Genomic DNA, 72,089 nt, shown 5'->3' on the forward strand with positions numbered 1-72,089 from the left:
ATGGATGTTCCGAATTGAGTTTTCTCTTATACCCCAGTCCCACTAAGCCACGATCGCACTACGATCTGTGGAAAAAATGCAAATTTTAATGATCGTGTAGGTCGCAGTAAGGTCGTACCACGGTTGTGGTGAGATCTTCAAGATCGTGAAGAGCGTGGCCATCTTTAAACATGTTCAAAACAATCGTGGTTCGGTCGTGGCGAAATAAGGTCGTGGTAGAAGCGTAGTGAAAGCGCATTAAGATCGTAGTAAGATCGCAAAGGTCGCTGTACAATCGTTGCGAGAGCGTGTTTCTATTCGGAGAGATTGCTCTACTATCTCACAGCGACGTTATCACGACCTTAAGTTCAGTATTTTTGTGATTTTACTCTCTACTCTGTTACCAGCCACAAAAGAGCTCATCAACCAGAGAATTAATTTAATAAACACAAAGCTGTAATAAATTCCAGTAATTTTTAGTTTTGGAAGCTCTTTGGTATTGTATTAGGTACTTTAAATGAAAGGAAAGTTACAAGTAACATATCATATTAGTTTAAACGAGTAAACACTAGGGACTATATTCGTGAACAACGAAGCGAAGAAGAACAGACAATTGTGGTCTCGGTCGTATATTGGTATAACGTTGGCGTCATCGTCGTCGTCATCCGAAAACTTTTGGTGTTTTCGCATTTTAACTAAGTATAAGTAAATAGAAACATGTGAAATTTAAACACAAGGTTTATGACCATAAAAGGAAGGTTGGGATTGATTTTGGGAGTTCTGGTCCCAACAGTTTAGGAATTACGGACAAAAAGGGCCCAAAATAGTATTTTACTGGTTTTCGCACCAGAACTTTCAGTAAACAGAATTCTATGAAATGAGTAGGTACGGTAAGACTCCTTTTTGGCCCCAAAGTATAGCAGTTTTACAAATTTGTGATAATGTAATCGTTAAGCCATTTATTGGAAAGTATAATGATTCTGGTACATAAATATGGGCTGTTTTTGACAATACAATGCACATATATCGGGTACTAGCATCATAAAGTCACGCTAAATTACTGAAATCTTCACAATTTCAGCATTTTAGAAAAATTTTAGACGGTTTCTGTCTAAAATCATCTTCGCTAGCCAATGGCTAGCGAAGATGGTTTAAAATGAAAGTTGCCGCATTCGTGTTCATCCATAATATTGAAATGTAAGTTGTATTTGATGATAATACATAATATATATAAAGGTTGAGGATGAACACGGATGCGGCCACTTTCATTTTTGACCAAAACCATCTGAAAAGTGACGATTTTTGGCGAATTTGATAGATTTTTCATATTTAAGCTTAAATCAGAGCGTTTTTAATATAATGACTTAATTAATCAGTTGAAACCTTTCACAAAAACTAATTGAATCAATTGAAATAAACACTTAAGTGTTTAAAAAGTGTCTAAAATATTTCGTCAGATGAACTTTGAAAAATTGAGGCCAAAATCGGCCCTTACCGAACCTACGTCTTTTAACATAAGGTTTATGACCACAAAAAGAAGGTTGGGATTGATTTTGAGAGTTTTGGTCCCAACAGTTTAGGAATTAGGGACTAAAAACGGTCCAAAACAGGAATTTTTGTTAGTTTGTGCACAATATCTTTAGTATAAGAAAATAGAAATCTATGAAATTTTCACACAAGGTTTATGACGACAAAAGGAAGGTTGGGATTGATTTTGGGAGTTTTTGTTTTCGTATACAGCTGCGCCCTGCGGAGCATCTGGTTCTTTTAGTGGCCCAAAAGCGTGGAATTCATTATCCAGTGAAATAAAAATTATACTATAGGTGTTTTTTATAAGACCTCAAACATTTTTTTGGATCGTATAATGGTATGATGTTGTTGTCGTCTGCGTCGTCCGAAGCCCAATTGGTTTCTGGACAGTTTCTTTAGTTTAAAAAAATAGATCTTAATGATTTTTTTTCTCAAGGGTCAATACCACAGAAGGAAGGTTGGGATCGATTTTGGGGATGGTTGTCCAACCGTTTTGGAATAAGAAGCCCAAAACAAGGATTTTTCTAGTAAGGATAATAACTTGTGTATAAGTATTTCATTTGCTCTGAAGTTGTACCACAATGTGTAAAACCACAAGTAGAAGGTTTGGATTTGTTTACGGGGTTATGAGTCAAAAGTTTAGGAATAAAGAGCCAACAGGGGACCAAAAGCCAGCATTTTTCTAGTTCCAAGACAATAAATGGTGTGTAATTGTATTGACTTCTCTAAAATTGTACCACAATGTTCCACATAACAAAGGGGAGGCTAGGATTAAGTTAGGGAATAATTGTCCAAAATATGTAGGAATTAGTGGGGCCAAAAAAGGGCAAAAAAGAAGCATGTTTCTAGTTTCCAAACAAAAATTGTTTGGGTGAATGAATCTCTCTGAAATCGTAATACAAGGTTCCTTACTACAAGGGAAATGATGGGATTGAGTTGAAGGGTTTATTTTTTTAAGGGATTCTTTTTTTCAAAAATTTTCGAAATTCGAATTTTGAAAAATTTCAAGAAGAAGCCTTCAATTGCACAGTATTGTATAATGTGACAATATGATAGGCGAAAAATATATATATAAATATATATAAAATATATTTATATTTATATTGATGATTATATATTCTTAAAATGTTTATTAAATTGAATAAAATAAATACAGGGGAATATCTATTAAGAAAATCATGACCTTGTAAAAGGTTGTTCAATTGACCGCTACTGCATATGAAATATTTACATGCAGATCATGAGGTGACATGTAACAATTAGTTAAACACTGGACATACGTGTATTGCATACCATGTGGAGACATGTAGCAATAACAATTAGTTAAAACACTGAACATACGTGTATTCTTTGACCATCAATTTCCAGGTTGGTCAAAACATGTCAATTAGAGACAACTTAATAGATACTCATCCCTGCATCTTTTGATTTAAACTATAATGGTCTAATTAATAGAAACCTTGACACTGTTTATATTCTGTATATATACTTGTGTATTTTACTGTATAGGGAGACCGTCCGTTATGGACACTGGTCCAGACGGGCTTGAATAAACTACTATTCCAAATGACCATGTGTTGTGTTACATGTGGTTATTTTTGGTGCCGTGACCAGGATAATAAGGTAAAGTGACTTTTTATTTGATACTCTTTACTTAATTTCTCAAAATGGCTAGACAAGAATTTAATGCAGGGTCTGTTTTTCAAAATTTAGAAACACAAGTTCAAAGTTTCACTCAAAAGGTATTTAAAAAAGGCATTAATTCGATTGAAAGCTTTGATGGTTCAAAATCAGACAAATTAGGAATAGGTGTATCAGATGTGTGCACAATTGTTCATGATCAAGATGCTGATTAACTCATTAAAAAATATATTTATTAGATAATGTTTTTTTAAGCGAAAATGTAGATATTTTTTATTTTTCTTATCAATCAATGGTGAAGGTTTTATTTTTTATTGATATTTTTTTATGTAATCATTATCATAAGGGTGAAGATACTTATGATAGGTATTTGATTGTTTTAGTCAATATAAAAGACTGGCAACTTTATAGGTATTTGATAGTATAAGTCAATATATAAGTTTTGCGTACATATTGTAATGATATAATGTGAAGTTTTTATATGCTGTTTTTTAAAAGACAAAATAGATATTTAAATGAGAAAAAAAAAACACTTGAATATTAATATTTAAGAATTAAATAACAATAGGTAAAAATATTTTAAAGATGTTGGTTATATTTTAAAGTATTTAAATGCACGACTAATGATAATATCAAAACATTTAATATATCTTGATTTTGAATACAATAAGTTAATTTTTGCTTCATATTTTGATCTGTTTTCTGAAGAGACAATCTGTAATTCTTAAATATACGCGCCTATATACATTGGTATAAGAAAGTTTCATAAGAACACTTTTGGCGACGGATTTAAGGGTATTTCTGCGATGTTATAATCATATGGTTATTTAAATATGGTTGACGCAGTTTGGTAAGTGCGTAAACACATTTGTTTAGAGAAACAAAATATTCTATGGTATTTAGAATCCAAACCTTTATTTTCGCACAGTTATTGTGGTATTTTTAAAAAATGACGGACCTATTTTCAGAAAATAGCGCCTAAATGATTAAAATTGATATAAGTGGTAAGTCCCCTCTTAGGGAAATGTAGGTTTCTATAAGTTTTAAAAGTATTGACAGTTTTTAGCGATAGATGAAATATAGGATTATTTATAGAGAACATAAATATATAGTGAGGGTTAAAAATGAAAATGTTTCATAAGAAAACAATTTAGGATTTAAAATATGGAAATAAGTATCATATGATTAATCGTTATAAACAATGACGCGATACATCTTCTGCAAATATTTTAATGTGAAACTGATTGAATTAAAAGAAAATTAGCAAACCAAGAAAAAATGAGAAAACATAAAGGAACATAAGGTCATCTATAAATTCCAGTTTAAGGGATATGACAAATGATAATAGTTCTGATAGACATAATTTAGAAAGTAGTCAAAATATACATGTTGATGAAATTATAACACCAAAGAAATCATAAGTCTAAAAGAAAGACGAATTAATTTTAAGTTTTCTCTCAAACATTCCTAGTTATCTAAATAAAATGAACGACTAACATGTAGTAGACGTAGGCATCGTGATGATTGTTTTTAAATAAATATATGTGTATATAAAATAATTTTGATTTGATTAATCATTCTAATTCTCGCTTCAGATTTCTCGCTGAAAAATTGTTGATTGTTTAGAAATCCTATAAGTATCAGTATTCTCTGAATCACAGCCTTGTTTATGAAAAAGGAAGGAAAGTGTTGGTTGAATGTCAAACCGTTATTAAACAATTTTTCAGTACTTATACTAGAGAAAAGTTTATCTTATTAGTTTATTGTTTTTGTGTTTGAGTGTAATTTTCTTATTCTTATTTTAAATAGATAACATATCGATACTTTATTTTTTTCAAAATTGAAGCAGTTAAAACTTGAGGACGACTTTGAACTATCAAATTTAGTAAATGCATTTATTTATGTTGTTGCTATTCTTATAGGTATTTTGTTATTAATATATTCTAAAGTTTAATAATAGGTGTTTAGCCAAGAGAATATAGTAATAGAGAGATTCAAATAGTCACACGATATCTTGGTGGCGATCAAATGGTGTCAACTGATGTTGAGGGTGATGGTACTGCCTACAGCGATGTTAAAATAGCTTCTGCACCATTACTAAGAACCAGCCACTAAGAACCATTATCCAGTATTGGATATTGGCTTTGATCATATGACACAACGCAGACGTTTAGATGTACATAAAACTATACGATCACATAACTTTATATTGGTAGAGGGAATCGTTCTACAGCATCACAGGTAGATTTTCCTGTAATGTTTCAGCCGGTGATAACTGAGCCACATAGTCAGGGACTCTGAATTAACAGAGTAGGTAAGCTAGGTCAGTTAGGAGTAAATCAACAACGGATGGTGGATCACATTATGGACGGATGATGGATCACATGAAGGACGGATGGTGAATCACATGAAGGACGGATGGTGGATCACATGAAGTACGGATGGTGGATCACATGAAGGACGGATGGTGGATCACATGAAGTACGGATGGTGGATCAGATGAAGGACGAATGGCGGATCACATGCACGTCGAAGTTATAAACGACGGATGGTGGATTACATGCAGGATGGAGTTTCAACAATGGATGGTGGATCACATGCACGTCGAAGTTATAAACGACGGATGGTGGATCACATGAAGTTGGAATGATTGCAGAACTTCTAAATGACGGGAATTGGTGTCGCAGATAAACGAATGGATTGTTGGAGTTGACAACGACGATCAGAGGAGCAGTTCACTGAAGTCGGGGTTATGAAGACGGTCCGCAGTTGATGGTTGCGCCTTTTTCTAGGAATAAGAAGTTCCAATAGTTGATGTGACGAACTTAGTTATTCACACAAGAATTGTATGAACTATACATTGCTGAACATTCAGATGTTGTTGAACTTTTGAAATGATTTTATTTATGAATATTTTTGTTTTTTTAGGGAAATTTGCAAGCATTCATTCTGTCACCGATTTTAACTAAAATATAAATTATATTTCTTAAGAAAGGGAGGAATGTGACAATATGATAGGCGAAAAATATATATATAAATATATATAAAATATATTTATATTTATATTGATGATTATATATTCTTAAAATGTTTATTAAATTGAATAAAATAAATACAGGGGAATATCTATTAAGAAAATGATGACCTTGTAAAAGGTTGTTCAATTGACCGCTACTGCATATGAAATATTTACATGCAGATCATGAGGTGACATGTAACAATTAGTTAAACACTGGACATACGTGTATTGCATACCATGTGGAGACATGTAGCAATAACAATTAGTTAAAACACTGAACATACGTGTATTCTTTGACCATCAATTTCCAGGTTGGTCAAAACATGTCAATTAGAGACAACTTAATAGATATTCATCCCTGCATCTTTTGATTTAAACTATAATGGTCAAATTAATAGAAACCTTGACACTGTTTATATTCTGTATATATACTTGTGTATTTTACTGTATAGGGAGACCGTCCGTTATGGACACTGGTCCAGACGGGCTTGAATAAACTACTATTCCAAATGACCATGTGTTGTGTTACAATAGTAGATTTGTTAGATCTCTGGTCACATTTATTTTGTGACAAAAACCTTAATTATGACAATCCAAATTCAGACAGTATGAAGTTCAATATTGTGACCAAATTTGCTCCAACCGTTCAGGGTTGCACCACTGCGGTCGTATAAAGATGTGACCTGCGGAGCACCTGGTTGTTGTTGTAATTATAGTTTGTTTATTTCGATCTATTGTTTACATTTGTATATTAGTAAATTATTCATTTATGTAGTTGATATTGTATGTAGAGAGCCTTATTAAAATTTGGTTTAATCCTAATGAGTTTTTATTATATTATTATTATTATAACTCGCAACTCAACTTTTAAAACTCGCAACAAGACTTTTGTAAATCGCAACTCGACTTTTGTAACTTGCAACTCCACTTTCGTTACTCACAACTCAATACCCGCAACTCGACTTTCTTAACTCGCAACTCGATACTCAATAAAAAGTGAATCTCTTGCGAATTGCCGAAATGATGTCAGAGGCGGATTAAGAGGGGGAGGTGGAGGGGGATGTTCCAGCCTCCCTTTTGGGGAAAAAAATCCTGCTTGCTTATAAAGGGAATTACCGAAGCTTGACTGGAGCGAGGCCCCTATTAGGCAGTCAGCCCCCCCCCCCCACTTATGAAAATTACTGGATCCGCCACTGGATGTAGCCATCAAAACTGTGTCACTTAAAATAATTTGTCTCCGGGTATATTGTTATGCAATCTGTAACTTTACAACAATGGTTCTTATATGGTTGCCATGGTAAGGGTTGTTTTGTTTTAAGGGGACAATAATTTGATGGTTTTTTTTTTGGGGGGGGTGTGGTTGACGAATAGATCTAATCATTTTGATCTGTTGCTACGCAAGTTTATATTTTACTACAGCAAAGCTTTATTTTTACTTTTTTTTACGCCCGTCAAAAATTTGAAGGGACGTATTATGTTATACAAATGTCCGGTGTCCGTCGTCTGTCCGTCTGTCCGGCGTAAAAATGTCGCGCCGTAACTTGAGAACGAATTATCCAAATTTCACAAAACTTATTGCAGTTGTTTCTTATGATAGTCAAATGATCTGTATACTTTTCGGTCAAAATAAGATTAAAACTTTTTGAGTTACGGCACATTGTAACTAAAACAGGGGGGTGGTTTTTTTCACAAGTCGCACTGTATATCAAAAACAATTTTTGATTATTGCTTAAAACTTTACACATTTCTTAGTTATATTAATTTTAAGATCTGTATACTTTTTGGTGATGATTAAAAATTTCATTTTTGAGTTATTTAGTATTTTGTAAAATAGGGGAGGGGATTTTTACATGTCGCGCCGTATCTCAAAAACGATTTATGATTATTGCTTAAAACTTTACACACTTTTTTTGTTATATTAATTTTAAGATCTGTATACTTCTTGGTGATGATGTAAAATTTCGTTTTACAGTTATTTAGTATTTTGTAAAATAGGGGAGGGGATTTTTACATGTCGCGCCGTATCTCAAAATCAATTTATGATTATTGCTTAAAACTTTACATACTTCTTTGTAACTTAAATCTTAAGATCTGTATACTTTTCGGTTTTAATTCAAAATTTTATTTTAGTGATATTTAGTTTTTTTGGGTTCATATGTCCCTCTGTATCTCAAAAACAATATATGGTTATTGCTTAAAACTTTCTCAAAAAATATTTATGATTATTGCATTAAACTATCACACAAGACGACAGGCGTATCATGCGCTCATGGCGCAGCTGTTTATTTTAATTTGTACACAATTTAGTTCCTGCATTTTAAGTTGCAGAGAGTTAATTTTCCTCATACTCTGGGCATGTTGGGCAAAATAATTCCTTTCAAGTCTTATCAGCCTATAGTAAAGTTTTAAAAAATCCATTTGAAAGAATTGGTTGTCATATTTGTTTTAGCCCACTTTGCTATATTCATAAATTTTTATCCGTTATCATTGTCCGTTAACTTATCTAAAATTGTAAAAAACTGGTTTCCTCTGCATACTAATGAGCTTAATTATTTTACCAAACAAGGGAACAAGAAATCTTCATAGGGATACATAGATTGAACATTTTCTAAATGGATCCACAGAACTCTGTGTCTCACCTGCAGTTGCTGCTGCTAGTGTAAACGTGTGATGTTGACTATAAAAGTGAGTATATTTATCAGTAAACTACAGAATTTAAAAAATAATATATGTGCATGCATCATACTCCATCCATGAACTATGGATAATAAAAACAATGTTATAGCAATGAATAAAAAATATTCATAGATCTAATTTTAAGGGTTAACTTATTATATCTCTTCATCTTTTATATACGCTTTGGATTTTAAATATTTTGGCCACGAGCATCACTGAAGAGACAAGTGTTGTCGAAATGCGCATCTGGTGCAGAAAAAATGGTACCGTTAATGTTATTATTAAATTTTTGTCGAGCCTGCAACTTTTGTTGCAGAAAGCTCGACATAGGGATAGTGATCCGGCGGCGGCGTTAGCTAACTTCTTAAAAGCTTTATATTTTAGAAGGTAGAAGACCTGGATGCTTCACACTTTGTATATAGATGCCTCATGTTACGAACTTTCGGTCAGTAACATGTCCAATGTCCTTGACCTCATGGTTCAGTGATCACTTGAAAAAAAAAACATTTTTGTAATGTTAAATTCTCTCTTATTATAACTAATTGGATAACTATATTTGGTATGTGCATACCTTGCAAGGTCTGCATTCCCTTCAGACATTTTTCACTTGAACTCGACCTCATTTCATGGATCAGTGAACAAGGTGAAGTTTTGGTGGTCAAGTCCATATCTCAGATACTATAATCAATAGGGCTAGTATATTCGGTGTATGGAAGGACTGTAAGGTGAACATGTCCAACTGGCCGATGTCATCTGACCTTGACCTCATTTTCATGGTTCAGTGGTCATAGTTAGATTTTTGTATTTTGGTCTGTTTTTCTCATAATTTATGCAATAGATCTTCTATATTTGTTGTATGGAATGCTTGTAAGGTGTACATGTCTAGCGAGCAGATGTCATCTGACCTTGACCTCATTTTCATGGTTCAGTGGTCAAAGTTAAGTTTTTGAGTTTTGGTCTTTTTATTTAATACTATATGCCATAGGTCAACTATATTTAGTGTATGGAAATATTTTATGATCTATATGTCAGTCGTGCAGGATTAATTTGACCTTGACCTCATTTTCATGGTTCATTGCTCAGTGATAAGTTTTTGTGTTTTGGTCTGTTTTTCTTAAACTATAAGAAATAGGTCAACTATATTTGTTGTATGGAAGCATAGCTGTACATGTCTGCCTGGCATGGTTCATCTGACCTTGACATCATTTTCATGGTTCATTGGTCTTGTTTTAGTTATCTTGGTTAATGTTAAGCTTATGTGACAGTCTTTAATAAAGGTTTATACTTAGGATTATCAACATAATATCAATGATAAGTAAAGAAGGCGAGACTTTTCAGCGTGTGCACTCTTGTTTATCTTATTCTGGTTTATCATGGAGACAGCAATGATAAATTATAAATCACAAAAATCCTTAATCTCACCATTGCACGTGTCAGAAATGCTAAATATATGGACTCATCTTAAAATTCCTTAATAATAACCCTGATTGGTAAGGTTACCGTAGTATTTGATGATTATTTAAGAAAATTGTACCCTGAATTTTATTTTTAGATTTCAGCAACACAATGAAGAATTCCAAAAGTCTAATACGGTTTATTAAACAGGATTTTATCATTGAATCAACATCCTACAAGAATATAACATACAAATAAGTAATTATGTGCAGGGAAGAACATTTAAACAAAACTGTAAGAGACATACAGGGGTGGTGTATTTTTAAAGAGACCGAAAGAACCTATAATAACTTGCCATGAATGTATATTTTCCAAACCAGAAGCTCGTTCATAATAATATACAATTTAAATTAAAATTATTGTATGAACATTACAGATAAAGTCTCAAAAGAGAAAATTTAGTTTTAAATGAAACATTTAAGTACAAAACATTGAAATAGTCCTTTCCATGTTGTGTGACATGTAGAAATTTTATGCTTTCACCATTCATGTAGCTCCATATGTCCCTGTCCCCCCCCCCAAAAAAAACAAAAAAAAAACGCATTCTTATCCGACAGCAATCAATCGATAAAAAACACCAAACAAAAATCAAAAGGGAAACATACCATCGACACTTGATGCATGTAGCATGCTCTGCATTGTGAATGAAAACTAAATCAACAAAGATGTTTTTTTATGGTTTTTTTTTTACATGAGACAAGCAATGAGAAGGTTCCTACCTTGGAACAGGCGTTTGAATAAATTATTTTAGAATATTAAGTTGATAAATGGATTAGAAAAAAATCTGTCGTTCTGTCTTTTGCAAGTAAGACCCTTGTCCCTGAGTAATTTGTTTCAAAGTTGATCAACAAATAAAACTTAAATCCAGGATGCGAGTCATCGATGTACATGACTTTGCTTGTCTTCTTGCTTTATTGTCGTGCCTGTGACATGCGAAAGATACAGATAACAATCCTACGGCGTTAGCTATTTGTATTGAGCTTGATATTTTATATGGTAATTGACTTTAACTGGAGGCTTCATACCTTGTGGCTTATACATGTATAACGAAAGTCTGTATTATGTCTGTTGGCCTTGACCTCATTTTCATTGTCAAGCAACTGCTTGAAAACAAATTTCTATTTTTATTATGTTATTTTCTCACTTACCTATTAATGAACTACCGAATTGGACTATTTAACGGGTTTGTAATAACATGAGCAACAGGATGGGTGCTACATTTATATGTGGAACAGGATCAGCATACCCTTCAGGAGCACCCGAGATCAAACCCATGGTGGGATTCGTGTTGCTTAGTCATTAGTTTTCTATGTGTCTTGTGAACTATTATTTGTTTAATTTGCACAGGTCATTAGTCAATGTTAAATTGAGTTTTTTTGTCTATTTCTTTTAGCAATACTAGTATATAAAACTAGATATAGTGTATGAAATGATTTTATGATTTTAATGTCTTGTCTAGCAGGGGTCATCTGACGAGTCACCTTGACTTTATTTTTTCATGGTTCATTGGTCAATATTCAATTTTCATTGTTTTTGGCTGATTCTTGTATGAGATAAGCAATAGAAAAACTATATTACGCGTGTATAATGATTGTCAGCTATACATGTCTTTCTGACTTAAATTGGTTTATCTCACATTGACTTCATTTTCATGGATCTTTGACAATGTGTGATGCATGTGACACCTGTACTTAAACTCTAACCTTGGTCTATCAGCATAAAATAATTCGTGAATATAAAAGCAGGCGAACGGTTTCAGCTTGAGCATTCTCGTTGCATCTTATAAGTTGTATTTGTCTGAGACATTATTGGTTAGAGCTTACAGGACTCACTTTAATTGTTGAGGACCAAGAAATTTGAACAACAAGAACGCAATAACGATAGGTTGTATAAAACATGCTCACGACCAAATAAAAAGTCATATTTACTTTCTTTAATATTATCTACAATATGTTCAGTTACTGTTAAATTCTTGTGAAGACTCGATTCGTGTTCATTTCTAATTAAAAAAATCATGTGATAGATCGATTCACTTTGGGTTCATAGGTAAAACATTTGTCTGTAGTTTAGATCTTTTACACCTAGTGCTTTAGGTCAAGGACAAAAAAAATCATATTTAGAATTATGTATTTTAATTGGATTCTGCCTTACAACCCTAAAAATTAGTCCAGCTTTTCATTCAAAATCTACTGCTGTCAAAATTCTTATGCTATATTAAAACCTCACAAAGAACAATGCAAAGCAAAGTTCTATTTTCTTGCCGTTGAATAGAAAATATCAGTGTTGGTAAAAATAAGGAATGTTGTTATAATTTCCAATGATACAACTATAATAATTTACCAAAGTTTTAGGTAGATATACGCAATTGTAGTCGACTGTACGACCTTCATAGAGTGAGTAAAAGTCGCTATAAAAGGTTTAAACATGTGAAACATGAATATGAAACAATTCATATCAGAATATTAACTGCCTAATGTACATGTATAACAAAACAATTTACAAACAACAAATATTACCGAAATGAACCAACCACAACCACTAGACTACAGGTTCCTGACTTGATCCAAGGTTAATGTTATAAAAATATCTTGAAACGTGTGCTTATTCTTTTAAATTACTTTTAAATTTATTACTGATAACAAACTGTCATGGTATCAAAAGAATCTTTTCTATCTATAAGAGAAACGTGAACTATATTAAAGACGTCATTGCATTTCAAGTGCTACAAGAAAGTATGAAAGAGCAACAGTTTTAATATAGAAGACTGCATATATATAATCTACATATTTAGTTCTATTTATAAAACAAGGAGATGTGGTATGCCTCCCAACTAACAACAACAGAACAAGGATACTATATAAATAACCATAATGTTCAACGTCAGACGTCGACAAAATCGGTTTAACCCGCCATATTTATATGCACCTCTGTCCCAAGTCGGACAAAGCCATGTTATAGATATGTCTTTGTGTAGTTATACATTTAGTTTGATGAACGATATTCTGACATTGTGCTTTACATCTAGATGACATCTATTTTTTTTCTCTCGGACCTATTCAGAACTTCTTGTATGGTGCTGACTGCTTAATATTGAAAAACTGTATTGGTGACCCCTGTCTGATAGTTTTGTATTTGTTGCTAATGTGATTGAATTTGACTGTTTTTATGACAGCTCCTTTTCCGCCTTTCACATAAATCATCAATGAAAACATCATTGCGCATGGAAAGCTGTAAAAGTCCTCTTGATAACTAGCGAAAGTAATCGTCAGGAAAAAAAAACCCGCACTGGTTTACGCCAAAAACATTGAATAACACCAGTTATGACATACAACAAATAACAACAATCAAAAATGAGAAGTCGTGGCTTGAAACAGGCACATAACGAATGTGGTCATAAAGTTCATCAAAAGAATTCTCTTTAATGTATTAATGTGTTGAAATGAAAGAATAAATATAGCCATGGAGTTTTAAACTAAAATTCTTGTTTTTATCCAAAACCAACTTATGATATTTGTTGATGATTAATTTTTATTGATTGTTGATTGCTTTATGTCCAGTGGCAAATATTTCACGATGGTTCTGGACGAGAACAAGTTAACAATAAATACAACAGGTACTAGTAGGTATTTTAATAATAGAGGCCCATCCCGATGATGATCAGGGGAAATTTCACTTCCACTGGAAAATAAAGGTATATAAGTAAGGGACAAACATTTTGCCATGCAACAAGAAGAGTTGTTGCGAGGGTTCTTAACGTGCAGAGATCTTGTCACTCTCTTTACTCGAGGCATTGGATTAAACCTCGATATATGCATTCTGACAGGACGTAGCTGCAAACTTAATACATCTTTCACAGCCAGACTGACGCCCCACTTTAACAAGCTTTTTACTGCCGATCGGAACAGGACCAAGTGAGCATATTTCTATTCCCAACTCACCCTTGGGGCTTATGATATTTGTGATAGGGCCCCTTGTGATAGCATAACCGAGATTTTTTATTAGGTCTGGAATTTGACTACAACTTTCTGTACTTAAAAATGTATGAATTTTCAGTACTGTAAAATAATTAAATTTTCAGTACTGAAAAATGACTGAAATTTTCAGTACTGAAAATGACTGAAATTTTCAGTACTGAAAAATGACTGAAATTTTCAGTACTGAAAAATGGCTGAAATTTTCAGTACTGAAAAATGGCTGAAATTTTCAGTACTGAAAAATGACTGTAATTTTCAGTACTGTAATCAACTTTTTCCCAACATTACTGAAAATTATATAAAAGTTAATGTACTGAATAGTGATGTTTCCTAAAAGTACTGTTCATATAGCGGCATTTAATGTACTGTTTAGTAATGTTTCCTAAAAGTATTGTTTATATAGCGGCATTTAATGTACTGATTAGTAATGTTTCCTAAAAGTACTGTTTTTATAGCGGCATTTAATGTACATGTAAACGCTAGTCAAATTGTTGGTAGTGTAATAAAGTTAAAATATTTCAGCAACGTATGCCAAATACTGCTTTTATCATATATTTCTGGTGGTAAACGAACTTCTAATAATTTGTTATTGTTTTCTGGACATATGATTTACAATTCAATGAAACATTTTAAGATCAATGCAGTCTATATGGAGAGTTGTCTCATTGGCACTCATACCACATCTTCCTATATCCATGAACAGAAAGAAGACATAACTATAACTATAAAATACATATAAGCAATGCAAGCTTTTGAATATATGTTTGCAAGAAGTATAACGTGTGCCATGATTTTCTCGTTTGTCTTTGTCATTCGTTTTATGTTAAAACTTGATGTTTTGTATTCATCTATTTTAAATCGTCATAATAAAAATTGAATTTCTCATAAAACTGGCATTTTATGACATAAAGATGAACTTTAGTATAAAATTCATGTGCTTTTTTATGGACGATAAAATGTCAAAACTTTCATTTATTTTTGCATACAAGGAACCTTTATTTCTCTTACTAGATTAGTGAACAAACTTCAAGGTATTATAATGAAATTATATTCTATATAACTCTCAAATAAATATGGAAACATTTCTTTTTATAGATCTCGTTGGAATTTTAATATCATTCAAAAAAGTAATACGACTTTCACCATTTCGATATCATAAAAAAACCATAAGCATAATACATAAAACAAAACAAATGTATTCATTCTTTAAAATAAATATTCGTTTGGTCATTATATTGACCAGATATTGTCTAACGACTTTTAATGAACTTTAAATGAACTCACCTATTGAAGTGAAAAACTTGTATGAAAGCTACTGTTATTTCACAAATTACAGTGAACGACAATCGATAACATTTCAAAATCTAAAATCAGAATTACTTGGATCTTTGTATATAAAGTGCATCTAATTGTTCTGGAATCCATTGAAAGTGACCGAGGCAACAACCTGTCTAGACGTAATAATACAAACAATGTTTACAAAAACACAGCATATAAGAACAAAGAGCGGGCAAATCGATCCGTATGAAAACAAAACTGAGGTTATATCATGTGCTTTGCAAAATAAAGGTATCATGCTGAAAATGTGACACCTGTAATGTAACACGTTAGTACAAACTCAGTGATAAGTTGTGTAAGAAAGTTCTAGAATAACAGAATCAAAGAGGGACGAAAGACACCAAAGGGACAGTCAAACTCATAAATCTAAAACAAACTGACAACAACATGGCTAAAAATGAAAAAAGACAAACAGAATAACAATAGTACACATGACACAAAATAGACAACTAAAGAATAAACAACCCCAACCCCACCAAAAACAAAGAGTGATCTTAGGTGCTCCGGGAGGGTAAGCAGTTCAATAGATCATACCAGTCGTCATCAACAAATGATGGCAACCGTTATCTTTTGCTAAAATAGACAACTCTCAGATATGTAAGTAGTGTCCTTTTGTTGTTGGGTTATACAATTACCCAGCCACCTCCGATCTATGTTTTTGTTACATGTATTTCTATTTGTATCCATCTGTTGAGTTCAAACTTTTTAAAGTTCGTTCTTATGTTGTATAACAGTTTAATAAACAAATTTCAAGGCAAGACTTTATATTATATATTGTGGAGAGTTGTCTCATTGATAATCACACAACATCTACTTTTTTATATTAAGAAAAAAATAAATTCATCTACGGCCAGCTTTGCCTGAATTTGTCATTGTGGAGGATAGGCACATATCAGTTCTGTCAAGTATATCCCTAAATTGTGTATCAATAATAGCATATACTTAAATATTGGTAAGGCGAAGTGCTCGTTCTAGAAGAATGTAATAAAAATTTCAGATACAATGGTGTGATTTAAAATTGTTGGTATGGCAAAATCTGTGACTGTCGTACAGCTGTTTCGTCCCTAATATCGTAAAGACGTCCATATTACGACGTCATTCAATTACTAACAGAAAACACATTTTTGTTGTAATATGCCTAGTAAATATTTGGAAAGTTAATGTTACTATAACTGTAAAACAACTCAGTGTAACTTGGTAATTCTTTTAAAATGGTCACATTATAAAAGACTACAATGTTTACCTTAAATTGTGTAAGTCAATGTGTAATTTTTTTCGTAATTTGCTTTTACAGTGTGCTACGATCAAATTCATGCGTTCAGGTAAAGCGCTGTCGTTTTTTGTGAATATGTCTTTTGATTGAGTTTCAATTGATACTTCATAGGCTGTCTTACTATGTTTTGGTGTTGTTACACTATTGTTTCAAGAAAGGGTTGACATATGGTATAGATGGTTCCTAAATGGCTTTCCTTTTAAGTTTTTAAGATCGTTGGTTTTCTTCTTTAAATGGTGTTACACTAGTCATCATGGGGCTCTTTATAGTTCACTGTTCAGTGTGACACTAGACGTCGTGTTGAACACCATACTAAAAGTACTTTGAAATATTATAATGATTGAATTTTACAAATTATAACTATTATCAATCGATTAATAAGCCACTCATTTTACATTTGTTTCACCTGAAATAACTCTTTCTTATATATATCTATTGATCAAATATCTAGATCAGATATAATGGTCGTTTAAGCGACTCGTGGTGTGAATCATATCTTTTAAATAAAGGATTTCGCTATTTTGTTCTATAAATGAACCCGATCAAATACTAAATAGAAAAAAAATTAAAAAAATAAGGTATTCGTTCATTCATGCTCACAATATGTCATCGAAAGAACAATGCATTTTTTTTAAGGTGATTTTGCTAAAATTTTTGAACCCTCAAAACATAGATTCTGAAATATTAGTTAGAGACAATTGGCTAAGCACGCTTTATAAGCAATTGAATGAAAAAAGGAAATACCTTATTAATTACCAAGTAAAAGAGTATGAAGATCCTGTATTTGAAGGCATACACCATGAGCAAACAATGAAAAAATATCTAGACACGTGGCGAAGTAGAACCTGACAAATTGTAATTATGCATGTGTGTTAGTATATCAATGTCATGTCATCATACATTGTTTGTTTTGTTTCTGTTTTTGCTTCATATGCGCACACGCATGTCCCATATCTATCTCTAGGTATACAACATTTGATTGTACAAATATGAACGAAAAAAACACTACTTATAATTGGGAAATGAAAAGGTTAATAACCTTTATGAAGAGATAAATGAATGTCATATGATGTGTAATGTTGGTATCGAAACTAAAAATTATACAACTTAATCAATAACATGTGGTTTGTCCTTTTGTTAGTTGCCCGATAGTGATATTTCTATGATAGGATAGATGAGAGTTAAACTTTTTGTAACCTTATGTATGTGAAGTTAGCAGCCGGTTCGTTATTCGTTATTCGATATTCAATATCCAATCGGCTGCTAGCAGCCAGTTTGATACTCAAAATTTAGTGAAAAAATTACAAGATAATTAAATACTTGATAACATAAAGAGCATGATTTTCATATTTAAAAAGACTGATAAGATACGTGGGAAATCGTTAAATGACCTTTTCAAGCTGTCGTAATTTCTCGTCGTAATTTCTCGTTGTCCTCGAATATAAACCCTTTTCCATGTTGCATATTTGTCTTTATGTAATATAGAGTTTTGTCAATAAACGACTTCAAACATGTTCTTTTGTGTATAATATTTCTTAAGACAAAAAGAAAAAACCATAACTCTAGAAATATTTATAACTATAAATAGAAATATATATGGAAAGCCAAAAAAACAAAACAAATCAGTCGAAAAATGTCAAAATCTTAGGACAAAGGGCACAGGGTAATGGTAAGAGCCCCCTGATCTCTCAATCTTTCTAATATTTGACAGACATTTAGTCAATAGGTAGATACAAACGTGACTAAAAGGAATTTGGGTACACTTCCTGTCTTCTATGTTTACGGAGCGCCCAAAGTGCCAGTTGGATATTCAAAATATATAGCGAAAACCTACCCGAGACCGCTTAAATGAGGTTGAGACCCCCCGGGTCTTTCAATGTCCATAAAATTCAACCAAATCATTGACTCTGTATATATAAAGGTTGTATTAGATGGATTTACCAGAATAACGTCATCTTCTATATCTACGGAGGGCTAAGATTGTCACTTTTCAGTCGAAAAATGTCAAAATCTTAGGACAAAGGGCACAGGGTAATGGTGAGAGCCCCCTGATCTCTCAATCTTTCTAATATTTGACAGACATTTAGTCAATAGGTAGATACAAACGTGACTTAAAGGAATTTGGGTACACTTCCTGTCTTCTATGTTTACGGAGCGCCCAAAGTGCCAGTTGGATATTCAAAATATATAGCGAAAACCTACCCGAGACCGCTTAAATGAGGTTGAGACCCCCCGGGTCTTTCAATGTCCATAAAATTCAACCAAATCATTGACTCTGTATATATAAAGGTTGTATTAGATGGATTTACCAGAATAACGTCATCTTCTATATCTACGGAGGGCTAAGATTGTCACTTTTCAGTCGAAAAATGTCAAAATCTTAGGACAAAGGGCACAGGGTAATGGTGAGAGCCCCCTGATCTCTCAATCTTTCTAATATTTGACAGACATTTAGTCAATAGGTAGATACAAACGTGACTAAAAGGAATTTGGGTACACTTCCTGTCTTCTATGTTTACGGAGCGCCCAAAGTGCCAGTTGGATATTCAAAATATATAGCGAAAACCTACCCGAGACCGCTTAAATGAGGTTGAGACCCCCCGGGTCTTTCAATGTCCATAAAATTCAACCAAATCATTGACTCTGTATATATAAAGGTTGTATTAGATGGATTTACCAGAATAACGTCATCTGCTATATCTACGGAGGGCTAAGATTGTCACTTTTCAGTCGAAAAATGTCAAAATCTTAGGACAAAGGGCACAGGGTAATGGTGAGAGCCCCCTGATCTCTCAATCTTTCTAATATTTGACAGACATTTAGTCAATAGGTAGATACAAACGTGACTATAAGGAATTTGGGTACACTTCCTGTCTTCTATGTTTACGGAGCGCCCAAAGTGCCAGTTGGATATTCAAAATATATAGCGAAAACCTACCCGAGACCGCTTAAATGAGGTTGAGACCCTCCGGGTCTTTCAATGTCCATAAAATTCAACCAAATCATTGACTCTGTATATATAAAGGTTGTATTAGATGGATTTACCAGAATAACGTCATCTTCTATATCTACGGAGGGCTAAGATTGTCACTTTTCAGTCGAAAAATGTCAAAATCTTAGGACAAAGGGCACAGGGTAATGGTAAGAGCCCCCTGATCTCTCAATCTTTCTAATATTTGACAGACATTTAGTCAATAGGTAGATACAAACGTGACTAAAAGGAATTTGGGTACACTTCCTGTCTTCTATGTTTACGGAGCGCCCAAAGTGCCAGTTGGATATTCAAAATATATAGCGAAAACCTACCCGAGACCGCTTAAATGAGGTTGAGACCCCCCGGGTCTTTCAATGTCCATAAAATTCAACCAAATCATTGACTCTGTATATATAAAGGTTGTATTAGATGGATTTACCAGAATAACGTCATCTTCTATATCTACGGAGGGCTAAGATTGTCACTTTTCAGTCGAAAAATGTCAAAATCTTAGGACAAAGGGCACAGGGTAATGGTAAGAGCCCCCTGATCTCTCAATCTTTCTAATATTTGACAGACATTTAGTCAATAGGTAGATACAAACGTGACTAAAAGGAATTTGGGTACACTTCCTGTCTTCTATGTTTACGGAGCGCCCAAAGTGCCAGTTGGATATTCAAAATATATAGCGAAAACCTACCCGAGACCGCTTAAATGAGGTTGAGACCCCCCGGGTCTTTCAATGTCCATAAAATTCAACCAAATCATTGACTCTGTATATATAAAGGTTGAGTATAATCTTCGGGAGGCGATGCTGCATGTTACTGGCTCGAATCTTCCGCTTGATCTCTTGCAACTCCCTTGCGAGCGCCTCACACTGTTTAGGGTCTGTTATCTTTATAAATGTCATTATTTATAGCGTTGTCGTGAACTCCCCTAAGCGTTTGTTTGAACGTCCCTAGGCGTTGGTTTGAACAGGGTACCTTTCCTGAAACCATAGACATTACCCGCCCACGTCCACTTGTCCATCTGATGAGTTAAGCCACTTTCAATGATGATGATAGTTCGTTCTTATGTTGTACTGTTATACCACTGTCCCAGGTTAGGGGAGGGTTGGGATCCCGCTAACATGTGTAACCCCGCCACATTATTTATGTATGTGCCTGTCCCAAGTCAGGAGCCTGTAATTCAGTGGTTGTCGTTTGTTTATGCGTTAGTTTTCTCGTTTGAATAGTTTTACATTGTCTTATCGGGGCTTTTTATAGCTGACTATGCGGTATGGACTTTGTTGAATGCCGTACATTGACCTATAGTTGCTAATGTTCGTGTCATTTTGGTCTTTTGTGGATAATTGTCTCATTGGTAATCAAATCCCATCTTCTTGTTTATATACACCCCAAGGGTGACTGGGGTATAGAAATATGGTAACTTGGTCTTCTCCCGACCGACAGTAAAACGCTTGCCGAATTGGGGCGTCCGTTTGGCTGTGCGGGATGTATCAATTTCGAGGAGTCCGTAGGTTGCCTGTTGCAAGGCAAAATTTCTGTCCCTATCCAATACACTCATTTTCCAGTGGCAGTCCAAATTTCCCCGACCATCATCCCAGATGGCCTCTATTGCATCAACCTACCTATTGTATTTATTGTGAACTTGTTCTCGTCCTGAATATGCATGAAATATTTGCCACTGGACGTTAAGCAAACACATGCATTTCTGCTCGTTTTTCCATAAAATTGAATTGGAAAGATCGATCAATAAATCTTTGTTGATAAACAATACAATAATTCATGGACCTATGGGTGTTACGGATAGGGAAATACGGACTGTCAAACAGATAAATGCCATATAAAACATGCTAGAAACAATCTAAATGTTCATATAATCCCATTAAGAAGGCTATATTATTTCTTTAATTATCTAAAAATCTATTTTATTGTACAAAAAACTTTCATATTTAAAAAATTCACCATGACCATAATGCGAAACTAAACTTCTAACTGTGTATTTCTACCTTATATTTTTTGGTGTCAACCTTATCTGTAAATCAAAGCACTCAAAGTCCGCTTACACCACCAAAGGGACTCTCATCGAGTGGGTGTTGTTGACAAAGGTCATCTGGTATGTCCCTTTTTTGGGCAGCTCGATCTTGACTGTCTTGTGGATGACGCAACACTCTTTGTTGGTGTCCAGGACTTCCTTGCTATAAAAGTGGGTCAAGCACCTGTAGCCTTCGATCAGCAGTTAGTTGAGTTCTCTTTCCCGTTGTTCACCAACGTTTGAAATGCGCAGCGGGTATAATTCACTATCATCTTTCTAAATACATTAACCGCCAGGATGGAATTGGCATTCTCAAATTTATTGATATCCTTAAGGCTAACCAGATTGAGCTCTGTGTAACCCTGTCTGTTTGTTTTGGGTCTACCTCGTTATGGTGCAAGGTCAAAAGTATTGAAACACTTCTCGTCGTTATTTTTCACATTGATTACAGCCTTCTTGGCTTTAATCCACGCCGGCCCATAGGTCGGTTTTTGTTAAAATTGACTTGAAATTTAACAATTGCCTTCGATGTCCAGCCACTTTTTTCAGAGGTCCACTGTCTTTTCTCCAATCTTTTCATCCATCTCCTCAAGTGTTTTAAGCAAGTCCGTGCACGTGGTAGAAGTGAAAATCGAGTTTCCCTAGTATAAGAATCCCACGTTCTCATCATCCATCTTACCTGTTTGGTTAATCTTCACAGTGCAGCATCATATTGACTTTCTATCCTTTCAATGCCCAATCGTCTATAATTTCCATCCTTGAGATTCAAGAGACCTCAAGGAAGGTCTGCACCTCTATGTCAATAATTTGGGTCATCTTTCAGTTAGTAAGTACATCTTTAAAGACTTAAAGTCTTTCTTCAGTGGATGTACCTCAATTTTATCCCCAATGGCTTTCCAATCTTCTCTGATCTTTTCCGGTAATATCTACAGTAGTCGATCTTTCGACATACTTTTAACCCCTCGCAATCCATGCTGTTTGACCTGGGTGATAATATCCTTCCTCGTATAGGGTTGGGACAACGCTCAAATAATGTTGGTCTTCGTTCCGATCAACTTAATCAACTGATCTTTCCTTATCTGGGAGTACTATCGGAGGTGCTTCATTTTGATAATACCTCTCAGGGCTTTGACGTTTTCAACAACTAATTCGAGCTAATTTTAGCTGTTGGATCCATGTCTTTATCCTAACAATCCAAATTAAAATCAATTTAGGTCACCGAAAACCTATATCCCCAATTCAATGGTTTTTAGACCCGGTTTTTGATCTTTCTATCCTATCGTTCATATAAAAAAAACTATAAAATTCGTGGTAATCATGCCCGGTGCGCTTGGTTTTTTCATCCAATAGCTCATAATTTGCAGAGCTCAATTGGGTCTCTCTCTTTGCCAAGACTGTGGTCACCTGCTTGCTTAATCTCGATCTCACAACCTCAAGTGGGGAAAGTTGCCCCTTCCAACATAAGGTTATAATGTTTGTCTACCTATAAACTAAATCTTTGCTTAATATTAGGCAGATTGAAAGATCAGGGGGCTATCACCATTGCCCTGTGCCCTTTGTCCTAAAATGTTGATAATTTTTAAGTGAAAAGTGACAATATAAGCCCTCCATAGATATCGAATATGACAATATTCTGGGAAATCCTTCTAATACAACCTTTATATAGACAGAGTCTATGATTTAATTAATTTTAAGGACATTGAAAGACCAGGGGGGTCTCACACTCATTTAAGCGGTCTCAGGTAGGTTTTCACTGTATATTTTGAATATCCAACTGGAACTTTGGGCGCTCCGTAAACATGAAAGACAGGAAGTGTATCCAAATACCTTTTAGTCACGTTTGTATCTACCTATTGACTAAATGTCTGCTTAATATTAGACAGATTGAAAGATCAGGGAGCTATCACCATTGCCCTGTGCCCTTTGTCCTAAAATTTTAATAATTTTTAAGTGAAAAGTGACAATATAAGCCCTCCATAGATATCGAATATGACAATATTCTGGGAAATCCTTCAAATACAACCTTTACATATACAGAGTCTATGATTTAAATAAATTTAACGGACATTGAAAGACCAGGGGGATCTCACACTCATTTAAGCGGTCTCAGGTAGGTTTTCAATGTATATTTTGAATATCCAACTGGCACTTTGGGCGCTCCGTAAACATGAAAGACAGGAAGTGTACCCAAATTCCTTTTAGTCACGTTTGTATCTGCCTATTGACTAAATGTCTGCTTAATATTAGACAGATTGAGAGATCAGGGAGCTCTTACCATTGCCCTGTGTCTTTTGTCCTAAAATTTTGATAATTTTTAAGTGAAAAGTGACAATATAAGCCCTCCATAGATATCGAATTTGACAATATTATGGGAAATCCTTCTAATACAACCTTTACATATACAGAGTCTATGATTTAATTAAATTTTACGGACATTGAAAGACCAGGGGGGTCTCACACTCATTTAAGCGGTCTCATGTAGGTTTTCACTGTATATTTTGAATACCCAACTGCCACTTTGGGCGCTCCGTAAACATGAAAGACAGGAAGTGTACCCAAATTCCTTTTAGTCACGTTTGTATCTACCTATTGACTAAATGTCTGCTTAATATTAGACAGATTGAAAGATCAGGGAGCTATCACCATTGCCCTGTGCCCTTTGTCCTAAAATTTTGATAATTTTTAAGTGAAAAGTGACAATATAAGCCCTCCATAGATATCGAATATGACAATATTCTGGAAAATCCTTCTAATACAACCTTTACATATACAGAGTCTATGATTTAATCAAATTTAACGGACATTGAAAGACCAGGGGGATCTCACACTCATTTAAGCGGTCTCATGTAGGTTTTCACTGTATATTTTGAATATCAAACTGGCACTTTGGGCGCTCCGTAAACATGAAAGAAAGGAAGTGTACCCAAATTCCTTTTAGTCACGTTTGTATCTACCTATTGACTAAATGTCTGCTTAATATTAGACAGATTGAAAGATCAGGGAGCTATCACCATTGCCCTGTGCCCTTTGTCCTAACATTTTGATAATTTTTAAGTGAAAAGTGACAATATAAGCCCTCCATAGATATCGAATATGACAATATTCTGGGAAATCCTTCTAATACAACCTTAACATATACAGAGTCTATGATTTAATTAAATTTTAAGGACATTGAAAGACCAGGGGGATCTCACACTCATTTAAGCGGTTAGGTAGGTTTTCACTGTATATTTTGAATATCCAACTGGCACTTTCGGCGCTCCGTAAACATAAAAAACAGGAAGTGTACCCAAATTCCTTTTAGTCACATTTGTATCTACCTATTGACTAAATGTCTGCTTAATATTAGACAGATTGAAAGATTAGGAAGCTATCACCATTGCCCTGTGCCCTTTGTCCTAAAATTTTGATAATTTTTAAGTGAAAAGTGACAATATAAGCCCTCCATAGATATCGAATATGACAATATTATGGGAAATCCTTCTGATACAACCTTTACATATACAGAGTCTATGATTGAATTAAATTTTACGGACATTGAAAGACCAGGGGGTCTCACACTCATTTAAGCGGTCTCAGGCAGGTTTTCACTGTATATTTTGAATATCCAACTGTCACTTATGGCGCTCCGTAAACATGAAAGACAGGAAGTGTACCCAAATTCCTTTTAGTCACGTTTGTATCTACCTATTGACTAAATGTCTGCTTAATATTAGACAGATTGAAAAATCAGGGAGCTACCACCATTGCCCTGTGCCCTTTGTCCTAAAAGTTTGATAATTTTTAAGTGAAAAGTGACAATATAAGCCCGCCATAGATATCGAATATGACAATATTCTGGGAAATCCTTCTAATACAACCTTAACATATACAGAGTCTATGATTTAATTAAATTTTAAGGACATTGAAAGACCAGGGGGATCTCACACTCATTTAAGCGGTCTCAGGTAGGTTTCCACTGTATATTTTGAATATCAAACTGGCACTTTGTGCGCTCCGTAAACATGACAGACAGGAAGTGTACCCAAATTCCTTTTAGACACGTTTGTATCTACCTATTGACTAAATGTCTGCTTAATATTAGACAGATTGAAAGATCAGGGAGCTATCACCATTGCCCTGTGCCCTTTGTCCTAAAATTTTGATAATTTTTAAGTGAAAAGTGACAATATAAGCCCTCCATAGATATCGAATGTGACAATATTCTGGGAAATCCTTCTAATACAACCTTAACATATACAGAGTCTATGATTTAATTAAATTTTACGGACATTGAAAGACCAAGGGGGTCTCACACTCATTTAAGCGGTCTCAGGTAGGTTTTCACTGTATATTTTGAATATCCAACTGGCACTATGGGCGCTCCGTAAACATAAAAGACAGGAAGTGTACCCAAATTCCTTTTAGTCACATTTGTATCTACCTATTGACTAAATGTCTGCTTAATATTAGACAGATTGAAAGATTAGGAAGCTATCACCATTGCCCTGTGCCCTTTGTCCTAAAATTTTGATAATTTTTAAGTGAAAAGTGACAATATAAGCCCTCCACAGATATCGAATATGACAATATTATGGGAAATCCTTCTAATACAATCTTTACATATACAGAGTCTATAATTTAATTAAATTTTACGGACATTGAAAGACCAAGGGGGTCTCACACTCATTTAAGCGGCCTCAGGTAGGTTTTCACTGTATATTTTGAATATCCAACTGCCACTTTGGGCGCTCCATAAACATGAAAGACAGGAAGTGTACCCAAATTCCTTTTAGTCACGTTTGTATCTACCTATTGACTAAATGTCTGCTTAATATTAGACAGATTGAAAGATCAGGGAGCTATGACCATTGCCCAGTGCCCTTTGTCCTAAAAATTTGATAATTTTTAAGTGAAAAGTGACAATATAAGCCCTCCATAGATATCGAATATGACAATATTCTGGGAAATCCTTCTGATACAACAATTACATATACAGAGTCTATGATTTAATTAAATTTTACGGACATTGAAAGACCAAGGGGGTCTCACACTCATTTAAGCGGTCCCAGGTAGGTTTTCACTATATATTTCTTTTTTGGGCATTCCATAAATATTTCTAGTTATATTTCATAATGTTTTCTAGAGTTACATATGTAGTGGTTTTTCTTTTTGTTTACAGAAATATCATGTATAAAAGTAAATCTCTGAAGTTGTTTTATTGACAACAATCTATTTATATAAAGACAAATATGCAACATAGAAAAGGGTTTATATTCGAGGACAACGAGAACTTACAACAGCTTGAAGAGGTCATTTTACGATTTCCTACGTTTCTTATCAGTCATCTTAACTATGAAAATCATGTTTTTAATGTTATCAAGTATTATTATTTTTTTTAAGATTTTCAACAAAATTTTGAATATCCAACCGACTGCTAGCAGCCGGTTGGATATTGAATATCGAATATCGAATAACGAACCGGCTGCTAACTTCACATACATTGTAACCTTGTCCTTTATCTTTGTAATTTCTGATACATATTTCCCTAAACTTCTTTCTATATTGTTGTAACTTTGATGCTGGCCTTCTTTTTTACATCACAGCAGACATAAGGAAAACTAAACATTTAAAATAGTTTTATTAAATTGTTGACAAATTCAAAGCTATATAATTATTTCTCTTTGTCTTTTTTGTTGAGTACTAGGAATATGCTATGTAAATGTTCTTAAGAGACGTATGTGCGAACGGTATTGTCTATTGGTCCTCTGCAAATAGGGCACCTGTTGTTTTCATGTTTAAGACGAGAACAACAGTCTTGGCATATGGCAAAATGACCACATGGCTGGATTGTTATCTGCAATGGATTTATAAGGCAAACTTTGCACTGTAATCCTGGATTCGATGGTGACTCTGATGAACTCGAATATGAATACGTAGATGCAACGTTATTTGTTCTTTCCGAAGCATCTGAGGAAATAAAATAATGTATATCACTTACTCTTATATTATAAAAGCTTTAAATTCGTTTTTTCTTCCGTACATTTCGATGAGTCATTTATAAAACTTACAACGTGAGCATATTAGTTTGCGTTAAATTTGAAGGAAAGTTTATTTGTACAAACATTGCTTGCATTAAAGAGGGACGAAAGATACCGGGGGGATAGTTAAACTAGGAGATTAAATTCAAAGCGGCAGCGCCATGGCTTAAATTAAAAAGACAAAAATACATTGTAAAATTATAGTACAGAAGAGAAACATTAGAAAACTAAAGACTACGCAACAAGAACCCAACCACGAGGGTGATATCAGGTGCTCTAGAAGAGTAAGCAGATCGTGCTCCAAATGTGACACCCGTCGAGTTGCTGATGTAATTACAAATCTGGTAAAAAAGTTACAATCATGAAAAGAGAAAAGTATTATAGTTACGACATAAGGAACATATCTTATATCATCTGTGAAACAGTTATTCCATAACGTTTAACCAACTCGTGATATGATTCATAAAATTTACGATGGGATGATTTCAACTTCACCATTTTGTATAGTTGATTTAATAGCTTCATTGTGATCATCAATCCTCTATCGAGGAAATCATAATAGGAAAAACTAGGAATATCGTATCATTTGGGAGAAAAATATTCCTTATGCACACGCTGCTCGAATGCTGCTACATAGAAATAGAAAGATTCACTATCAAGAAATGTCAGAAGATTTTGTGGCTAAACATGTGATGTTTTGCTAGATTTTTTATATTTTACATACCAAAACAAATTCAGATTTCACAAATCCTTACTTACGAAAAAGTAGACATTATAACATCTGATAAAAAAAAGTTCTAAACGAAATCTTTTAATTACTCACCATTAATTTCGATACTCTAAAATGAAATAAGTCATTATGTAGTATTTATTTCTAGATAAGGAAAGCGCAAAAAAAAACCAAAACTCAATTTAATGTACGGTTAAAAACGTTTTGAAGACAGATTAAAATTGACACTCCGTTAATTATATGGCCACCATCACGAATTGGTGGATCCAATTGCAAAACCGATGTGTCTTTGACCAAACTAGCTAAGGACATTTTTACCATATGGTAGATTGTGGTTTCTCATTATGTCGTCTAATCTTTTAATTTCGAAACGTGACTTACATGTATTCTCGATTGTGGTTGTTTCTGAGTTTATATTCGCATTACTATAAAACGTGGTACGGTACTTGTCTATCCCAAATTCATGTATTTAGTTTAAATGTTTAATGTTATATTTGTAAATCTCATCAGATTTTGTGGAATGTGTTGACGTCTTTTCTAATATATTTATGTGTTATGGTAAAGAAAATTAATCACCGCCTTCAATTATTAGATTTGATTTCGTTCAACGTAATCAATACGATATTTTACGTTTGAAGTTGGATAAAACACAAACCGGACATAGCTTTATAATATAGTTAATCATGTTAATTGATACCTTAGTTTGCTATTTATGAGTATTGAAATGTGCTTTGTTTTTAAATGCAATTTCAGTATTTAGTTCAAATATATAATCTTCAATCAATCCTAATTTTATCTTATTCATTCTAATGTGACGTCATTTTTCATTTTTTCATGATCTGTTTTACAAATTCAAACGGCGTCATCATTTTTCCGTCATTTTTTATAGTTTCAAATATGACGTCACTTGGCGTTGAGGTTTAAACTTATTCGGATGTGTCTACTTTCAAATGTCTGGTTATGTAATGTATTTCAGTTGTTTTCTGTAATTAGTTTTTAATTTGTTGCCTTTTGTTGGCTGTTGTTCGTGTGATTCTTTGTCAATTGTGTTCTCTAATTTATTTATATTGTAGTCCTGTGGTGTTGTGTTGTCATTTTTTTGTAAATATTTCACATGGCCATAAAAGTGCAAGGTTTGGCATGCCACAAAACCAGGTTCAACCCACCAGTTTTTCCTTTAAAAATGCCCTGTACCAAGTCAGGAATATGACCATTGTTATATTAAAGTTCGTTTCTGTGTGTATTACATTTAACGTTGTGTCGTTTGTTTTCTCGTGTTCTTGAGAGTGTAAATTCACATTGCAATAAGGTGTGTCACGGTACTTGTCAGATTCGTGTTCCGTTTCTGTGTGTTTTACAATTTAATGCTATGTCGTTGTTCTCCTCTCATATTCAATCGTTTCCCTCGGTTTTAGTTTGTTACCCCGATTTTGTTTTTTGTCCATGGATTTATGAGTTTTGAACAGCGGTAAACTACTATTTGATTCAGTTAGATATCTATGTGTAAATATTTTCTTTTGTTTTTTTAAGCTTTTTACACATGTAAACCTACTTCAGTAACTTTTATGACGGAAGAAATTGGGAGATGTAAAAACAAATTCGAGTAACTTAAACGCTTGTGGATATAATTTCCAATCACTCTTTACAGCGTTTCACAAATAAAACATTTGTAGATGTATCCTCTAACCCGAATGAAGTTAAATAATAATTAGTCATATGTAGGAAGTATTTTCCTTTTCGAACCTACTGATTCCTGTTTTTTCATATCTAACATCAATATGGATAACCATGCTAATCTGATGTACAGTAGTTGTCGTTTGTTAATGTAATATATACGTGTTTCTCGTTTCTCGTCGTTTTGTTTATATGGATTAGACCGTTGGTTTTCCCGTTTGAATGGTTTTACACTAGTAATTTTGGGGCCCTTTATAGCTTGTTGTTCGGTGTGAGCCAAGGCTCCGTGTTGAAGGCCGTACTTTAACCTATAATGGTTTAATTTTTAAATTGTTATTTGGATGGAGAGTTGTCTCATTGGCACTCACACCACATCTTCCTATATCTATTGTAGCTTTTAATATACAGCTTATCTCGAATTAAGTGCCAAACGTTTGAAATATTCAATTTGTTTTGTTCAAGACACTTTCTTTGTTAAGCATGAATGGAAGAAAATGACAGGTTGTTTTCCGAGATGGCTAATCGTAGGGCACTCGGAATTTGTAACTTACCTCATCACAGCTTCCAAATCCCTGGAGATGTTCAGATGATTGTATACCTTGTTCTAAAAGATTCATTATAAACGGACATTCTGGTTGCAGCATCATATGTGTTTTGACAGGATCGTCATCCTGTTGCCATCCTCGGTGTATAATTCCACATTCAAAGCAAGCCACGATGTCAGCAAATCCTGTATACATAAACAGACGTTAACACAGTTAATAGCATACTTATATCAAAACTTTAGATACGCATGATAACTGAATGAATGATCTTTCAAATTCTCCTTGATTGGATTACAGGTTAAGTCATTTTAGCAATTAGACTTTAAGATGTAAGCTTTTATTTTCATTACAACGTACATATTCGACATTAAGGTAGTTGAATGACTAAACTATAAAAAAACCATCAGTCTCATGTTGTGATAATTTACAACATGATAAACAACTTTCATATAAATTGAAACTGATATTAAGATTTTAAAGGTAAAAATGAAAATCATTAAACCTTTAATTTTTTTTATGTAATCTTATCTTCATAAGGTGTCTTAAGAATCATGGACAAGATAAATTGTTAATGTAAAAGCATTTCACCTTGCCCATGATGTTTTAAATTTATATTTACATTTACCTTTATAAAAGAAACCTGCCTTAGCAAACATCCATATAGGTAAAACACAGTCTGATATCCAACCAATAAAAGATTGTTCCCTAATACTGTATTTCGAGTATGATCTAAACTTTGCACGTCGAGTACTTCTATTTTCATTTTTGATACCATGTTGTCTTTTTGCATGTTGTGTTAACAGGAATTGTTGTTTCTTTTCACCGTTTGCTTGTTGTGGTGAACTATGACTGTAAACGACTGTTTCGTGTGAATGAAGTATGTTTGAATCAGCACATCCATTTTGAACATAATTGATGTTACTTTCATTATTTGGTACAGGTAAACCTTCCCACTTGCCACTGCTATTAACTTTTGATATAACATCTGTATCAGTAAAATCACTATTTGAAGTGTATATGAAATGCCTACTGAATGGTTCATCATCACTACACTGGATAATCTGATTCATCATTCAATTTTAAACAAGGAAATATGTTGAATTTACTTCCGTGTTTATATATAACACGTATACGACTGATATATTTTTATCTTCCAATAATTATGTGTATATCTAAAACATATGAATACTTGTATTATTCTATTCACATTGTTGATTTCTGTTTTGTAAATACACAAATGCAAACACATATCTACAATACTAGTAATAGGCCAAATAGATAATTCATTACATATCAGATATATTTGAATATGCATTGTTCACTGATATTGTTATTGAAACAAGTTAAATGGAGTGAATCACATTGGATAATATAATATGTCATACATGTTGTAGGAAATATGTTAGGATTAGTTTTCGCGTTATTGAATAGAAGAGTCAAATATAGTGTTTGTATATTGATAATTATATTACAACTAATTGTTATAAATGTATTGTGAGTGAATTTCGTTCCAGAGTTGTTTATAAATAAGCTCGTGAGTAAATAAGGCACAAGGACTAGTATGATTATTTTAGAGAGAAAACAAAAAAACGTAAGGAAAAATAGATGAATTTGAAGGAAAAACGAAAATGACACTATTTGATGTCCCATTTCGTCATAAAGTTATCCAGTATTCAAGTTCTTATAAAACCCTGACTTTCCAGTTTGGAATTTTAAAGGTTCAGGATTAATGGAAACTACCATGATCGTTTACTACTCATGGGGATTATTATTTCAATAGCCAAAGTACGACAGTGTTTGGATGGCAAGAATAATTACATACTAATGTTTCCGTTAAAATTTTCGAAGTTTTCACCTTAACAAATACGGTCATACCGGAAATTTTAAAGCGAAACAGTAAACCTCGACTTTTTTTATTGCTTATATTTCAGGCTTCAAATATGTCCAAACATCGAAATAAATATTTTCGCGTTTTGATACATTTTACAATAATCGTATCAATAAATTTTTGAATGAACAATATAATAATGTGCTTTGTAAAGTTTTTTAAGGCACAGTTGCTATAGTAATTATATTGGGTTAGTCTAATTATATCATCTTAAAATTTTAAATATTTGTAGTAAAGTAAATCAGTTACTGCGTATCAAGGTCGTAACAGTATAAATCATAGACGATATACTTCCCGTGTATTCGGGTCTTCTTTCGTTTGATTCCGTTTAACCTGCCTTTAAATTTAAATATTGTAATACCAAGTGAAATTATATTTGAAATATAATTGAACGCTATATTTAACTCAATGAATAATACAATTCTACGTAACTACAACATTCAATAACATTCATCCGTGTTCACTACCAAGAACTAAATTCCCTGGGTTTCATTTAAAAACGCACACAATACACACCTAATTTCGATAATAAAACTGATAAACTTGATGAAATATATGTGATATCATTTCAATATATATTATACTTACTATGTGTCTTTGCTATTAGCCGGTTTTAATGTAGTCAATAACAATGCGTATATGTGTAAATCCCCTTTAACAAGATATATAAGGATATTATTGTTCGTTTAAAAATAAATACATTTACAAATAGTATTAGAGCGTTACGGGTTTAAAACGTAGTTGTAATGTTAAAATGACACTGATATACAATCAGTTTTGAACTTTTAAAACTATAATTATTTATCTGTCTGATAATTAACATGGTATCAATCCTATATATTCTTCAAACTATTTATTTCGTTATATATATCAATAAGGTCATAAATATATGAATATATTTAACATCTAACCGCTCAAACATGAAAAGATTCATTAGTAACTGAGGATGTATTGCTACCAAACAAATGACGTGATATGTGAACAGAAGGCGTCTTTAATATATTTGGAAACTCAACTAGCTTAAATGCAACAATAATCAGCATAAAAAGTTGAATTTGTATGATAGCGATATTATGAGTCTAGAAGCAGTAAAAAGTTACCAAAGGTACCAATATTATACAGACCTTCTAAAATTCATACTGACCACACGCACGATGAGCGATGAGCGTTACACGGAGAATTAACGCAAAATGGATGATGAATGATGAACGCACGATGCACGATGAATGATAAATACACGATACACGCACGCACGATACACGCACGTTGAATGATTCATTGACGAATGAACAACGAACGCTTTTTACACGATTCTCAAAGCTATTATATTTAGAATAGTATTTTAGATTGATATGCATTGTAATTAAAGGCAATACTTGTAGCTGTTTTGTCGATACCAGCATAATAGATAATATGCTATTTAGCCAGCTCAGATTCAAAAAAATAAATTAAAGTCGGCTATTTTATAGGCACCGGAAATATTTCTGAACTTAGACAGAAGCTTCTTACAATCAAAATATAGTGTCTTGATTTAAGTTCAGCCTGAGAGTTGAAGTTTACGGCAAACGAAGGCGAGACATTGTGTTCCCCGAAACCCTATACTAATTTTATTTCATACAGTTAAAAATCTAAATTCTACTTTTATGCATACAATGTCCGACGCATTATATCTATAGACAATGACTGGTTCTAGAAATTGTTTCAAGTACATGTTTGATATAATTGATTGCAATAAATGAATGATAAAAAAAGTATGTATTTTTATTTTCATGTTATAGAATTTTTCACTTTGACCATGTTGACGGTTTATATGTATATATTAAAAAAAAATAGTAAGCTGTTTTCGTATTCACTACACGCAAAGCAAAAACTATTTGATTCTTTTATGTTAATATGCACTGCAAATTTTCGTAGTTCTGTACATATATACTAATCAACAGGACATATTAGGTTAATTTCCCCAATAAATGAGTAGTTGAACATTATTTAGAACGTGTCGGTTTTTCCTTGATATTGCTGAAAATCAGTAATCCGACTGACACGAGCGAACTGACAAAACAACTGATTAAACAATCATAATCTTTTTTTATGCTCCACCTACGACCATCTTTTCCGTTTTTAGCCACGATATGTCTATGAACCACAAAAGACAAAAAACAGTAGCCTAATGTAGTCGTAATTGCGAGTGGGTATCTTGTCAATCGTACGGTTGTATTATGCGATTACTAATTTGATACGGAAAATGTTTTTTTAAGTAACCAAGGTCTGCATGTCGTTTTTAACTGTTTATATGGGAATTGGTTAAAAAGTCATAGTTCAAAGTCATAAATGATCATATAAATAAGTGTTCCGTGAAAATTATTTTCGAAAATCTAAACTGTTCATAATTCTTTTATGTAATAAACTTATTTTAATAAATTCGGACCTTCCCTTCTCTGATCACCTGCCTGGCTAAAGGTATTAATCCCAAAGGTATTGTGAGGTGACACGTCCAGGTATTCAAGCGATTTCCTGTCGGGTGTATAATATACATCTCTGTCTTGCGTGTCCGATTATGATATACTAGTCAATATTACTAAAACTCATACGCTTGTTAATAAGTAACATTTCTGGTGTAAAGAATATTATTTATAAAAATCTAAATATTTAAAAAAAAAAAAAAATGATAAAATAAAAATCTGTTTACACATTTTTTTCCAAGGGTAAATTCGGGAAAATGTAAGTACTCGTCTCGTTGTCAAAAGTGAAGGACAGTTTGAAACATACAAGCAATATTGATTTAACAAAAATATACGCACTTGTCGACCATTCGTTTATACGCCTGGATAGAAAGTCACGGAACTATAGATAGTTGCAATTTAAAATTATATACCGGCATTTTTACATTGAACATAGAAAGAAACATACATTTTGTTTAAATTGGGTTAAAAAAGTTGTAAATAGACAAGTCCTCGCATGACAACAGTATGTAATCATGGGATATCGATGAACTATTGTATACTAAAAGAAGAAAAAGAGAACCATTTTGAATTAAATACAGGGCGATATGTCACTGGCTTTGGTTCTTCGAAATTATGGACATAGACCAATCACAGATTTCTATTTCAATAAGATTGTTCTCGAACAAAGGAAGGAATTCGTCATCACGGGATTTATTTTCTTTCTTGGTATTTGATAACAGAAAAAAAAATAAACTGCTTGTTCGCTAAATAGGGGCATTCTTGCAATATAAAAGACTTATAGTTATCTTAAAAAAAATAGGGAAAATGACATTAAATTGGTTCTGTCTTTTTTTTTTTTTAATACCGTTAAAGATGTGTGTCTAAGGTGAACGACACAAGAACCCCTTCATACATTTGTACGATAGTATAGCATGTAAACATTCCTTCTCAATATGGTTGTATTGGAAATCTTTTATTACAGATTAGCAACTTATGGTCCGATATGCATGTTATATTTGCCACATGACGCCCATAGTTATTTCTACCATCATCATCGTATTCTTTGATATTGCTGTAAACATCGATGGTTTACACCCAAACAAAATGGGAGTGATGTACCTTCAAAGCTTCCCCGTGTTTAAATATAAACTTGTGAAAGATATAACCGAAATTTCGGTATTGAAGTGAATCTACATCTCACAAACAGGATTTTGAAATATCGATTTTGAGTGATCACCTACCAAACCAATATAAACGTATGGCAAGATATGACCATGCAGGAAAAAGTAAAAACACAAAAATACTAAACTCCGAGGAAAATTCAAAAAGGATAATCCAAAATCAAAAGGCAAAATCGAAAGTCCAAACACATCAAACGAATGGATAACAACTGTCATATTCCTGACTTGGAACAGGCATTTTCTAATGTAGAAAATGGTGGATTGAACCTGGTTTTATAGCTAGCTAAACCTCTCACTTGTATGACAGTCGCATCAAATTCCATTACATTGTCAACGATGTATGAACAAAACAAACATACTCAAAAAGTAAAAATGTCAAAATAGGGGTACAGCAGTCAATAGTGTGTTATTATCTTAATATCACTATAAAAACAACAAATGTAACAAAGAATCAAAAAAAGGCATACATCAAATTTAACATACTCATTATGCTTTTCTTATACCACTTAATTTATCTGTATAAAGTCTGCCCGTAAAGGATAGAAGGTGTTCATTGCTGGTGTAAAATTGCGCGTTTGAAATTCGCACAGGTAGACATAAAAATAATTTTGTCGTTCAAAGTATGAAGGCATACATACATGCATAGTCACGTAAAGTTGATATAACAAACAACAGACTCAACAGTAAATGTAAGAATAATAAATAAAATAATGTGTGGTTCAAAGTATGACGGGATACATACGTATAGTTTCACGTCAAATGTATAACATAGAAAATAGACTTATCAGAAAAAGTATTATTATTGAATAAAATAATTTTGTCACTCATAAAATTGAGAATGGAAATGGGGAATGAGTCAAAGGGACAACAACCCGACCAGATAAAAAACAACAGCAGAAGGTCACCACCAGGTCTGCAATGTAGCGAGAAATTCCTGCACCCGGAGACGTACTTCAGCTGGCCCCCTAAACAAATATATACTGGTTCAGTGATAATGAACGCCATACTTATTTCCAAATTGTAAACAAGAAACTAAAATTAAAATAATACAAGACTAACAAAGGCCAGAGGCTCCTGACTTGGAACATGCGCAAAAATGCGGCGGGGTTAAACATGTTTGTGAGATCTTAACCCTCCCCCTATACCTCTAACCAATGTAGAAAAGTAAACGCATAACAATACGCACATTAAAATTCAGTTCAAGAGAAGTCCGAGTATGTCAATTTCCATAAGTAAAAGTAATTGTAGTAAATGAAATACTTTTGTCGTTCAAAGTATGATGTTTTATATAACCACAGAGTCAATTCAAAAGAATATTTCAAAAGTTGACTTAACAGTACAAGTAATATTAATAAAGACTAATAAAAGAATACTATAACACGTTATTAAGATGATAACCAACGTCAGTACGCAAAATCTATACATCAAGACCATCTTGTATTATTTGTGAAGTTGATACGGAATATTTATCAACGAGTTCTGGGTATCTTCCGATGACCTTTTTTTAGAAAAAGGACGAGACGTTCATTGACATACCCCTTGTTCATCGACTGTCTGCTAGTACACTGGTGACGTTTTACAAAGACTGAATAGGAGCTGCAAGCTCTTGAATACCTAATAAGTTGGGAAATGTATATTCCATATGCAGGTGAAGTTGGTATATTACTACTAAGGTGGGGGAAATCGATAATTTCAAAATTAAAGTCTTCTCGTTTGTCATAGATTATGGTACTGAGATGACTGTGTATGTCAAATTCGAGGTATAAGTCTAAAAATGAGGCGGAGGAAGCCGTGTCTGTGGTCTCTTTAATTTCTAGTTCTGGTGGGTATATTAATGGAACCCAATCAGAAAAGTTCGGATTGTTAATGGAAAGAACATCACCAATATATCTGAAAGTGAAATTAAATAACCTGGCTTCTTTGATCTTCTTGTTTTTAATAAGTGTCTGAAGGAACTCCGATTCATATGAAAATAAGAAGGGATCGGCAAGGAGAGGCGCACAGTTCGTTCCCATTGGAATGCCAACAATTTGTTGAAAATGTCTACCTCTAAATTCAACAAATATATTGTCAATAAGAAACTCTAGCATACTGATCACTTGTTCCTCTGTGTAGTATGTTTTACCCTTTTGTTCCTTATTAACAAAATATGCCTTATGGTATCCCAACGTGATACATTTATAGCGTATGCTACCATTTTTATAATGAAAAGCATTGTGGATTATTTCTTTTAGACGGTTTTTCAATTTCACATGGGGAATGGTTGTAAAAAAATCAAACTAATTTCAGAAAAAGATCGAGATTTAAAATTATCCAGAAGTTCTTTAGAGTTTTTAAGAATCCACATATGATTAATACCACTACGTGAGTAAACAGTTTCACAGTATATCTGAAGACCCTCTTTAACTGCGGACAGAATTTTAGTCAATCTAATGGACAATTCTTTAGTAGAACAAGCAGATGAGCCAGCAATGTACCGTTGTTTGTACAGAATTTTGTGAAGTTTAAGTATCCAATACAAACAAGGTAAGTCCTCCGAATTTAGTTTTCGTTAGACACAAAAGCTCATTACTATCATAAACGTATACGTATATGCATGCAGTTTTAAAATATCAAGAACAAGCGGGCGATGTCGATAGTCCGTTTATTAACTGTGCAGAGTCAGACATGTCACTTGTTCATTCTTGGAAGCCTTTATATTTCCCGTCCGACGATGGGAACTCTTTCTGATTGTGTTGACTACAAATGTTTGTACGGTGATTCTGTCGTTTATTGTTCGCTGGTTTATTGTTCGCTAGCTATAATAATTGTTCGCTAGCTCCTGCCTGGTCTGATTACACGGGGATCCTCCTATCTGTTGTGTTAACGTTGGTCGATTAAGGTTGGATACTATATATATAATAAATGAATTGTTGTTAAAAAAAATTAGAACGAAGAAGTATGTTCTCAAGTGTATTTTGTAAATATTTCATGTAAATAATAAATTTGTCAACTGAGCAATAAATCTAATGTCGGTATTTAAAAGACCGCATACACATTTTGCGTTCGTATACTGGTATAACTTCGTCGTCGTCCGTCATCAGTTTGACCTGTTCGTGGAGCGTTTAAAAAAAATATGGTATACTTTGTGGTTTCCAGTTAATCGCTATTTTGAATACATGTTTTATAGATTCGCAAATGATACTTGTCCACAAATAAACATGTTGAAGCTGGTTACGAGGTAACACACAATCGTAAAATCGTTCTTTAAGTTTTTGAAAGTACGTGTTGAAGTTTTGATAACAAGAAAAAGATGTTGTATGATTAGGGATGAGACAACTCATCGGAAGAAATTAAATGACACAGAAGTTTTCACCATAAGTCACCCCACGGTCTTCAACAGTGAGTAATGAACATACCACAGTCATTATTTCATAAATTATCTCAACCATATGTTAAACAGACAATTTGCAAAAAATTCGTAAGGGTTCCGCGGAACCCATGCAGTGTCTCGCCTGTTCTTTCTGTTAATCGCAGGCTCAACAAAAATTAGGAAATAAATCAAATAAATATTCCTGTTGTTACTATCTTTTGATTGGAAGAAACTTATTACCAAGTTTGGTAAAAACCCAGAACAGTTTATGAATTATAATTTTTTAAAAACTTCTTGATACTATCTTATGATCATAAACAAGCTTCTGTCCAAGTTTGGTAGAAATCCAAGATAGTTAAAGAAACGATTATTAAAATTTCAAAAATTTTAACCACAGAGTGAATATTTGTAGACGCCGCCGCCGCCGAAGCCGACGGAATATAGGATCGCTTAGTCTCGCTTTTTCGACTAAAGTCAAAGACTCGAAAAAAAAACATACAAATCAGATTTCCTTCTGACATACGAGCGCACTATGCTTTTTTTATATACGCCCGTCAACATTTTGACGGGATGTATTATAGTATACAAATGTACGGCGAACGTCCGTCCGCCGGGCGTCCACATGTCGTGTTGCACTGTAACTTGAGAACCGCTTATCCATTTCATGAAACTTAACATAGTTGTTTCTTATGATGGTTTTCGGAATTTACGGTTTTATTGAAACCATATGTGAATGCACGCATCTTTGTAGGAATAAAAAAAAAAAAAAAAAAACACTTCTAAATATATATCTTACATATCGTATATCTTACACAAACATTTTAACAAGCTGACCACACTCTTACTTATAAGTTATCGCACATCAAAGTCCTGCTCATATGGCAAACAATTTTGTTGGGAAAGAAAAAAAACAAAACAGCAAAATTATTTGTCCTTTTTATCATTTTAAATAAGAACAACACACTTAATTATAAATATTTGAAGCATAAATATTTTCGATACAATTGTTTTAAATTACTTAAAATTTAAAGATCGGTGATTGTTTAATCAGTTGTTTGGTTATTTGGCACGTGTCAATCGGTTCATTGATTTTAGGCATATCAAAGAAAAACCGGCACGTGTTTAAATAATGTTGAATATTTCGTTTATTTACGAATATTTTTCTGTAAAATTTAAAATTTATGCATTAAATATCATTCTCTAACATGATATATCAAAATAATACATATAACAACACTCCTTCTAGTCCTTAGTAGCATTGTCAAGGCCTTAGTGAACTAAGAACTCCTTAGTATTGTTTAGACGTACTGAAAACAAACATCCGTCATTCTTTAAAAATCATAGAAGGTTAGCAAATTCATGTAGTCTGTTTCCCGGTCGTTATTGAAATTCTTGACAAAACCTTAATATTTGTATATTCCGAAGGCATATTGAATGTTTTACGGAGTGGACGAACCTAGTTAACAACATACTATGTGAATTTTTTTTTCGGATAATAATCGTTTAGACATACATAAAAACGGTGTCACTGATAGGCAACCATGAACACAATGAAAAATGAATCCGTGAAAGTGTTCCATGTTTATTCCATTCAAATAAAGACTTGTTTTGATAATACCATATTTTAAACTATTTCATAAAAAAACAAAAAGATTATATCTTAACTTGTAAATTAAATTTTTGACATTTAACATTTTAATCCGCAATCCACATTTACCCGACAATCTTGTATATTGTATTTTCTCAATGGAATAACATTACGTGCATGTGACCATCAGAAACTAAGACAAAATATTTATAAAGGTATCAACACTTAAATATTTGAAAATATCTAAGTAGCATTTGAATTGACCAAATAAGCGAAGAATTATAATCTAGCATAGTTCAACCAAGGATTTGTATAGTCTCTTTTAAATAAGATATTGTTAGTGTTGTTGCGACTAAACCAACAACATTGTCGTTACTAAATAAAAAATATAAATCTTTCGCCATCTGATAATGATAGGTTAAACTGTTCATTAAAATGTATAATATTTGTCTTAAAACTACATATAATGGGCATATTAGAATGCCATGAAGTTCATCTTAAATAGTAGAGCTAAAACACATGTCATCTCGTGGACTTCTTTTCTTTCATACTTTCTAATTTCATTTTTTACCCCACATCTAAATTTTGTAAAAGCACTTTTGTTTTTAATTGACAGAATGTTTTTAAAAAATAACAGTTGGCCAACAGTATATTTTTAAGTCCATTTCGCTCAGTGGAATAGAAATTGCAATTTTAACTCTTCTGTCGTAGAAATGTCAATATCATAGTATTGTTTGTACGTACAACATGTATCATTATATCAAAATGTGTAGTCCCAGCCAAGATTCACTGAATAACCACGAAATATTTACAGATGATAAAATATTTACATAAAAAGTCATGAAACTGTATGAACGTTATGTACGATGATGTTATTTTTAAAACTGTTCACAAGAAAGTAAGTATGACTGTAATTTTTATTTAAAGTCGGAACAAATATATATACTTTTACCGTGAGAAAAAAAAAAAGCTTTTGTGAGCTCTATAACCGACTATCATATAAAAACCGCAATGTATGAACTTTACACAATTAGAGATGAACATTTGACAAATGCACGTTATCTGATATACAAAATCATACACGATTGACGAACGCACGATACACGGTTAAGAATGAATGATTGATGAACGGACGATACACGCAAGATACACGGTTAAGAATGAATGATTGATGAGCGCACGATACACGATTAAGAATACACGATGCACGCACGTTACACGGAAAATACACGGAACGATGAATGATGAACGCACGATTGGTACACGCACAATGCACGCACGCAACACGCACGATACACGATGAACGCACGGAATAATGGTCAGTTTGAAATTTAGAAGGTCTGTATTTAGTACGCTAGACGCGCGTTTACTGTACAGAACACTAATCAGTGACGCTCATATCAATACATATTTATAAAGCCAACCAAGTACGAAGTTGAAGAGCACTGAGGATCCAAAATTCCAAAAAATGTGCCAAATACTGTTAAGGTAATATATGCCGTAGAAAAGAAAATCCTTAGTTTTTCGACAAATTCGAACTTTTGGGAACAGGAAATGTATAAATATGGCTACATTATTGATATTCATGTCAACACCAAAGTGTTGACCACTGGGCTGGTGATACCTTCGGGGCCGAAACTTCCACCAGCAGTGGCATCGATCCAGTGATGTAAATAGTTATCAAAGTAATAAAATTGAGAATGGAAATGGGGAATGTGTCAAAGAGACAACAACCCGACCAAATAAAAAAACAACAGCAGAAGGTCACCAACAGGTCTTCAATGTAGCGAGAAATTCCTGCACCCGGAGGCGTCCTTCAGCTGGCCCCTAAACAAATATATACTAGTTCAGTGATAATGAACGCCATACTAATTTCCAAATTGTACACAAGAAACTAATATAAAAATAATACAAGACTAACAAAGGCCAGAGGCTCCTGACTTGGGACAGGCGCACAAATGCGGCGGGGTTTAACATGTTTGTGAGATCTCAACCCTCCCCCTATACCTCCAACCAATGTAGAAAAATAAACGCATAACAATACGCACATTAAAATTCAGTTCAAGAGAAGTCCGAGTCTGATGTCAGAAGATGTAACCAAAGAAAATAAACAAAATGACAATAATACATAAATAACAACAGACTACTAGCAGTTAACTGACATGCCAGCTCCAGACTTCAATTAAACTGACTGAAAGATTATGATTTCATCATATGAACATCAGGCACAATCCTTCCCGTTAGGGGTTTAATATCATACCATCATAACATATATGAGAAGAACATAACCCGTGTCATGCCAACAACTGTTTTTAGAATAAATGTCTTTAGTTCCGACGCAAAGACCTTATCAGTGACTCAATATTAACGCCAAAATATGCAATCTTTAATGACAACAGTATCGTAATTATATCACTTCTTAATCAGTCTATTTAAAGGTTTTGTATGTTTCTGAGGTGAATACTGACACCTTTGTGCTTTATAAAGAATATTTCCATAAAAAATTGGATATGAAATACCTGAACGTATAAAAAGTCTGCATGTTGAGCTATATTTACGAATGATGTCTTTATACCGATGATAAAATTTAGTAAAAGTTTTGACTAGTTTGTGATATCGAAAACCCTGGTGTAATAATTTTTCAGTAATACATAAATTTCTCTCGTTAAAATCTAAAACATTGTTACAAACACGAGCGAATCGTACAAGTTGAGATATATAAACACCGAATGATGGTGACAAGGGAACGTCACCATCTAAAAACGGATAATTAACGATAGGAAATGAAAAATCATCCCTTTGATCATAAATTTTAGTATTCAGCTTTCCGTTAGTGATATAGATATCAAGATCGAGGAAAGGGCAGTGGTCATTATTACTTTTAGCAATAGCTTTATTTAAAGTAAGTTCAGCAGGATAAATTTCATTAATATACATACTGAAGTCGTCATTATTGAGAGCCAAAATATCATCCAAATATCTAAAAGTATTATTAAATTTGTTTATCAGATGTTGTTTTGATGGGTCTTTGCTTATTTTTGTCATAAATTGTAACTCATAACAATACAAAAAAAGGTCCGCAATAAGTGGTGCACAGTTAGTCCCCATTGGAATTCCGATAATCTGACGATATACGAAATCCCCAAAGCGAACAAAAATGTTATCTAGTAAAAATTCAAGGGCATATATAGTATCAAAGCATGTCCAATTAACATAGTTTTTTTGTTTATTGCTACTAAAAAATGACCTAAAAGAGTTTGAACATTTATATTCACATTCTGATTTTTTGAATGCCCATTTAATTAGGTGTGTGAATTTTTTCTTAATGAGAATGTGAGGCAATGTGGTATACAGGGTAGAAAAATCAAAACTTTGAACAGATTCAAAATCACCAATATGAGCATGCAATTTATCAAGTACGTCCAAAGAGTTCTTGACACTCCAAAAGTAATGTATTCCACTATTTTCGAAGGCCTTATTTGAACAATTTATTATAAGGTTTTTAATTGTACCAAGTGTGCTGGTAAGAAGAATAGACAATTTAGTAGTTGAACAATGGCTTGAAGACGAAATAAATCTATATTTGTAAGGGGTTTTGTGTAGCTTTGGAAGCCAATACATAGTTGGGACTTTCATTGTATTTGGCTCTGCTTGTAAAGCGGTGGCTAAAAGTTTATGTTTGTTACAGATTTCGTTTTCTGAAAATGGTGTCAGTTGGAATGTTGGTGAATTGGTGATTTCCTTTTTCAGAACCTCAATGTAAAATGTACGTCAAACAATAATAATATTATTAGCAGCTTTATCGGCCGGGACAAAAACAAATTCCTTGGTTAGTTCTTTTAGTTTACGTTTGATACGAGAAATAGGTTTATTGTGGTTATTGTTAATAGTAAAATGTTCTTTAAAATGTTGAATACGTATATCAACTATCTTCATTACTGAATTAAAAAAAGAGTCCAAAGATTTTTTGTCAGCTTTTTCCCGTTTTATCCATTTCATACAGTAAGTATGGAGTGAGTCGTGGATGATATTACGACACTCATTCCAATTAATAATTGACGGGGGACGATATTTAGGTCCTTTACTGAGGAATGATTTTAATTATCGGTCTTGAACGATGTTAAGATCTCCTGTTATAACATGGGAAATGGGTCAATAAGTATATGCGGAATTACTGCAATTACATGAAGTAGGTGTATTTTCACTGATATAAACATCTTTACACAATTGACTATAATTAAACACAAATTTCCGGGTAGATTTCTTGTAAATATAACAAATAAGAGGTAGCTCAGTATTGTCAAAATAACCAGGAATTTGTTCTTTAACAGAATGGTCGTTAAATATACCGGCAATATTTACAAAATCAAAGCCTTTATTGACATACTTAATTTTAATGAAATGTTTTTTATGATCTTCAGGGCGATCAATTTTGGGAAATAATTTAGAATTACAATATGCCATAATAATTTGAACAATTTCATACTTAGGACTGCTATATGAAATTGTGTTGCAATCCTCCAAAATTTTATTTAACTTATTAACCGGTAACGGTTAACAGATAATGTCTGCCGTTGTTTTTTGAAATAGAAATTAGGTCCGAAATATTGGTATGATTGGCCCGAAATTTTCTTTGATTGCGATTTGTTCTACGACCGTGAGAACGGTTTTTACGAACAGTTTTAGAAACTATATCCAAAACGTTAACGGAATTGGTTCTAGATATATTACCAATTCCCATGATATTATCATTTAGACCGAGAGGGTAAACTGTCTGTAATTTTTTAATCCAATTTAATTCAATTATTTTCCGTGATCGTATAAACTTTGAATGCGATTCACCAGGCTGCTTATTTACTACTTCTAAAGGTTGAACTGCTAAATATTTAAACGGATGGTTGTGCTTCTTAAGGTGTTGGTAAATGATACTTTTGAATTTATTTGGTCTTTTAAAACGATACAGATGTTCTTGAGTGCGTTTAGATAAATATCGTCTAGTTTCTCCTACGTACTGAATACCACACCCCGGTTTGTTTCATGTGAGTAAATAAATAATACTGTTTGTTTTTCAAGTTATATCAGTTTCAAAAGTTAAAGAAAATGTGCGACCATTAAACGTGGACCTTACCGTATTGTTGGTGGAAAGACGGGGATATGTAAGTCATTTTTTGGCATGACACTTATCGATAGAAGGGTAACCACGATTTTTATTGTTAAAAATGTTAGCGATGGTAGTATTTTTAGATAACCGATTTTGAAGATTGAGACGTGTAGATACCCTTTGAACAAGTTTAGTTTTTAGTATTTTATAATTAAGTACGCGAGACGCACGCTTCGTCTATATAAGACTCATCAGTGACGCTCATATCAAAATAATTATAAAGCCAAACCAGTAAGAAGTTGAAGAGCATCGATGATCCAAAATTCTAAAAAGTTGTGCCAAAATACGGCTAAGGTAGTCTATTCCTGGGATAAAAAAAGTTCTAGTTTTTCGAAAAATTCAAAGTTTTGTAAACAGTAAATTTATAAAAATGACCACATAATTGATATTCATGTTAACACCGAAGTGCTGACTACTGTGTGGTAATACCCTCGGGGACGAAACGTCCACCAGCAGTGGCATCGACCCAGTGGTGTAAATAGTTATCAAAGGTACCAGGATTATAGTAAGGTACGCCAGACGCGCGTTTCGTGAACATGAGACTAATCCGTGACGCTCATATAAAATATTTATTAAGCCAAACAAGTACGAAGTTGAAGAGCATTGAGGATCCAAAATTACAAAAGTGGTGCCAAATACGTCTAAGGTTATCTTTTTCTTGGATAAGAACACCTTTTTTTTTCTCGAAAAATTAAAAGTTTTGTAAACAGTAAATTTACTAAAATAACCACATTATTGATATTCATATCAACACCGAAATGCTGACTACTGAGCTGGTTATACCCTCGGGGACGAAACGTTCACCAGCAATGGCATTAACCCAGTGATGTAAATAGTTATCAAAGTTACCAGGATTATAATTAAGTAAGCCAGACGGGCGTTTCGTCTACATAAGACTCATCAGTGACGCTAATATCAAAATAATTATAAAGCCAAATAAGCACATTGATACCTTCAAGTTATTTACAAACATTTCAACATTTGAAATGGAATATCAATCAGTTAATGTTTATTATCACAACATTTAGGCAGATTTAAGTAGACTCTGTCATACTATATAAAACATATCGAAAACACGATTTAAACTCAAAGATAAAATGACTTCTAGTATGTTTTTAGTTCTTTCCACTTTTCTGTGGAAAGACCTATTGTTTTTCTTCTTCTTCGTCTGATTATTATTATTTTTTTTCTTTTTCCGCCACTTTTTTCTAGAGGTGCTTTTTGTTTCGCAAGATGTCGCTTAGATGTTTTGCGTATAATATCGAACAGATATCATGATTTTAAAACTGACCCTGTTAAGCCGAACACTTTTTATTGTAAAAGTCATCTCCACAAACACTGTTTTTCTTGTGTACAAATCTCCTTTCCAACCGTTAAAGATAACAACAAAATTATTTCACAAATATGCTGGTTATATCCTAAAAATATTAACAATAATTTTGACCGAAGCGGTCCGGAAACTCCATATCAGGGTTATTTCCCATTCAGTTTTAATAATAAGTAAAATTTAATTGTAAGCGGTAAACCATAAGTGATAGAGACCTAGGTTATTTTGATTTGAGCTCCTTGGTCCAAAAAAAAAGAGAAAAATGGTAAAGGTCAAAGGTCAAGGTCATTTCTAGATTTGGATTTTGGCTTATTTTCACCTCTTTTAAAACACGATATAAGATATGGACAACATATTTTACTTAATTGTTTTTTGCGACATGTCGTAACACATACATATTGGTTTGAATGGCACGCTTACTTCAAAATTGAGTTTTCCTCCTCTTTTATTTAAAAATATGCATGTGGTGATATAACTCATTAACCCAATATAACTAATCCTAGGGTCTTTTGATATATGTGTGGTAGCCTCTTTATTTTGTATATATTGTAATTGTAAAATAAAGATGTATAATTATGTTAATATTAAATAGACTTCAAAACACATTGTATTATATAAACTTTTATTACACTGAAACGTTTCCGTACATTATTCATGATTACTTGAATTTGATTGGTTAGTTTAAAAGTTTTACCGCTCAGTTCCGAGGTTCTTTGTTTAGAGTTAGAAGGACTAATGGAGTCAAAATGGTCAGACGTATATGTCCAGTAGCCATTGAAGTGTTTGAGAACTTATAGTTTAAAGAATAGTTATGATTGTATTACATTGACAGACTTGACATTTTGACGTGAGTTTTCTTTATCTACTTCTTTATTAATATTTCTATTATATTTTCATAGATTGAATGATTTTTGGTATGAAAGGTTATTTTTCTCTACGATCCCGAAAAGTATTATCGCAACATAAAATGCATATATTATACACTTGTTTTATTATATAAAGTACTGGTAGTCATTCGTTAGAGCTATATGTAAAACAGTTTAGAAAGTACACACATTCCGATCGATACTTTGAGGTGTATTCGATAAGACTTTGTTATGAGTAGATTTTAAATACCACCGTGTATTAGTTGTGTGAACTAGTCCGTACACAATAACATTGTTGATAGATTATAAATAGAAAACATAAACAAAGTTGTATTAGATAGCGAACTACGTTTCTGCACATATTTAAAGTATTGTCCGAGTTATGTTTATTGTATACACAAGGACATTATTTATATTGTATGTTTTATAATAAGGTCTATGTTTAAATACGGTTTCATTAAAATCCGTTATTTAACATTGTAATTTTGGTTTACAGAACTTGTAAGCTGTCATATAGATATCACTTTGTGATATAACAGTATGTACGTTTGAATTGGTTTGTGCCACGACAGTAACAACCTTGCTCCACAAGTTGGTAAGGATTAGTAATATGTTATTAGAATTATAATGTATTTCGTTTAAAAGGTTGAATTAACTATGGAGTATGTTAAGCACATAGTTTTGATAAAGAGTTATTTCCCTTGATTTTAGATGCTTTTAATATTTGTTTAATTTATCAATGTTGTTAATCTGAACAACTAAATATTATATGTAAAGACATTAATACTATGATTTGATGATTAAACATAATATTTGATCTCATTATGTTCATAACTTAAATGTATTTTTGAAGTGCAATGTTTTGTATAATACCATTATATGTAATGAAAGAATATTATACTTATCATGTGTATTACTAATGTATTATTTGAACTGTAAAATTAGTGTTACTTTATCATATTGTTATTACAGGGTGTTTTACGTTACTGATTAATAAATATCCTGAACCCTAGCAAACTGACTTTAGTTATCCTTGAGGTCTAAAAGTCAGCTATTACATTTGGCGCCCACTACCGGTTTTGATGGCACAGATCACCGCTAGGAGCAATCTGATGAGCTTACCTACGATGTCAATAGTTACCACGTGTTTCCGGAAGTATGGTTTGTTGTGATCACATGAGATGTCCACCACGTGTTGTTTATCAGCAAAAGAACTACATGTGCGTGTTACCGGATGTTTACATTCTACACCGAAAGACAACAGTACAGTTCAGTACATGTGTTCCGGAAATTACTTTAAATAGTAATCGAACTTTTAGGTTTTCAATTTTGGAAATAGAACTTAGTTATTTTGTGATTGTGAATTTGAAATTTATTTGATTTTGATATCATTGTTTAACATTGATCTGAAGTTGATACTGTGGAATACTTAGTGCATATTGAAGGTAAATCATTTATATATTATTCCTGTATACATTTTAAATTTTATTTCTGACTTAAACATTACACACACTTAGTTGAATTTAGTTTACACATACACTAGTATACATACAGTACTTAGTATTTGCTGATAGCATACATTGATACATTGATACTCGATTACACATATTAGCATTACACTACAGTTGATACCTGATTTAACTTACACTTTTGTGCATACTTAGGTGCATCTGTACTTAGGTTCATTCACACTTGGGTACATTCGTACTTAGTTACATTCATACTTGTTTACATTTAGACTTAGATATTTGGTTGATACATACATCACTTAGTATCACTTAGTGTTATTACATAGTTGATTTATTACAATACACAACTTATACTACACACATAGAAGTTCATACTTGGAACTTAGTAGTTGTAGTTGTGCATTGATGAAATAAAAACAGAACACTTGCATACACACTTAGGATTTTCAATTTTATTTTTTGTATACAGGGATAGTATATTATATCTATGTTGGCTGACTCACAAGTAGCCATGAGTTTGTGAAACACATAACCATGTCATATTATTGAATAATATGTGGTAATACTTAGATTTTGAATTTGAATATGTGAATTTGTATATTATATTTTTTTAAACATAGATGTGATTGTTCATGTTAACATGAGTACATACAGATGACTATTTTATAAATTGTTTGTATACATACATAGAAGGTGATATAATATTGGTGTAGTATTATGATATAGCAATAACTTGTCATTAATTTTATGTGATAACCATATTGTTATAATATCCCATGACTGATTGAGTATTTGAATATAAGTGATTAATTTGATACTAATATACTCATACTGATTTTCCTTTGACTTTACTTAGACATTCGACTTATACATTGATAGTTTACTATAGTCGAGTGAGATATCTGTAGTTTGATTTGTTGTTTGTAGTTTCACTTTGGTCATTTGAGATTTGAAGAACTGTTGTTCATACTGTGCATTGTGTCAGATTTGGAGTTTAGTTTGTTCAATAAGCATTGAGCATACTAGGATTGTACTTAGTTGAGACTTAAAGTATCTTGGAACTTGAAAACGTTTTTTATTTTTTTGGAAACTGAACTTGACTTATTGATATACACATATATTATTGATCTATAGTGCATACATTACATTGATTGTGATTGATACATGTGATTGTTGTGATTGTTTAAAACATACTTACATTGTAATACTTGTATTGTTGTAATCTTTGTGTTGAGATTATAAACGTAAAAGTTTTATAATTCTCACATTATTGTTTAGATACATGAAATTCTATTAATAAAATTTTCTTTTTCAGATTTCATTAATCATATTTGTCATATATTTCATTTACATTTCTTTTTGATATATTGATTATATGCTTTGATTATTTTCACATAATTACTTTTGAATTTCAGGATCTTACTTTAATAACTTGAATTTAGTTTCAGATTTAATTATTTCATCATACTTTATTGATTTATTCTTTTCACTTTGCACTGATTCTTATTCTCTTTTGCAGATTTATATCTGATTTATTTATATATTTTATTTGAATTCTGAAAGTTCTGAATAGAACATAGATTTATTACAGATTATTTCATTCACATTCAGACTATTGTTTGATATTTTTACTTTCACATTTATTTAGATTAGTATGTCGAGTTCAGATTTTAAACAGGAGTTGTTACGACTTGGACACGTCCTTGATAGATATGAAGAAGATCTCAACATATTTAACCAACAACCTAAAAAGAGACGTAGACGATCACGTAGAAAGAAAAAACCGTATTGGTATGGTCAAGAACATGATATAGAACAGGAACAGGAATTACCACATGAACCATGTATACCTTTTGACAATAGGAAGAAGCCTTTCGTATGTTACAGATGTGGAAATGAAGGTCATATAGCCATAGGATGTCGAGTTATACTAGATCACTCTCGCAAGGCATACAACTTTCAACAGATTGGTGCTGAAGACCGTACTTATGCCTCTTATCAACAACAGTCATCTAAAGAATCACCTGATTTACTTGGAAGTCCAAATGAAGTTTCAGTAAAGATCAACGACATTACAACATCAGCCTTACTTGATACAGGATCAACAGTTAGTACAGTTAGCGAGACATTTTACAACAGATATCTTCAAGATCAGCCTATTCAACCATTGGACCTGATTATCAAGATAGAATGTGCTGATGGAAAAGATATGCCATACTTAGGATACATCACAGCTAGTATAGAGTTACCAGGAGCAGCAACAAATGGAAGTCATCACCTTTGTTTATTTTTGGTTGTACCTGACAGCAATTACAACAGAGAAGTTCCACTACTGCTTGGTACTAATATCTTAAAGGAAATCATGGAAGATGTCAAATTACGATTTGGTTCAAGGTTTCTTCAAGATGTCAACCTACATACCAACTGGTACTTTACCTTTCGATGTTTGCTATTGAGAGAGAAAGAACTTCAGAAGAGGTCAAACAGATTAGGACTGGTAAAATCAGCTGAAGGAAAGACCATCAAGATTCTTCCAAACAGAGATGTAATTGTCCAAGGTTATACAGATCACGAGTTACCGTACCACACAGTATGTGCTATGCTACAACCAACTGAGAAAGCAGCTATTCCAACTGACTTAGATGTGGCTCCTACATTGTTGTCATACAGTTACAGAAACAACGGCACTATTCCAGTTCACATAAGCAACGTCACCACTAGGACAGTTACTATTTCGCCGAATGCCATCTTATGCGAGATACAGCCAGTGTCAGTAGCTGATATAGAGATAGATGCTGATTTAGATGATGATCCTACACATCAAGTTACCATGCCAACGAACTTGTCAGATGTTCAATTACAGCAAGGAAAAGATTTGATCCAACAGTTTAAAGATGTTTTCAGCAAGAGCGACATAGACATTGGCCATAGTACAGCAGTTCATCACCGCATTGATCTCATGGATGAAAGACCTTTCAAGCAGAGACATCGCCGTATTCCTCCAGCCATGATCAACGAAGTACGTGACCATCTTCAACAGTTGTTAGCCGCTGGGATTATCCGTCGCTCTCACTCACCATGGTCGTCGAACGTTGTTTTATGCCGCAAGAAGGATGGAAAGCTGCGCATGTGCATAGATTATCGTCAACTGAACCAGAATACATATAAAGATGCATATGCATTGCCGAGAAGTGAGGAAATACTTGATGCACTTGGAGGAAACAACTTTTACACAGTTCTAGACATGAAAAGTGGATATCATCAGGTAGAGCTAGAAGAAACCCATAAACAACGGACAGCGTTCACCGTAGGACCCCTTGGATTTTATGAATTCAACAGACTGCCATTCGGACTCGTCAACAGTCCAGCCACGTATCAACGGTTAATGGAAGAAATCCTTGGAGACTTGCACCTGAACATCTGTTTCATCTACCTTGATGACCTGATCATTTTCTCAGATACATATGAAGAACATCTAGATAGACTACAAAGAGTTCTACAGAGACTACGAGAGAGTGGACTCAAGCTTTCACCAAAGAAGTGTGCATTTTTCCAGGAAAAGGTGAAGTACATTGGTCATATAGTATCTAGAGATGGTATACAACCCGACCCAGCGAAGATAGAGAAAGTTGTCAACTGGCCACCTCCAACATCTGCAGACGAGGTAAGACAGTTCCTGGGTTTCATAGGATATTACCGGAAGTTCATCAAAGACTTTTCGAAGATTGCCAGACCACTTACTGATCTTATGCCACCACCTAAGAAGACACGAAAGCGCAAGACGAAACTACAACCAGCTAATACATCATGGACATGGGGAAAATCACAAGAAGATGCATTTCAACAACTGAAGTCAAAGCTCACATGCCACCCGATCCTTGGATTTCCATCATACTCCAAGCCCTTTGAACTTCATACAGATGCATCGATGCTTGGACTAGGTGCTGTGTTGTATCAAGAACAGAATGAGAAGAAGATAGTCATTGCTTATGCCAGTCGAGGTTTGAGTAAATCCGAGAAGAATTACCCTGTCCACAAATTGGAGTTCTTGGCTTTAAAGTGGGCAGTGACAGAGAAGTTCCATGACTACCTATTTGGAAACACCTTCACTGTAGTAACGGACAACAACCCACTCACCTATGTCTTGACGTCAGCTAAACTCGATGCTACCGGACACAGATGGATAGCAGCTCTGTCATCTTACAATTTCAACATTGTATACAGACCAGGAAAGGCTAATGCAGATGCCGATGGATTATCCAGACTTCCAGGATTGTCTAGATGTACTGAAACCATTCAACCAGAGTCAGTGAAAGCCATCTGTAACCTGCAACATGCTCAACCTCATCACCAGAGCCTATCGATTATTCCAGATGCATCTGTGGATCCTTCATTACCATCTCAGAAGTTAGTTGATGTTAAAGCCGAACAACGCAAAGACAGATTCATCAAAGACTGGATATATTGGATAAGTGAACATCGTAAACCAGATAAACAACAGCTGAGTTATTCACCACTCAACAACTGGTTCCTGAACAACTACGAGAAGTTGAAGATTATAGACGGAGTGTTGTATAGAGAGATAGAAGCTGATGGTGAAACTTCACGACAACTAGTTCTCCCAGAAAACTGCATATCCACAGTTCTCACATCTTTACATGATGACATGGGCCACCAGGGAAGAGACAAGACCTTATCATTGGTACGTGACCGCTTCATCTGGTATGGTATGAATAGAGACATCGAGAACTGGATTACCAACTGCGAAAGATGTATTCGTCGAAAACAACCTCCGAATGATAGAGCTCCACTTATCAGCATAGAAACAACACAACCTTTAGAACTGGTTTGCATGGATTACCTGAAACTTGAAAGATCAAAAGGAGGATATGAAGATATCTTGGTAATTACAGACCACTTCACGAGATATGCTTTAGCAGTTCCTACAAAGAACCAGACCGCACGAACCACAGCAGATGCGTTTTTCAACAATTTCATTGTACATTATGGATTGCCAAGTCGTATTCATTCTGATCAAGGAGCGAACTTTGGAAGCAAGATCATCAAAGAACTCTGCAACATTACAGGAATGGAAAAGTCTCGAACAACACCTTACCATCCTATGGGTAACGGACTTACAGAGAGATTCAACCGTACATTGTTGAACATGCTTGGAACTCTTCAGACTACGCAGAAGAAAGACTGGAAGTCCCACGTAGCTGGACTCGTACATGCGTACAACTGTACCAAACAGACAACCACTGGATTTTCGCCGTACTTCTTAATGTTCGGTCGACAACCACGTTTGCCTGTGGACATAGCATTTGGGATTGAGGATACTGGTACTAAGGAACCATCTACAAAGTATGTCGAAGCAATGAAGGAGCGTCTGAAGAAAGCATATGAACTTGCATCTCGTTCAGCAAAGACAGCACAAGGAAGACAGAAAGAAGGATATGATAAAAGAGCCCGTGGAGCCATTTTGCAACCTGGAGATCGTGTACTTGTTAAAGTAGTTGCATTCGAAGGGAAGCATAAGATAGCAGATAAATGGGAACAGGACACATACAGAATTGTTAGACAGCCTAACAGAGACATACCTGTTTATGTGGTCCAGAAGGAAAATGGAGAAGGACGCAAAAGAACATTGCATAGGAACCTCCTTCTACCAATTGGACATCTGCCCGGTTTAGAAAAGGCTGTAGAGCCTAAGAGAAACCCTGCACCAAGGAAACCGCCTATAAAGACAGTCCTTGAGGAAAAGAAGACGAACTCCGACAGTACCAAAGAGGAAACTGACACAGAATCGGACGAGGAGTCAGAGCAGGGCTATATAATTTATTTGCCAGAGGAAGACGCACAGAGCAACACTAACAGTGATGCTGTACCTGTGGTAGATGGGCAACAAGAGACTGTCAACTTGGCTGATGACGATCAGTTGTTAGTTGATGGTAGTCAAGAGAATGGTTTTGGACAAGACGTTATCCCTCCAGTACAGATAAACACTGGTGAACCACCTCTTGGGGCTGATGTGATAACGGGTCAAGAAGCGACTGATCGGATTGACAGAGGAGATACTTCTGACAAACAGGATGAGATTGATGGCAGTACGCTCCCAGACACATCAGGTGATACCGAGGCAGACACAGATAATACAACGGCTCAAGATAATACACAGCAACAACCAGCAAGGCTCAGACGACGTAGAATACTTCCTACACCACCGAGAGAATTACCATCAAGAACAAGAATAAGAAAACCACCTGCATACCTAAAAGATTATATCACCAAACAAGCTATTGGACAAACATCAACTTGGCTACAGAAAGTAGAATGGTTAACAAGACAATTGAAAGACGGAATGTTTAGAGGAATGGAGAATGACATCACACGTACCATCATTGAGATTGTGAAAGAAACATCATAGTGAAATACCAGTGTTGAATGCCGAGAACGTCATTTCTTCGTCAGAGGGAGGAGGAGTCGTATGACGTGGAAGTCATTTTTCCAACACAGGGGAGAATGTGGTAGCCTCTTTATTTTGTATATATTGTAATTGTAAAATAAAGATGTATAATTATGTTAATATTAAATAGACTTCAAAACACATTGTATTATATAAACTTTTATTACACTGAAACGTTTCCGTACATTATTCATGATTACTTGAATTTGATTGGTTAGTTTAAAAGTTTTACCGCTCAGTTCCGAGGTTCTTTGTTTAGAGTTAGAAGGACTAATGGAGTCAAAATGGTCAGACGTATATGTCCAGTAGCCATTGAAGTGTTTGAGAACTTATAGTTTAAAGAATAGTTATGATTGTATTACATTGACAGACTTGACATTTTGACGTGAGTTTTCTTTATCTACTTCTTTATTAATATTTCTATTATATTTTCATAGATTGAATGATTTTTGGTATGAAAGGTTATTTTTCTCTACGATCCCGAAAAGTATTATCGCAACATAAAATGCATATATTATACACTTGTTTTATTATATAAAGTACTGGTAGTCATTCGTTAGAGCTATATGTAAAACAGTTTAGAAAGTACACACATTCCGATCGATACTTTGAGGTGTATTCGATAAGACTTTGTTATGAGTAGATTTTAAATACCACCGTGTATTAGTTGTGTGAACTAGTCCGTACACAATAACATTGTTGATAGATTATAAATAGAAAACATAAACAAAGTTGTATTAGATAGCGAACTACGTTTCTGCACATATTTAAAGTATTGTCCGAGTTATGTTTATTGTATACACAAGGACATTATTTATATTGTATGTTTTATAATAAGGTCTATGTTTAAATACGGTTTCATTAAAATCCGTTATTTAACATTGTAATTTTGGTTTACAGAACTTGTAAGCTGTCATATAGATATCACTTTGTGATATAACAGTATGTACGTTTGAATTGGTTTGTGCCACGACAGTAACAACCTTGCTCCACAAGTTGGTAAGGATTAGTAATATGTTATTAGAATTATAATGTATTTCGTTTAAAAGGTTGAATTAACTATGGAGTATGTTAAGCACATAGTTTTGATAAAGAGTTATTTCCCTTGATTTTAGATGCTTTTAATATTTGTTTAATTTATCAATGTTGTTAATCTGAACAACTAAATATTATATGTAAAGACATTAATACTATGATTTGATGATTAAACATAATATTTGATCTCATTATGTTCATAACTTAAATGTATTTTTGAAGTGCAATGTTTTGTATAATACCATTATATGTAATGAAAGAATATTATACTTATCATGTGTATTACTAATGTATTATTTGAACTGTAAAATTAGTGTTACTTTATCATATTGTTATTACAGGGTGTTTTACGTTACTGATTAATAAATATCCTGAACCCTAGCAAACTGACTTTAGTTATCCTTGAGGTCTAAAAGTTAGCTATTACATATGATCCTTGGTTGATGACCGTGAAATTAAGCTCAAGGTCATGGGTTAGATTGACGTTTTAGATGTTGACCCTTGCTTTTACCTCATATGTATATATGATAAAGCTATGGGACTCTTTTCAAGCCATTTAACATAGGAAAAGCCAACCGGAAGTGGTCTTGTGTAAACCGGAAGTACATAATATTTGTACTTTATTAATATAAAAGTATATAGAGCGAGATATTTTTGGAATCAGTGTCAAGTAAACTTTAAAATGATACCAGAAGAAACATTTTTCAAACCGTAAGTAACAAATTATCTCCCTTATTTAAAAACTATTTTATAAACCATATATTTCTGGAAGCAGCGTTCAATAAGCTATCATTTGACATTGTAAATTACATGTTAAACCGAATTTACTACTTTTATATCAAAAAACATGGTTTTTGCTGGAAAGACCTTAAATTGTTCCCTGAACAATTGGTTGTTTTTAATTTTCATTGTTTTTTTCCATTAGTTTGAGCGTCTTTGTTGTTCTTTTCGCCTTAATCCCCAGTATGCCAAATGGTTGCTCACGTCTACGTTATGTAATTTCTGGTGATATTTTTGTTGTATTGGCAATCATAATATATCTTATTATCTTAAAAAAACAGGTCATAAAGTGTTCGAAATTTCATTCGTGTTTGTATATGCAGCATATATATCTAAGATAAAGTGTTCTTACTCAGTGATACGTTTTGAATATAAGTAGATATTGAATTTTGATTTTTGAAGTACAACTGTGTGATGAATCTTTCCGATGAACCATGAAACCAAGTAACAGAAATCTTTGTATTGAAGTTATTGAGAAACATGTGTCAAACATTTTCAACTAGTATACCATGTGGAAAATGATACAAGTGGTCGGTTAACAGGATGTTGTTGAGTTTTGAATCTAAAAACGAATCACATGATATAGCTGACTAATGAAAAACATTAAACCAAATTTGAGAAATCCTTATAATGTAGTTCCTGAAAAAGATGCGACGGAAAATATACGTTGGACGGCTGGACGGACAGACGGACGAACAGATGGAAGGTAGGACAATATCAAATTTTTGAATGACTTCCTTCTAAATGACTACTTGCTATATTTTTGGAAGATATGTTTGACCATTATGAATATTCTACTTACAAGGTACCTTTATTTCCAGTATTGATATAAACTTAAAAGAGACTATATCATGTTTTGTAATTGCCAGTGGCATATATAAGATAACAACATCATTTGAATATCTACGTGAAAAAAATTTAACAACGTATTTGAGACTCATTACTTTGAAGATAAAAGAAGGTATGAAATCACAATGAGTATGACTACATCAAACGGGAAATTAAAAGATAAATGAGTACATGCATAAAGAATGTTTTTATACTTAACTCTAATGGAAAGAAATGCGATATTTTTAAACTGGTTAGATTTAATTTTTATATATGTTTGTTTATGAATATCAATCATGTGGTAATTTTTATAAATTTCCTGTTTACAATTTTTTTTCGAAAAACTAAGGATTTTCTTATTCCAGGCATATATTACCTTAGCCGTATTTGGCATAACTTTTTGGAATTTTTTATCCTTAATGCTCTTCAACTTTTTACTTGTTTGGCTTTATAAATATGTCGATTTGAGCGTCACTGATGAGTCTTATGTAGACGAAACGCGCGTCTGTCGTACTAAATTATAATCCTGGTACTTTTATAACTATTTAGCTAGACAAAAAGTCAAATTTATCAAATAAATGAAATGCCCTTTATACATCATCGAACTGATATGTCATTTCTTATAATCCTGAATTGACTTTTAAATTTGTGTTGATGATTTAAAGTTCTTTATAAATTTGAAACATTTAAAGACCAATTAAAGCCTTATTGTCTGAACCGTAAAAAATAGGAAATCAATAAATCAGGATTTGAACCCATTAACAAATTAAATGTGTATGAAAAACTATCCATGAAGTAAAATTCTTTTTGTAACAATACAATGAATATTGACTAGATATATTTATCATTTTATATGTATATCAAATGAGATGGGATGCTCGAGATCGACGTACAATTCTTATATAATTGTGGCTTTGTATGGAATAAAGTTACTGTCGGGTAAGATTTTAATAATTGCGTACGAAGTACACTATGATGGTTACTACCAAAGCCAGTAATTGTTTAAACATGTATCTTTTTTAAATAGATATTTTGTCTAACTTCGTTTAATTTTAACATTTCTTGAGCGGTGTGAGAATAATATTTTTCAATATTTCACTTAAGACTGATCTAAGTGAATGATTGGTCGATTTCTTAGCTCACCTGGCCCGAAGGTTCAAGTGAGCTTTTATCATCATTTGGCGCCGTCGTCGTCAGTCGTGTGTCGTCCGTTAACTTTTACAAAATATCTTCTCCCAAGAATCTACTGGGCCAAATACAACCAAACTTGGCCACAATCATCACAACGATATAAAGTTGAATAAATGTATCCAATAATCCCGCCCGCCAACCAAGATGGCCAACATTGCTAAAAATATAACATAGGAATAAAATGATTTTTGTTTGCTATATCTATCTGAAACGAAAGAATTTACATCAAATCTGACATAGTAAAAATCATAATCAGGTCGATATATATCTGCCCTGAAATTTTCAGATGTATTGCACAACCCTTTATTGGGTTGCTAACCCCAATTTAGTCCAAACAATGATGACGTCTTGAGAGGCTATTATATTTATTTTTGTTGACGCCTTACATCGATGCCATAATGCCGAACTCATATTTTCAGTTGAAATTTACTGCTATATTTAAACGGTTAGCTGATTTCTCATTAAAGGTGCACTAGCTAAGAAACATATGAAAAACCTAATATGTTCTGTTTTGGCTCAATCAGTAATGAAATAATAAATAGTGAAATAATTATTTTTTTACTAGCCACTCAGGTTTACTTTTGTCAAAATAAGCAAACAAAACATTTTTGATGAATTATTCACTTGCAAGTGAATATGTCGACCCCATTGAATACGGATTCATGTGAACTTTAATTTTACCCCTTGACTGAATAGATCGACAAATAAACATTCTTATACAGGTTAAACGATGATCAACATTTATTTTTTATATGTTATATGAAATAAAATAAACCTAGAATAATTCAACTGCACGTGTTTGCTCAATCTATTTATATCAAAATTTATGTTTACATCGCTTATATGGTCATCGGATGACTATAGAGGTCAACTCGATAAATAATTAAATTGTGTCAAGACTCAAATACACACGAAACGAAGCTCCGTTTGTCATGCCTGTGCCTTGTTTGTTGTTCTATTTAGACTTTTGATAGTTTGGATAAAAATTTAAATTGTTATAAATCATATAATATGAGAATTTGATTATAATCGGTGAACATGAATTTGACAGGAAGTGCCCCTTTAAAATGCTTCATTTTTGGAGTATAAAATATATTTAAAACCAAACTCGGTAAATTTATCGGACCTGGCATTCCGGTTAAAAAACTAGAGGTTCCAGAGAGCCGCTCACCTTGGTCTATGTGAATATTAAACAAAGGACGCAGATGGATTCATGACAAAATTGTGTTTTGGTGATGGTGATGAGTTTGTACATTTTACTTTTCTAAACATTCTTGCTACTTACAATTATCTCTATCTATAATGAACTTGTTCCAATAGATTCAGTGGAAAATGTTAGTGAATTACAAATTTTATGAAAATTGTTAAAAATTGACTAAAAAGGGCAATAGCTCCTTAGGGGGTCAATTGATCATGGTGGTTATGTTGACTTATTAGCAGATCTTACTTTGCTGAACATTTTTGCTGTTTACAGTTTATCTCTAACTAAAAAAATATTCAAGATAATAACCCAAAACAGCAAAATTTCATTAAAATTACCAATTCAGGGGCAGCAACCTAACAACAGGTTGTCTGATTCATCTAAATATTTCAGGGCAGATAGATCTTGACCTGATTAACAATTTAACACCTTTCAGATTTGCTCTAAATGCTTTGGTTTTTGAGTTAAAATCCAAAAACTGCATTTTACCCGTGGCGGCCATTTTGGTTGGTGTGCCAGGTCATCATACACAATTTTTAAACTAAATACCCAAATAATGTTTGTGACTAAGTTTGGTTTAATTTGTCTTAGTAGTTTCAGAGGAGAAGATTTTTCTAAAAGATTACTGCTATTTACGAAAAAAATGGTTAAAAATTGACTATAAAGGGTAATAACTCATTAGGGGATCAATTGACCATTATAGGGACAGCAACCTCACAACGTGTTGTCTGATTCATTTGAAAATTTTGGAGCAGATACATCTTGACCTGAAAAACACTTTAACCCTTATGTCAGATTTGATCTAAATGCTTTGGTTTTTGAGTTATAAGCCAAAAACTGCATTTTAACTTTATGTTGTATTTTTAGCCGTGGCGGCCATCTTTTGTTGGTTGGTATGCTGGGTCATCGAACACAATTTTTAAACTAGATACCCCAATAATGATTGTGGCTAAGTTTATTTAAATGTGGCCAAGTAGTTTCAGAGGAGAATATTTTTGTAAAAGTTTACGGACGACGGACGACGGACGACGGACGACAGGCGACGGACGCAAAGTGATGAGAAAAGCTCATTTGGCCCTGTGGGCCAGGTGAGCTAAAAATCAGATAAACGCTTTACAAAAAGCAGTCGATTATTTTCCGCCTTGGATGGAATTGTAATCTATTCTATTAGTACTGTAGGGTTTTGTTGGAAATATTTTGCACAAACAAATACATAAAAGGTCAGAATGTTAATATGGAAAAAAAAGTAAGCGCTCAATGAAAATGTAATTGCTAAGGTGCGCCTTAAAGTGTTGAGTAAAATATGCTCCCAAATTCCAACCGAAAATTGTGGGATCAGCTTAATGACGTCGCTTGAAGGCGTCAAAGCAAAAAAAATAAAATAGCCTTGCAAGGCTTCATAATTATTTTGACAACCCCTGCATTGGTAATCTTGAGAACATTTTTCAGCTTTTGCTAACTATCTTAAATATCATTATATATAAAAAAAAAAAACTGTAAATAGCAATAATGTACAGCAAAGTAAGATCTACAAATAAGTTATCATGACCAAAATGGTCAATTGACCTATTCAGGAGTTATTGCCCTTTATAGTGAGTTTTTTACAATTTGTTTTCAATTTTTACATAATATTGTCCTCTGTAACTAGTGGGCAAAGTTCATGATAGACAGATATAATTGAAAGCACCAAGAATGTTTAGTAAATTAAGATAAACAAACACACCACTATCCCGAAACACATTTTTGTCATAAATCCATCTGTGTCCTTTGTTTGATATGCACATAGACCAAGGGTAGCGACACAGGCCCTTTACAGCCGCTAGTTTTTAAATATATAAATAGATTTCAAAAGTTCAATTCACTTGTTATTACAGAAATAAGTTACCATATTCATTGTTATCTGCTATCGCATCCGAAATAAAATGGTAATCGATACATTTGTATATTATGGCTATCTGACCTGAAATGAAATGACAATATATACATTTTTATATTAAAGGATTTTTTTTTTCTTTTTGTAATGCATTCGAATCGGAATAACAGTTCTGTAGTTGAAGAGTTGCCTCCGTCAATTGTAGATTTGACGGTCGCAAATGCAGTTTTACTGGCGACGCGTAGCGGTGACAGTAAAACGGAGATTTGCGACCGTCAAATCAAAATTGACGGTGGCAACTCTTCAACTACAGTACTGTTATTCCGATTCGAATGCATTACAAAAAGAAAAAAAATACGCGAAAGCTTGTGAAAATGTTTAAATTTGTCAAATCAAAAAAAATCCGCGAAACTTCATGAATGATTTTGGCACAAAGACGTCATGGCTAAACGTGACGCTTCAAATTCGGATAAAATTACATTAAAACGGCGAATTCGAGGTAGGTGTTGTTTTATATTCGATTATATAGTAGTAATCAAACATTTGTTGATTCATGATTTCATAATGGCGGGTCTCTACTTAGTTACGCCTGGTCAACTATGGATTTGACGGCAACTATTAGCCAATGAAAAAAAATGTTACATCCAAATTGCATAAGAATATTATATCGTACCCGTAATAAAATGACAATTGATACATTTTTATATTACAGAGATCGTACCCGAAATAAAATTATATTAATTCATATGTATATAGCTACCATTGTAGGGTGAATTATATCACAATTGATACATTGTTTAAATTACAGCTGTTACAATTCACACAAATAACGTTGGTAAAAAAGCCAGTCGAAACTACCCAAGCAACGAAATATACACACAACTTACACCGTACGGCATTGTACCGGTGAAGAACGTTTCCTTGAAATTTCAAATAAAAGCCTGTAACGATGCGTTTGTATTACTATCATCAGCAAGTGATCTTAATTCAACATTTCTGTATGAAATCGTCATAGGTAGCAGGGCTAATACTGCAATTTTTCTACGAAGAAAATATGGCGAGAAAACTGCACTTATGTCTGGAATTAAAGCGATAGTCCTGTCCTGTGATGAGTATACCAACCTATTTGTGAATTGGTTTAACAGTAGTAGAATCACAGTAGGAAATAATTCCCATACTTTTATCGATTGGACTGATCCGAATCCGTTTATGATCGAAGGCTATGGTATTATGACTGGATGGGGATCTAACGGGTCCTGGATCTTTAATTTAGAAGGTAGGCTATACAAACACACGTACGTATGTTAAAGACCATACAAGTACCAATAGTTTTTAATGTCTGTGTCATGATCTCTTGTTGATAATTATTTGATTGGCAGTCATACCGCATCTTCTTATTTTTGTATATACATGATGAATTATTTGAGATATTTAAAAGTCGTTTCCAATATATAGTTGTATATGGCGCAGAATTTTATCTAAAGATTTATTTTACTAGATTCCTAGCGTAATTTCGGATTTTTCAATTGCTTACTAGTCAATGTATGGGTCGTTTGACAACAGTTCATCATTGGCCTGTGTTAAAAAAAAATACAGTCCAATTGATCTTTTTTCTTCAGAGTTGCAGAAGCAGAGTCCATCATTTAGTTTTTGATGCAACAAATTCAAGAAATGTCCAAGTAGTTTTGTTTCAAGTGAATTCAGGAGATGTGTCATAAAAAAAAAAAATCAATATAACTCTGAAGACAAATTCATAAAATATAACTTGTTTTCCCTTAAATAATGAAAAGTTTTAATCTATGGTCGAATATTATCTCTTCAACGTTATAACCGTTTCCATTAGCTATTTTGTTAGTGAATGCAGGATGAGATGTGGTTGATATAAATGAACACTTATAAAAGATGGCTCGTCAAAACTACTGCTAACAAAAAAACGAAAATGAATACCATGAATACTGCGGACATTGATTAAAGAATCGTTTTACAAGTTTCACGACCCTTATAACGATGCATTACTTGTTATTCATGAAAAAAGGTGACTAAGTATAGATATTTTATTTTTGTAGAAGGCACATGTGAATGTGAATGCACAACTGATATACCAAACCTATTTAATTACACACATGCTGAATTACTTGAGATATTAGCTCCAGAAATCACTAAAATCAGACAATTCTTATTAGTAGATAAAACGCAATTATCAAGCACTATACGAAGACTGACCAGTGCTCCAGATGACAGGAAATCATCTAAAGGTGCTGGATTAATTGCTGTAGTTCTATTAGTTTCACTGTTTTGCACTGTTATTATTATTGATATTCCGGCGCTTGTTAAACATACCAAACCAATAAGGCAATTATGTCGACGCATTTGTACAAAGATTAACATAGGAGTAACCAAGAGCAAGTATTGACCTAGTCTGACTAAAGTAAACAATGTTTATTATAAATTCATAAATCTTGGAAATAATAGCACTTAAATATGTATATCAAGAAAACATGTGTCTTGTTCCAAAAGAAATCAGATTTTTTTTTTACTATGAACGAACGTTATACAGAGATATTTTCATTTCTTCAATAAACTACGAGCAATAAGTTTTCAACACAATTGAATATTCATCTTTAAACAGTTTTTTTTTCATTGTTTCAATGCATGATTTAGTGATGAGAAGATGATGCTAATGTTTCAAAAATTACAATCACAAATGAAAAGAATTACTCATCAAAGATAAACTCGAAAAATTTCTTTTTGTCTAATAAACTAACCACCTGTAGTGGAGTTACAAAGTCGATGAATTTTCAACTTTAATGGACCACCCTACCTGCAGGCTAAATTATACATTTTTGGATAGACAAATGATTAAAGTTTAATGTTTGCCTGGTCGTAGAATCGAAATATGGTGCATTTTTTTTTAATTTGGGGTTAAAGTGCAGTGGTCGATTTTTTCACCGAAGTACATTTATTTCACACGGGGTTATGAACAATCAAAAAAATAAAATCACATTAGCTTTAATAAACAAAGTTTAATTCTTAAATGAAGCAATAAACTGTAAAAAAAATCACTATCCCAAAAAATAAAATAATTTAAAAAAAAAAAAAAAGGCGATTTATAAGAAAATTCAGATCAGCAACAATATTTACACACAAGATAAACATGTTTATGACCTTTAATTGGTATTTTTTTCTTCACATATACAGTTTACGATATATTTCTGATTTATACCTTTTTTCAAATTAAAAGAGAGTAAATTATGCTTCTGGTATGGTATATACCATTTGTCAGTGGCAAATATTTCACCAAAGGTATGTAAATGAGATCGAAACAATTAATTCCAATGCGTCATTGTTACGTGTACTTCAATAAAAATACATATTGTACGGATAGAAAAACAAACTTTCCCTTATTGCAGGAAAGATATGCATACATGAAATCCTCAAAACAAATAAAAAGTGGTCAGTCATAGAGGGCAGTTGCAAATGCAAAACAAAACATACTCAAAAACCAAGAACCAAACAAAATACACAGGTTCAAAAAATCGTATAGTCGGAGTGATATTAACCACAAAGAAACCAACTGTAATCATTTTGTTAAAAATATTGTCATGAATATATACAGCTTTACATGATTCAATCAGACGCAATTTTCAGCGTCATCTTCTTCACTAATTTGAATGTGAGTAAGATAGTTTCTACAACTATCAGAACCTTCACACGAACAAATAGTTGTACAACCTAGATTTTGCTGGTTGCAGACACAATTTTTATCGCAAGCCTTTTTACCCTTGCATGTGCAAATAAGGTCTTGAAGGAAATCTGCTGACATAGGTCCTTCAAACAAAATCGGTAGTAAACCATTTTTACCCTCCAGCCAACCAGAGTTTTTGGGCTGTCTGGTTGCTGGTTTTGCAATGTGTGAATGCACCCAATTTTGCGTCTGTAACATTGCACGGAGGATGTGTTGTAAAAAGGACGCCTCATATGGGGGCGATCTAACAAGATTCACATCTTTTGTTGTGGCAAATTTCACTCTTAACTTGTTCAGGTCTTCATGTAAATCACTGAATTTCCTCTTCGAATCGTATAACAAAGCAACAAATTTGCGTCCATCATGAATGGCGGATTCCTGATCTCCCGTTGAAAAACCTATCTGAAGGGATTGGAAATTGTCTGCACTTTTCTGCAAAAGTTTGTACATAGACTTCTTTCCGAGACCAAAGAAAAAAGAAGTCGTGCCGCATCCTGTGAGGGCATGTGTGGCTGGCAGTAAATTACAGATTGAGGGTTCGAGTGAGCGACATAAATCGTGAACAGGTAGAAAACGCCTCCCATCTTTCAAATTTGATACTGACCGAGTTTGGAACCACATCTCCTCTGTATTTTCAAGTTTAGGAAAATAGTGGACACAGAGCACTAATACATCAGTGTCAGATGACTTTATAATAATACGACTTTTCTAACTATCGAAAAAATATTGGCATCTGCATACACCGAATGAAGAATGAATCATTTGTGTATCTGTTTTTTCTTGTGTGCTGTATAAGTCAGTACAATTTGACAGGCCATAACAAGAAAATCTCTTGACAACTTATGGGTTTTCAAAAACACCCGCGAGAAACAATTCGGTACCTCCCTCTAAAGGAGACTGTCCAAAATACCGTTCGCAATACTCACCAAGTAATCTGATAAGTGACTGTTTATTTTCTGGATTGCAAAGGAACTTTTTCCAGTCTGGAATTGCTCTTCCTTTAATAAACTGTTAAACCCTTTGAGCAATCTTTCCGCTGCTTTGATTGAATGTTTTGCATCGTAGCGATCAAAAACATCGACCACTGTTCCAGCATTTAAAAAAACACGTCAGAAGCATTGTTACATAGTTTCGTAGCAGATCACCAAATGTGTTGCATTTCTTGACATCCATACATTGAATAATTCCCATACCATCACGTATCAAAACTGTATTTGCTGTGTCATAACTTGGAAGGTTGAAGGAAAAGCAGATTTCCTCATCAAGTAGGTGAATTATATCTGATTTGCAACACTTACGCATGGTACCATCATCGTGGAAAAGTGATGTTAGTAATGAACCAATAGAATATGCCAAGATCTTGACTACTATAACATCTTCTCGAACATTAGCCAGGGCTAAAGCGCGACGAAATATCATATCTGGGTTAATATGGGCTTTCACAAAGTCACCTGTTTTACATTTGAGTTTCGAAGTCTTAGTCATATCCTCTTTTAAATGTCTTTAGTGGAGACCTCGAAATAGGACTGTAGAAAACACGGGTTTCACCTTCATTAAAGCAACCTTCGACAAAAGACTTGACCATTAAAGGTTCCAGGCTTTTGTCTGACTGCAAACTCACCTGACAAAAAGGAGGACTTAACGTTTCTGGTAAATTTAACATATTCAAAACGTAGGCTGGAGTCCACCTAGCATAGTTTGTCCGGTTAGTTGAAGAAGTATGGCAACATTGCAGACACTGATTTCAAATGTAAAAGCCACAAACCATCCCGTTCAGCTCTTATATTTTGTAACAATATTTCAACTGCACGAAGAAACATATCCCAAAATGCAAAGGTTGGTGATATACTACAATAATGTGTTCTGAATTCTTCAAACAAAGGTAATATATGTTCTTCAAAAACATTTAAGAACTCCTCAATATCTTCAGTGCTGTGTGGTGTGCTGGGGACAGCAAATGAGCTATGACAGTCAAGGAACACCTTCCACACATTTGGTTGAATCGTTTTCATACGGTTTTCATCTCTACACCAATTAAAGAATGCCTTAAACAAAAGAACCATAAGAGCCTCATAGGCCAATGATAATCCTCAAACACCACGATTAAACTGTTTACCAACTAGCATTTGATCAACTGTATTTGAAGCATAAATTCCAGAGTCTACAAGTAAGTCACAGAGCCCAGCTGATGCCCATAACTTACCAACTGTTGCTATAAAACAGGAAAGCCCGTGAAACCCACCGATTCTTATTATATGGGAGTAAAAAACATCCGGCATAGACCATTTCACCTGTCGGGCGACAGCATATAATTGCTGATCAAAAGTTTGTACAGCGTATTGTTGACCAGCACGATTTGACATATCAAAACATTGTTTCATGGTGGTATTTACTGTTGCCATGTCGCTAGGTTTGACGTCAATGACTGGAGCATAGGCTACAAACTTAAATTCATATTTTGATTCAGATTATCTTTTGTAGAAACCGGTCCAAAATGGGACAATTTGTTCATAAGATCAATGCTGCGTCTCGACAGTATTCGAAGGAATATGTACCCAAGACATGTCAGAAACATCTAGTCTTGAATCAATAAAGCTCGACAGAATCTTGTCATAAGCATCTGCATATCATGGGGGGGGGGGGGAATAACGTTCTTTTGGCTAGTCGTAAGGTAAGCGTGCCATAAGTTTGGTATTAGAATCATCCAACGTCAGAGATCTTTCTGTTCCACGTTTAACCTTAATGGAACTAATACTTGCGTTTGATGTGTCATTTTGATACTGAAAGACAGCTCTAGCCATTGAGTGAAAGGTATTCTTACCATCTATAGTTTCAGCATTAATATCAATATTATCAACCCCCTCCTGAATAATATGACAACCTTCTTCAAAAGAAGCAATCCCATTAGGTAAATATGATGTGTTTTGGATTCTACCTATTTCAAAATACCAAGCTTCGAGGAAAATACAAAATGGTCCAAAATTATTAAACGTCAAAGTTTAAAACTCAAATCAATAAAACGAATATATAGCAACTGTCACATTCCTGAATTGGTACAGGTATTTTCTTATGTTAAGAATAGTGCATTAAACCTGGACTTATAGCTAGCGAAACACCTCACTTGCATGACAATCAATGAATCAAATATTGTTATTCTGATGATTTGGGACTTTTTCCTTAACATAAAATTTTCAAAAATAGCAATGCAATATAAATAATAAGGGCATCGGCGAATGCTTTTGATACAAAACTTTTTAAATCATGTATATATAACAGAAATGAGTAAAGAGAAGAAAACAACATAACAGAAATGAACAAAGAGAAAAAAAAACATAACAGAAATGAACAAAGAGAAGAAAACAACATAACAGAAATGAACAAAGAGAAGAAAACAACATAACAGTAAAATACACATCAAGTAATGCAAGCGTTCTCCTTGTCATTTCTTTTTAATTGAAATTTTATGTTTTGTATTCAGCTATTTTATCAATGTTTATGAGTATGAACATAAGTCGTCAGCATAAACATTTTTATCATAAAACTTTGGATTTTATCAAACAAAGATTAACATAACTATAAACTTGGTGTTTTGATGGACAACAAGGTAAAAATGTCAAAACTATCATTTGTAACCATTAGTTTTTTATGTTTATGATTATCTACAATAAACCTGAAAAGCTGAGTACTATACGATCATAATCTATATCAAATGTTTAAACTACTGAAATAGATAGGGAAACATTCCTTTTCATGGTCAAGACGGAGTTGTTATATTGTTCAGGAAAAAAGCACTTTAACCCAAACGACTTTCGCGATATCGATATAAGGAATAACCGTTAGCAAATTATACATTGTTATACAGCAAACACATAAACGATTTATCTCTCTCAAATAAATTTAAGTTTGATCATTGTAAATATCGTTTATTATTTTAACGGACTTTCTATAAGCACACTTAAAAATACATTTGTATGGAAGCTTCCGTTAGGTCACAAATTAAGTTAAGAGACAATATCGCATTGGTCAGTAACATTTTGAAATCTAACATCAAAATAATTAGTTGAAAGTTTACATATTGAGTACACCTAACCTAACCGTTACCACCATTGAAAGGGTAGACACAAACACGATTTGTTACATCTCTAGACGCCAAAACAGTACATGTATCAACTTCAAGCTAACTTATATGAACAACAATATACAGTAAAATAACAATACCGAAGTCATAAAAAGTCCACAATCAATTGTAAAAAAGCAGTATTCAAACAGATCAAACAAATGGATTAAAAATGTCATACTTCTTACTTGGTACATGTATTTTGATGTTCATATACGGTTTTGTGTATTTTGATGTACCTGTACTGGTGTGTGTATTTTGATGTACATGTACTGTTGTGTGTATTTGTATGTTCATATACTGTTTTGTATATTTTGATGTTTTTATACTGTTTTGTGTATTTTGATGTTCATATACTGTTTTGTGTATTTTGATGTTTTTATACTGCTTTGTGTATTTTGATGTTCATATACTGTTTTGTGTATTTTGATGTTTTTATACTGTTTTGTGTATTTTGATGTTTTTATACTGTTTTGTGTATTTTGATGTTTTTATACTGTTTTGTGTATTTTGGTGATTTTCAGTCATGGGTTGAGGCACTGTATCTATTTCTTTCTATTTAGGTGTAGTGTTAAAAAAGGTATTGCCATTCTCAATTCTTTAATTCTCTTTCTTTAGATGTAAAACAATCAAATCATTGTATGTCACATCCGGTTGCATACAGGTCGTACAAAATATATCAAACTGATCAGTCCAAACATACTGACATTGCAAA

General features: G+C 33.4%; 1 protein-coding gene and 1 long non-coding RNA gene across 4 annotated transcripts; one reads left to right on the forward strand and one right to left on the reverse strand.

The window, feature by feature from the left end:
* Positions 1-27,497: 27,497 nt before the first annotated feature.
* Positions 27,498-33,498, reverse strand: LOC134718495 (baculoviral IAP repeat-containing protein 2-like). Of its 2 annotated transcripts, XM_063581070.1 has the most exons (5): positions 33,342-33,496; positions 31,491-32,037; positions 30,872-31,050; positions 28,740-28,755; positions 27,498-27,845 (listed from the first exon to the last, which is right to left on the reverse strand). In XM_063581070.1, the coding sequence occupies exons 2-5, from the start codon at positions 31,936-31,938 to the stop codon at positions 27,604-27,606; spliced, it is 885 nt and encodes a 294-aa protein (XP_063437140.1). In that variant the 5' UTR covers positions 31,939-32,037; positions 33,342-33,496; the 3' UTR covers positions 27,498-27,603. The 2 variants fall into 2 exon arrangements, with proteins under 2 accessions (XP_063437140.1, XP_063437141.1); XM_063581071.1 differs by lacking the exon at positions 28,740-28,755 and having other exon boundaries at positions 27,733-27,845; positions 33,342-33,498.
* A 15,040-nt stretch (positions 33,499-48,538) lies between these two features.
* LOC134718492 (uncharacterized) lies at positions 48,539-57,872 on the forward strand. Of its 2 annotated transcripts, XR_010107393.1 has the most exons (4): positions 48,539-48,650; positions 49,166-49,264; positions 49,642-50,114; positions 57,505-57,872. It is a non-coding gene; the product is annotated as an uncharacterized LOC134718492 (long non-coding RNA). The 2 variants fall into 2 exon arrangements; XR_010107392.1 differs by lacking the exon at positions 48,539-48,650 and having other exon boundaries at positions 48,679-49,264.
* The last annotated feature ends 14,217 nt before the right edge of the window (positions 57,873-72,089 follow it).

The sequence above is a fragment of the Mytilus trossulus genome, chromosome 5 (assembly GCF_036588685.1).
Source record: "Mytilus trossulus isolate FHL-02 chromosome 5, PNRI_Mtr1.1.1.hap1, whole genome shotgun sequence".
In the NCBI taxonomy this organism is placed as follows: domain Eukaryota; kingdom Metazoa; phylum Mollusca; class Bivalvia; order Mytilida; family Mytilidae; genus Mytilus; species Mytilus trossulus.

Bases quoted from the DNA above. Each gene is read 5' to 3' on its own strand.
- LOC134718495 (XM_063581070.1), bottom strand. From the start codon at position 31,938: ATGATGAATCAGATTATCCAGTGTAGTGATGATGAACCATTCAGTAGG. The intron at 31,051-31,490 runs GTAAATGTAAAT...TTATGTATACAG, and splicing joins GGCAGGTTTCTTTTATAAAG to GATTTGCTGACATCGTGGCT.